The sequence below is a fragment of the Ambystoma mexicanum genome, chromosome 6q (genome assembly GCF_040938575.1).
Source record: "Ambystoma mexicanum isolate Mex_15411 chromosome 6q, UKY_AmexF1_1, whole genome shotgun sequence".
Taxonomy (NCBI): domain Eukaryota; kingdom Metazoa; phylum Chordata; class Amphibia; order Caudata; family Ambystomatidae; genus Ambystoma; species Ambystoma mexicanum.
In genome coordinates this window covers 971,076,235-971,148,323 of record NC_090937.1, presented here as the reverse complement: position 1 = coordinate 971,148,323, position 72,089 = coordinate 971,076,235, and the positions used below count along the sequence as shown (strand labels likewise).

The 72,089-nt window shown below is 48.7% G+C and overlaps 1 protein-coding gene across 1 annotated transcript; it reads left to right on the top strand.

Moving 5' to 3' along the window:
• Positions 1 to 57,259: 57,259 nt before the first annotated feature.
• LOC138515573 (putative claudin-24) lies at positions 57,260 to 58,378 on the top strand. The gene has a single exon (XM_069630326.1). The coding sequence runs from the start codon at positions 57,287 to 57,289 to the stop codon at positions 57,944 to 57,946; it is 660 nt and encodes a 219-aa protein (XP_069486427.1). The 5' UTR covers positions 57,260 to 57,286; the 3' UTR covers positions 57,947 to 58,378.
• The last annotated feature ends 13,711 nt before the right edge of the window (positions 58,379 to 72,089 follow it).

Below are 72,089 nucleotides of genomic sequence, written 5' to 3'. Positions count from 1 at the left end.
ACGACCCTGGCACTAAGTATTCGAAATTACCGCCATGGCGTAATGAGCGTTAACGCCATGGTCCGATGGCGATAAGAGCGCCATATTACGACCCATCGTGCACGAGCATTATGCCATGGCGGTAATGTAAACTGCGCCATGGCGTTAATGCCCCCAAAACGGCACCTACCAGCATCGTATGCCGCGCAAGGTGCACCACCGCCACCCCGACCACCGTTCATAGCGGTGACCGTAGTTAGCGGTCACCGCAATTAGCGGTGACCGTAGATAAGCGGAACCGGAAGTAGCGTCACCGCGGCGGAACGGGAAAGAGCACGGCGGCCATCTTTAAAAACACAATCCATTGCCATCCTCCGCAACCACTGGACATCCGAGCCTGGGACCCGGCAAATACCATCATCAACCTTCTTCCTGCAAGAAAATGCCTAAAGTGGTTAAGAAAGCCTGTGACCGCCAGCGGCAAGACCGCTTCACCAGAGAGGAGCTCACCATGCTTGCGGAGACCCTCCAGGAGAACGCCGCAGTGGTATTCTCCAACCAAATGACCAGACCGGCCATAGCCAAGAAGAAGGCCATATGGGCACTGGTAGCTCAGCGGGTTAGTGCCGTGGGAACAACACCCCGCAATGTGAAACAGTGCCGCAAGCGGTGGGACTATCTCCGGCTCAGAGTCAGGAGCATACTATCGGCGAACAGAAACCTGGCCACGGCAACCGGTGGAGGATCGCAGTCCCCTATCAAATTGCAGCCATGGGAGGAAATCTGTGCCTCCACCATCGGAATGGAGAGCATAGAAGGAGTAGGAGGAATGGAGAGAGGAGCCCCGACATCAGGCGATGCAGGTAGGTGGCTCAAATCAAGCCATGCAAAATTCACCAAAGTCCATTCATGTGAAGTACAATGTTGCCCCATAGTGTAAATGCAACACATCAGCAGGAGACTGCCCACAGATACATCCGATCTCCACCCTGTACACATGCAGTATGCACACCCTAACTGCAGGCACCCACATACCTCCATGCTACTTCCACACAAAAGGGAGACAACCTGTTTTCCCCTGCCTCAAATGTGCCGCATGTACTAACTGATAAGTTGTCAGTCGTCACAATGCCCGCCCAATGTCCACAGACCCATCAATAACACTTTCCCTCCTTTGCTCCACCACAGGCTCAAATTCCGACCTTGAGGATGAGGACACCACTGCCTCCACACCCACCAAGAGGGCCAGGACAACTGTGCCAACACCACAACCCTCCACCTCTGCCGTCCCGAGGAAAACCCCACAGCAGCCAAATTCCAAGCCAGGAAAACAGCACAGGGCACTGACAGCCACCCCAGCAGGCAGCACAGAAGCAGCAGCAGCCATTACCCAAATCGTGCCCACAGAAGGGACAGGCTCTGCTGCAAGCAGCACTATTGGGGAAACTGCTGCCATCGCAGCCTCCTCCGATAGCGAAGGAGGGATCATTGAGGAGTTTGATGTTGGAAGTCCCACTGCCCACCCTCATTCCCCCTACCTGTCCCTAAGCAGCCCGCGTGCGGGTGCTACACAGGGGCAGTCAGAGGATGACGGATTGGCCAGGCTCTCCATCCCCGCTGCAGGAGGTGAGCAGCCCAATGGGAATACCACTGCCATTAGCCATGGCCCAGAAAGAACAACTAAGCCTGGAGGAGATCGTCACCCGGCAGCAGCAACTATCCTCGCTCCTCAATGAGCATGTTGCAGAATGTGGGGGGTCAACGGCAGCAATGGAGAAATGTGCGGAGACAGTGAAGGCTGCTATAGAGTCCTCCACAAAGGACATCTGCGCAGAACTCGCCGCTGTGCGGCACGCCATCACTGAACTTGTGCAGACAATTCGGGACATGCGTCCAAATGAGCAGGCAGGAACCTCCTCGGCTGCCAGCTCGACACCAAGCAGCCCCATCCGCCGATCGGGGAGGAACCTGTGCAGCACAGGCAGGGGTGCCCCGGGGGCCAGGGGAGGGGGCTGCCAATAGTGGCCGGACAGTGGAGAAATCCTGCATCAGACACTGCTGCACAGACTTACTCACACCTTTGTAGGGATTCCAGGGGGGAGGGTGGAGGGGGGAGTGGGTGTGTTGGGGAGTTCAGGGGAGAGGGGGGAGTGGGTGTGTTGGGGAGTTCAGGGGGGAGGGGGGAGTGGGTGTGTTGGGGAGTTCAGGGGGGAGGGGGGAGTGGGTGTGTTGGGGTGTTCAGGGGGGAGGGGGGAGTGGGTGTGTTGGGGTGTTCAGGGGGGAGGGGGGAGTGGGTGTGTTGGGGAGTTCAGGGGGGAGGGGGGAGTGGGTGTGTTCAACAAAATCACTTTCACAATACACTTTTCATATTTGCACAAATCAGATGTGTGGACATTGCTCATTGCGTATGTGTGATGTATTGGTAAACAGTCCCCAGTGTCCATATAACAGACGCACACAGTGCCACAATCGTCATCTCCAGGTGACACCCCCCATTCGCATGTGCTAGAATAATTGGTTGATCAGAGTACTACTCATTTCACGCCCCTCCTGTGCATCGCCGCCTCCATGAGGTGCTGCCGAATCCCCACCTTCATCATCCTCATCGACAGGTGGTTGCAGTTCAGCATCAGGGGGCAGGGGCACATTGCGTCTGACGCACATATTGTGTAGCATGACACATGCCATGACGATCTTTGCCATCTTCTCATGGTGGTACAGGAGTGCCCCACCAGACCTGCTGAGGCAGCGAAACCGTGCCTTCAATAGGCCAAAAGCCTGCTCAATCACCGCACGGGTACGTGTATGTGCACGGTTGGAGTCCTCCTCGTGCTGGTTCTGTGGGTTCCGGACTGGTGTAAGTAGCCACCTCTTCAGGGGATAGCCTGCATCACCTGTATGTGGGCGAGAATGTATGTGTCAGTCATGACGTCTATTTCAAAACATGACGTGCCACCATGGCTTGCATCCAACTGTTACTTCGGACCTCTTTTGAATGCACTAATTGATTCACACTATGCGACCAGTATATGCTCATGGCTCCTATGGAATGTGGTGCATGCCATCAACCAATGTATGCAGGGGGGTCAAGTGCCTTGTGAGTGTCCATCCACTGTGTTCGTTCATACCGTTTGTTTTGGTGGCCTGGCACGTGTCCTGTGAGGTCAACGCTCACATCATTGCAACATTGCTGTCAGCATCATCATGACCCCAGTGAGCAATACTGATGTTGATAGGGACATTTTGTGGGCCTTGCTGTCTGTGTGATGGTGTGTTGATGTTTCTGTCCGTCATGTGCCTCATTCTTGCGCAGTTATGGGGACAGGCCTTTCAGTGGATGGTGTCTGGTGACGTGCATGTAGGTGCATTTCGTTGAGGTCAATGTGGTGTGAATTGATACAATGCACTTGCAGATGGTTGTGTCAATGTTGGGGCACACCTTCATTCACGTGGTGGGGCTGCATACATCGGGCATTAGGTTTAGTGGTGTCAGCTGAGGTTTGTGCTGCTTTAGGGTATGATCTGGCTCCGTTGTCTCTGCTACTCACAGCCAGGTGGGGTATTCAGTAGGGGTGGGATGGCGGTTGGTGTTTCTATCATGCTGTTTGTGTATCATGTATACGATGGTGTTGATGGTGTCCCGGTCCAAACGGTACAGGGTGTGGATCTGCTCAGCGGTGGGGTTGAATGGACTGGCTCTGATGCGTGGGATTGTGGGCTGCCTGCGTGGTGCCACTGGTTGTGCTGGTGGGGCTTGCTGGCCCTGCCTTGCCCTCCTTCTCCTCCTGCGTCTCCTCTGTGCAGCCTATTGTTGTTGTTGTTGTAGTTGAAGTTGTAGCACTTGCATTGCTATCAGGTCCTCCAGCCCCAACATTGCTACTCCTATTGGAATCATTGTGGAGTGTGACTGGGTCTGGGAAGAGGTTGGGTGTGCTCTTTTTGTACTTCCTGACTCTGTATTGCCTCCACCTGTGCTGATTCTGTGCGCCTGTGGCAGCTGGATTCACTGCACAAGGCCCTTTACGGTTGGTTCGCGATGGCGTAATTTGCACCATGGCGGTAAGGTACTTAACGGGCTGGGTGATGGCGTTAGGTGCATGTCCGCTTGGGTCGGCATTCGCGTACCTTTACGCCATGGCGCTAAGTACGGTGTGGAAGGTCGCGTGCGCGCGCCATTGGCGCAGTTAGCGGCAGCGTTAACTACGATGCCGCTAATGGCATCGTAGTTAACGGTCACGGGTCATGATCGGACCTAGCGGAAAACGATGGCGGTAACCATTTACCGCCATCGTTTTTCACTTAGCGCCAGGGTCGTAATGAGGGCCAATGTTTCTTGATATTGTCATGAAAGACAATAATGTTGAAATGTATCACTTGTATTTGTGTAAAACTAGAGAATTAAAAGATTCTCTGAGAATTAAGCTTGAGACTGGGTCTATTGAATGAAGAATATCATTTATTTATTTGATGAAAGGTTTGCGACAAAGCATAAATGCTAACTATTTCTATCTAATCAGAGTATCTATGAATGCACAAATATATATCTAAGTCTCCACAGGTTAAAGTCTACAAAGTATTAATGAATGTTGATTGGGACTTTCTGTTCCATTAGGAGTGCATTTCCATGTCCCAAGTGGCCTTGTGATGTTTGCCCGTTTGCACCTGAAATAACAATTAGAATCTCATTACACTTAAGATCCCATCTTACCCTGTGCTCAAAATGTGAGGAAGGGAGACCCAGGCTACCGCATCCTGATTTATTATTTGAGAACACTTCTGTCTTTTCTTGAGAACTATCCCACACCCTTTTTTGTATTAGGCAAGGTTTGGCAATAGGTTTCTTAGTATAGGCCCTTTTATTTGACACAACGCCACTAAGACTGCCTTTTTTTTCATTTGATGGTCAACGCTTGCTTCCAACTTAGATTTAGGGTATGAATAGGCGTTTTTCCAACCTGCATACATAATTCTTTGTTCAATAAACACCCTTGAACTGTCATCACTTGTGTCTGTCTTACTTGTTGCCACCATGAGTTCTTCACAGACCCCAATGCAAATATATCCTTGAAGGTCTCCTTAACCCCCAAATAGGAACCCTCTGGGCACACACACCCATTCCACCAACCCACACAAATAATTAGTGACCACTTTCATTAAAGACAGGCCTGTATTGTGGGAACGACAGAGAAAGCAGGCCTGGACTATGACAGCCCTTGGTGTAAAAAACACTTCCGTCAGCCAGTGCCAGGCTTGGGGAGGGCCGGGGACCAGCCCCCACATAAGCCCATGACTCCACGGATACAACAAACCACTTAAATAATCCAGCATAACTCCCCGGTACCCAGTAAAAACCAGCACTGGGGTACATTTTAGCCAACATAATAGAGTGTACCTTCCTCACCTTCACCGCCCAGCAGACCAGAAGGAACGGTGCAATAAATACATCCCTCTATATATTAAATACCTATGGCAAGGGAAGCTTTCAGTCCTTTTACCGCCAGCATTCAACTCCTATAGAATTTAGGAAATGCATCTGCCATCAGTCCATAAAACCACCACCACATGTTTCAGAATACCACCAGCCCCAGAATCCCCAGAACAAACACCAGAACCTCTATCACCCACCCCAGTGGACCACTGCCCACCATTCCCTGCCCAATCAGCCCCCAGAAAAACCACTACTAGCTGCTTGAGGCAGCAAACTACCAGCTTATTCAGAAATGTTCAGAAGCACTGACTTTACAGGCACAGTTATAGTTTTCTAATTCTAACGGCTTGGCTAGTGCCTAGATGCACCTCAGAACTAGTGTCCACTTTAAAGGTGTTTGTAGTTACTGCTGCGCTCATGATGCCCGTGCGGTCAGCCCCGTACAAACGGCGACACGTGTCAGCCCTGGAGCGTCGGCCGAGCACATCGGCGCATCATGGTCTGCATGGCAGCCATAGCTGAACTTACCTTGCGTTGACAGTGTTGCCTGAGGCATAGGGCTCTGAGGTTGACACACGTGCTGCGGAGAGAAGAGGATGAGACAATATGGAGGAGCCTATATGCATATCTTGTTCGCGTTGCTTTAGCCATGCCCCCACAGGGGTTGCAATCGGATTAGCTGGGGTTGCAAACCAAAAGCCTGGGGTTTGCAATTGTGACCGACGGCGACCATTAAATGACATCCCTGTACCTTCTGCTCCACCTCAGGACCTCATCCTGTGGCAAACCCTAAATGTAGCAATAGAGAAAATGGTAACACTACAGATTATCAACGGACATGTTTACTGAGCTCTGCAAAGCAAAACAAAGAAAGACAGCTAGTTGGGAAGCTTTATCCCCCATATTACCACTTAAGAAAAGTTGTTAAGCTTTCTTGTCAAATTTGATGGGGGGCCCCACAAAGAATAGAGTTCCATTCTAACTGAATAGCTTGAAAGGCCCTGATGCCACGCCTTATTCTGAATCACCTTATTATCCCATTTTATTATATTCAGTCTCTGATTTAGAGACTCTGGCAATTCATGATGCATGAACCCAGAATTCCTAGGCTTCCTCTGAGTCAGAGTCATGCCTCATTACCACCATGTGAGTAACCCCATCAGGCGGGTTGCTTGGGGATTGAGCATAGCTGGCCTCTGGAAACAGTTTTAGTTTTTGGAGTACAGTAGTGGATGTTCCTGGTGCAGTGGAGTTTTAAGGAAGAGCCGGGCAGACCCCTTCCACAAATAACAAAAAAAGAGAGGAATCCGTAATTTGCACCAATTAATGGTGTTTATTTTGAATTCTTCAAAAATGATTATATTTCCTTTTGTTTGATTCTCATATGCATTGGTAATCCCTCAGCATGTGTTTCCACACCTGAATCCGGTGGTTCATCAGGAGGGGGAAAAATAACTCTAAATGAAAAACACAAAATCTCATTTAAATAACTAAAACAATTGTGTTCTATTAAATAAAGTTCGTTAAATTTAGACAAACTTTAAACACAATTCTATGTTGGTTACTCTACTCACTTGAGAGTGCAGTTGCACTGAGAATATATGAAGTCCAGAATTTGTGCACAACAAATAGCAATTAGGAGAAGGCACTCTTAATTCTTCTGACCTTTCTCAGTATTTTGGATGATGCCTATGAATAAAGGTTGCACTGTTTTACTATTGATGTTAAAGACATGTTTTGATGTCATAGAGAAATGCTTTAACTAGCTTTGCTTAAAAGCTAGTAAATAATTCCTTACCAAATTCGAAATTTGTGGGTTTCGCCAGATTCAGTTGTCCTCACAGCTTGTTCACCACGATAGGACTAAAATGGGTGCTATTTAAAGCGATGTGATGACGTGATCACGTTAGTTGTGCGCGACCACCTCATCATGTGTATAACAGTACTGAGCTGACATCTTGCTTTGGGCAAGTATTCTTATGTCCCTGTGTGTCTTTTTTAGGAATAAACTATATGCTCCCAATTGGTAGCGTGTATTGAACATACTGCTTCTTTAATTTTACGAAATTGGAACCCTTTTGATATAGTAATATGATTGTGCGGAAGCAACATTGCGTGTGTTCTATTATACCACAGTGCTTAATTATAACCAGATATCACTAAATTGTCTTGTACCGTAAACAATATTAGAATTGTGTTTAAACACAAAATTATTCAAGTGTCAACTCTCTTTTGTTTAAATAGAAAAAGGAGAAAAATAAAGGACTGCAAATTGTTGATTGGATGCATGAGGCAGATTCAGATTGAATAGACACATATCAGATTAGTTGAACCAAAATTGATAAAGAATACAGTACTTTAGTCATACATAGTGGCTATTCTCTGTGTCCTGATTGGCAAGTATCTAATATATTTATGCAAAATGTGTCTTTGCATCTGAGGAGCTTTTCCCGGTTGCCTCCCCTGGGAGGCATGTTAATATTTTCCAATCCAAAATATTTGACATTGTCAATTGAGTTCATGCTGCGTTCACTCTGAAAGTTGTAGGTCAGGGGGTATTTTAAATCCATGTTCTTTATGGACCTAAAGTGTTCAGAAATTCTTGTTTTGAGTGGACGGATAGTGCTTCCTATGTAAATCTTGGAACAAATGCATTGTATTCCATAAATGACAAATTTAGTGTTGGAGTTAATGAATTGAGAAATTTGACGAAATGTCCCGTTAGGGAGTTGGATTTGCTTTAACCCATTATCTGAATGTGGACACAAATTACATTTTCCGCATTTGCCTTGGAGAGTTGGTTGATTCCACATTTGTGGGAGACCAGACTTTTATTTATATGGCATGAAATGTGATGGGCTTTTGAGATTATTTAGATTCGTTGCCTTGCGAAATGTTAAACACAGTGGGTTGTCAAGGAAAGGTAAACGGCCAAGTGTTGTGTCCGAATGTTTCTTAATAGATTTGTTTCAGAGCTATATGTAGTAATAAATAAGACTTTATTGAAGGTTTCAGGTGGGCATGTTTTTGGTTTGGTTGTAAGAACATCTGTTCTTGTTCGAGGTGAAGTTTTGTATAGTGCTTTCTGGAGATGTTGCCTACCATAGCCTCTTTCCTCAAATTAACAGATAATTGTTTTTGCATGTTTTTCAAATTTGTTATTTTGCGTACAGTTACATTTGATCCTCAAAAATTCTCAATATGGAATATTCCTGGTGACATGATTAGGATGATTGCTTTTTGCGTGTAATATACTGTTGCCTGATGTTGGTTTTACAAATAGAGTGGTTTCAATTATGTCATTTTCAACGTATAGTTCCAATTCCAAGAACCTTAGGGGGTAATTCATAGAATTCAGCGCACAAGTGGCGCACGCGGCTGGCGGACAGAGTGCGCGTGCGACTTTCTGCACCAGCCGCATGCGCTAAAATCCATTCCTGCGCACAGCGTATTCATGGATTTTAGCTTCCAAAACCAGCCGTGGCGCAGAGTGGCGCAGCAACCCTGCAGCAGCGCCAGTTACGCCCCCAACCCCCCCCTGCGCCATGCACAGCGCACAAATCCCATACATGGCGCACAGGCCCCCAACCACAAAAACGCCTGTTAAACTCCCCGCACACCCCTCCGAATACACATACCCCGCTGCAAGGGGAGTCTCACACGCGATTGGAGCAGGGTACATGTATGACTGGGGTTTGCGGGAAGTTTCACACGCGATTGGAGCAGGGTACGTGTATTTCGGGGATGCGCGAGAAGTTTCACACACGATAGGCCCTGTGCAAGTGGGGTACGTGTATTTTGGGGGTATGCGGGAAGTTTCACACATGATTGGAGCAGGGTACGTGTATTTCGGGGGTGCGCGGGAAGTTTCACACGCGATTGGAGCAGGGTACGTGTATTTCAGGGGTTCGCGGGAAGTTTCACACGCGATAGGCCCTGTGCGAGCGGGGTACGTGTATTTCTGGGGTTTGCAGGAAGTTTCCCACGCGATAGGCCCTGTGCAGTGGGGTACGTGTATTTCGGGGGTGCGCAGGAAGTTTCACAGACAATTTTGCTGTCAGAGCAGGGTACGTGTATCCAGTGGGGTGCGTGTGGAGTCCCACACGTGAATTAGCACTGTAGGTCCTCCCAGGTGTCCCCTCTAACCCCTCCACGGCCCTTGCAGGCAGCCCACACCACAGGGGACTACCCTGCACCCCTGGTCATGTGCCGCAGGAAGTCCATCCACCATGGGCATGCCCCCCAGCCATGCCACATGTCAATTTGCACAAGTGATCACCAACTCATGTACCCCAGCACCCCCACCCCCCAGCATTCAGGGGCACCTGCCAGCAGGCCCCCACACAAGTCCCCCAGCACCCCCACCCCCAGCAGTCAGGGGCACCTGCCAGCAGGCCCCCACACACGTCCCCCAACACCCCCACCCCCCAGCAGTCAGGGGCACCTGGCAGCAGGCCCCCACACATATCCCCCAGCACCCCACCCCCCAGCAGTGAGGGGCACCTGCCTGCAGGCCCCCACACATGTCCCCCAGCACCCCCACCCCCCAGCAGTCAGGGGCACCTGCCAGCAGGCCCCCACACATGTCCCCCAGCACCCCCACCCCCAGCAGTCAGGGGCACCTGCCAGCAGGCCCCCACACATGTCCCCCTGCCCCCACGTCATGACGATCCTCAATCATGGGCCTTATGGCCAGCCACATCACACCCCACGCCACCCCAGCCCAAAGACCCAACCAAGTATTGCACCACCCACATAGAAATGCCCATTACATGATACAACCCGAATGGCAAGTATGTAAATGAACACATGTCCGCCACACACACACAATGGGTGCAAGTGAATGTGAAAACCCACATCATGACATGCATGAAATCAATGAGAGAATACCACACATCGAAGTATGAAACAAAAATGTATTGAACCCAAAATGAATGTAATGAAAAGAAAACACACAATAATGTGAAGAAGAAATAAAACGCAGCATGTCCGGAAAATAATCAAAAATATGAAATCAGAATCCAAAGAAATCCAAATGAAAATGTGTCCAAAGTCTCAGTCCAACAAAGCAAATCCAAGGGAAAAAAATAAGTGAAATCCATTGCTCCATGGTGAAATGAAAAAAAAAGACAAATCCACTGTTCAACTATATACAAATCACCAATCCAGGGTCCATGAGCCCAAAAAATGAAATGAAACCTACAAAAAAGACTACCTAATAAAGAACAATATACAAAAACGTGTTGCATTGTCCAAGCGCCCCAAAATAAACAAAAACAGAAAGGAAACCTAACACTATCTAACTATATACAATGGCTGCGGGCAAGTCCTGCGGCTCACTCTGTGCTGTCCCTGTCCAGGGCATCATCGAACTCCATGTCGATGTCCCGGAGGTGGGCCTCTGCCCTGACCCCGAGGTCTCGCAGGGAGGCACTCATGGCCTGTTCCAACTCCCTGCGAGTTGCCTCGAGGCACTCTGCCCGCCTCAACGCCCGGCTCATGGAGCACTCCGCCCTGACCATGGTGAGCTGCGCCTCTTCTGCCCGCCGCCGCTCCGCATCTATCCGCTGGCCCAACCGCTGCCACACGGAAGACACTCCCATTCCTGGGTCCTCCTGCCCTCTTGCCGATGCCTGCCCCTCCGATGTTGATGGCCCCAAGCCATCATTGTTCTGACCTACAGCCTGCTCCTGCTGCTGCTGCTGTCCATGTGCCCTGTCCGATGGTGCCTGCACATCCTCCATCAGCTGGTCTCCAGTTGTGGTGTCCACCCCTGCTGGACTGCTGACTCCTGACTGTGGCAAGGATGTGAGCTCCACCAAGCTGGCTGTGTTGGTCGGGCCAGGTCCACAGGGGGCCCTGGTGGAATCTGGGCCGGAAGACGGCAGGGAGAACGACTGGCGCATAGTCTCCACAGAGGAGGAGAGGTCCACCAGAGTGCGCGACACATGTAGGAACCCACCGACCAGGGCCCCTCCCAACAGTGCCACGTCGCCACGCTGCTGTTCGTGATGGCGTGCGTTCTCAGCCCAGGAAGAACGCACGTCATCACGAATGTTACGCGTGCGCAACGCTACACCAATCAGGATGAAGCCCATACGTTCATGGGACCCCTCATCCGCAGGTAGTGGAGAGGCAGATGACATGGCACTCTCCCCTACCTGCGGACGGGCCTGGGACGGGGCAGCCCTGCTGGTGCATGATGGTGCAGTCACAGGGTCAAGGACAGGGACATGACCAGGCCCCTCTGCGGTGACCTGTGCTGCCTCCTGACCCTGGCCCTGGACTGCACTACTTGCACCAGTGGTACTACTCCCACCAGCCCCCATGTGCGGCTCAGTAGCGGGCTCCTCCTCCTCTGTGGAGACCACCAACCTGGATGTCTCTGTACCGTCTTCCGCCATTGCAAGCCCCTGTGGGGGCTCACCCGGCCCTTCCGCCACAGCCGTAGTGGCAGACGCGGCACCAGCCCCCTTGCTCCCGGATGATGGCAAGTCCTGGGAGGGTGGCTGGGTCATGCGTCGCCGCCCGGTGGACGCATCGCTGCCGCTTGGCTCCACAGGGCCGTCTCCACCCTCTTCTTCACTTGACGCTGCGTAGAGGGAGACATTGAACACAAGCATCAGGGTACAGTACAACATTCCCCTAGACAGGAAGCAATAACACATGAGTTGCAGTGTCTAACGTCACGTCCATCCTGTCCCTCCACAACACATGGGTGAATGCACGCAACACACATGCATGAACAGGCACGGCGCCGGCAATCAACATCAGCATCCATGTACAAGGGCCTCTATTAACCAAAATCTTGCCTTCAAACTCACATGCATCATGGCTCACACTGATCCCATGCACACACATCACAGGAGGTTCATGCATCATGCCTTGCACACCACAGACACAGTGGATAGACACAGTGCATACAACGGTGACCGCACTGCATGAGTGAATGTACATATCATCACAGGCATGTGTCATGAATCCATGACGTACCTAAGTCACACACACACTTCTCAGACACAGACACATGTGCACCATACATGTACATGACAGCAGCACCCATCCCTCACACCCCCACCATATGCAAGAACAGACACTGGCATGCTTTCGTGTGTGCATTTGCCATACAGCTACCCATGTTGCATTGTAACTCATGCACAAACCATGTGGTTCACACATTACTGGTCTCACATGCATGACCATGATGTCCCTGCACACACACATCCATACATGGCCTATGGCACACATACAGGCAAGTATCAGACTACCAGCACACTGCAACATGCCCTGTCTCACACACCAATGCTTGGCCACTTACCGCTCAACTCCAGACGGGTCTTCCTCTGCAGGATCTGGGCGTGGAGCGCTGGGCCTACACATTCCAGGACCCTCATCTGGATGTCACTCATGCTGACCCGGCCCCCCTCCGCGAGGCGCCGGGCCTTGTAGAGGGTCCTGGGCCTGAAGTCCTCCCAGCGCTTCTTGATGTGCTTGATGTCACGGGTTGCCACCCCCTCCGCATTGATGGCAACCACTACGTCGTCCCAGATCCTCTCCCGTCCTTCCTTGTTGGCGCGTGATGTTCCGAAGAGGGCATCAAAATGCCCCAGGACATGCTCCACCAGGACACCAACTTCCTTCACACTGAAGCTGGTGGCCCTCTGCCTCTCTGGCTGGGGGTCGCCAGTGGTCTCAGATGGTGTTTGCCCCGACATGGCGACCCCCGAGGCAGGCGTGGGTGGGTAACTGGGTCCTGGGGCTGGGCTGTGGAGCGATGGTATCCCAGTCGGGAGTCTTCTGTTCCAGCAGGGGTGGACACAGCAACTGGAACCCTGACTGACGTGCAGGTACCAAATAGCAGGGCATGTGGGCAGCAGGCAGGCAGCAGCAGATGGCAGGTGGGAGCGTGCTCCGGGCCCTGGGGGGCAGTAATTCGGCCTTCTGGGCAGGATCGTGGTCTTCCGTGTGTTGTTGCATGGCCAGCTTGATACGGAGTGATTTGGCACATGAAAAAATTGCACGTCAGCGTGTAATTGGAGGAAAGGCCCTTAGCGCGTAAGCGCATCAGCACACGTACGCAATTTCATTGGACCAAAGGCCCTTAGCGCGTAAGCGCTTCTGTTACGTTACGCGCACAGGCGTTTCCCTCGTGACGTGGGCATAGTGGTTCAGCGCGCATGAAAAAACTGCACGTCCGCGTGTGAATGCGTGTAATCCGAGGAAAGGTCATACGCGCGTAAGTGACGTGATGCGCCAGGGCGGTTCCCTCAGCACGGGTTAAAGGTGAGCGGGCCCAGCAGTTCGCTGTACGTGCCTTTCGTGGAGACCGACGTGTGTTCCTGCTTCGTGTTGTTTCGCGCGCCATCACAACTTCACAGCTATCAAGGACATATCTCTTCTATTGCCGGGGGTATTGGCTATGCGTATTTTTCTGCATCACGCTAGTCAGACGGTGAGTCACGCACGCTATTTTTCCCACTGAGGGTGCCCCTGTGTATCATGCCCGTTTTCGAGGTCATAGTAGCCTGCGTGTCCCACGCGTACGCCTTTTTAGTGTTACTGGGTGCCACCGCGTACTGGGGGAGGTTGATTCCACGCACGTAGGCTGCAGGGTTGCGTGCACGGTTTTACTGCAGTTTTGGGGTGCCTGAGCATTGCGTGACCCGTCACTACATCACCGGGGTCACATACAGCCTTGCAAGTGCAGGGGGGCTGTTAACATCTTGCATCCCATCCACTTCACCCCAATTGCCCAGGTCAATTGTGGTGTACACCTCCCATTGGCACTACTCCATCTGTGCCGGCACTACTACATCTGTGCCATGGTTGGGAGGCCACCAAAGGTGAGGGGCGCCTCAGCTGGGTGTCCTCCTCATGGCGGGCGTGGTCAGGGATGTGGCCGGGGTGATCAGGGAGTAGGGGGACTCCAGGGTGTCCAGGGTGGCCGCAGATGGGGAAGAGGCAGGGGTGCCCCACTTGAGCACGATGTTGTGCCATGTGTCGGTGCAGTCATGCCACCACCCCCTGTGGTTCCAGGAGATGCAGCTTCTGCATCTGGCACTGGCGCCCATGTGACCCGGCAGTCCGTTTCATCGACTGGCACGGGCCCAAGGGTAGTGGTAGTTGCAGGTGCAGCTGTAGACACCACCACCCAGTCTCAGGGTCTGCCTTTGCAGGCTGCGTTGACACTTGAAGAGCCCTTGGAAGATTTCCAACAGGCCAGGAGGGAAACCATAGGGGTACGCAGGGCTTCCCTGACCAAGACACGTGTCCCTGGGGCAGTTATGTCATCTGCTGCCCGAACAGCCGGGTGTTGGCAAGAGCAGGGGCAGATGCACCCTACAACACCCCGGTTGTGAGTCTGCCAACCAGGACAGTTGCGGTCAATGACCCTGCCATAGCAGATGTTGCTGCGCAGGGTCCATTAGAGGGCACCCAGCTGCCACTGACACAAGTCAGGCCTTTGGTCGTCCCTCCACCTGCCACTCCCTTGGCTCAATCCACCAAACCCACTGGCCATACTGATCAGGGCGGCATTAGCCAGCCAGGGTCTGTGCCACAATCCAAGAGGAGGAAGGTTGCACCTGCAGCACAGGCTGGGACCCCACACACAGCCACGACCTCTGGCACGTCGAGGAAGAAGCCTTTTCTGCAAACAGGAACTGGACTTCCTCGTGGACTACGTGCGTGATCACAGCCGTGACGTGCTAGTGGGTGCTAATTGTCAGACTACGGCTGCCCACCATCATACCCACTGGAAGCAAGTTTCGGAACATGTGAGTGCATTCGGCCATGAGGTGCACACTGCGTAAGAGTGCAAAAAGCGTTGGAATGACCTCAAACGCAGCGCTAAGGCTAAGCGTGCCTCAAATTACAACTTGACTCTGGTGACTGGCAGTGGGCCTGCACCAGAGGAGGAAAACCTCACTCCGCATGAGTCACTTGTTGCGGAGTTCATACCATCTGAATCGGTCGAAGGAGTGGGAGAGATGCCGGACTTTGATGCCCAGTCCAGTGAGTGTTGATGCGTGTTTGTTGAGGACGTGTGTGTTTTACTTGTGTGATGTGTTGTGCATGACTGCCACTACATGTCACGTGTACATGGTTCTGATGTGAAAGCAATGCAATGTTTCCCTGATGCATGTCTACTCTGCTGAATGGTGGACATGTGGAGCAGACGGGGACTGTCCGCATCACCACTATTGCACCCTACTCAAATGCTGGTTAGCAGTATGCCCCTCCGGTCCATGTTCCAGCTCACTGGCACTTCTGCATGTAGCATGGGGTGTCCTTCCTCTCAGCCCAGGGACTATGCATAGCATGACTGACGTGCATGTGTCCTCTGCCTGCAAGCGGGTACTCAATGTAGGCATGCTCCTTTCCCCCTCAAGCCCCCGCTCTGTACCCCAATTCCACCTTAGCACTGCTCTGTTACAATATTGCCGTTGGGTACTTCCCTGTTCATGCCTCCTGTGTACATGCTAACATCCAACGGCCAATCTGCCAGACATGTGCTGTGTGGTACATCCTTAGTATTTGATGCAGGGTGTCTCACTTGGACTGTGCAGAGGTAAGATGCCCCGCAGAGACAGAGTGCCCATTCATGCTCCATGTGCATTCCACGCATGCCCCTATGTGTCCATGACTGGATGATCACTGTAATGCAAGTCCTGGATGACCTACATTGCATGGCATTTCGTCTGCCTTCCCAAGTCAACTGTGGCTCAGTACTGCGGTGCACACATGTTTAGGGTCTGACAATCTGTGTGGGTCACAGGCCTCAGCCTGTTTAATGGCCAATGACTCTGTCCAACTGGTGTAGTGTCTTCTTCACACGTGGGTGTACTCCAGAGGTTTCATCATGTGTCCTGCTTACTGTCCCATCATCATTTGCTGTGTTGTCACTTGACTCACATGATGCTGTTGATGCTAGTCAACACTGTCTGTCAATACACAGGTCTATGGTCAGCCTTTTGATACCATGCTAGGCATCCCTGCTTTTGCACTTGGGGGGAGGGGTGGTTTGCTTGTAGACATGCTACCCATTGAATGCACATTGCACGTGATGCCTGAAGTTGACCTTGGACTGCCTTCACATTTTCTGACACACACCATGAAGTCCTTGTACATGTAGATAGTGAGTAACATACATATTTGCTGCACTGCATAGACCCACTTCAGTGCAAACTGCCACCTTTCCACAGGTCTAATCACAGAAGCAATTTCAAGTTTACCCGGCATGCATGCCAGGTTCTATTTTGTGTGTCACATGTCTGCCTGATGTGTTTGGTGTCGGTGTGTGTGTGTATTGTGTGCTTCTAACATGTGTAGTGACCTTTTTCCTCTCTATTTTTCAGGTGATGACGCAATGGAGCCGGAGGATGGTGTTGTCATGCCAGGCACAGGTTTGTTATCACTACATCAACCCAGCACAAGTGGGGGTCGTGGGGTGGTAGGCCACGAAAACCCCCAAGTGCTACAGTCCATCTTGTCTCTGGCTGCCTATGAGTCCAGCCCTGATGAACACTCGGACGACCATGTCGAGTTCGATGAGAATCAGGTCCATATGTCAGGGATGAGTGATTCTGATGTGGACATTCCTCTGTCTGCGACACCTGCACTGAGGGGTCAGACAGTCTTGGAACCTCTGCCCGTGGTGGATCGGGATGCAGGGTCACCCTCCACACCAGTCACTTATGTGCCTGGGACATCACGTCGACGGGGGCATGTAGTCGTGCAGCCGCGGGATACCCGGTCCTTGGGTCCCGCAGGGGTCAAGCCCAGCAACGCGGTTGCCGCACGCAACCGCTGTATACTGAGTGGGAGCAAGACATGACTACCAATAATGAATGCCAGGGGGCAGCAATGGAGAACATCGCTGAGAGCATGGAGCATGTGGCCCGATCCGTGCTCCCCCCTGCTAGGCAGGTGCTTCTCCAGCAGCAGGCGGCACGGTCCACGGCCTGCTCGCTCAGGCTGGGCATGGCGGCCTCAGACAGGGCACGCCAGGCTGAAATGTTGTCTCTGCGTGAAGCAATCGCTGCTCACGCAGAGGCACATTTGGAGGCCTTGAGGGAGGAGTATGCTTCCCTCAGATACACTCTGGGTGTCCTTCTGATGTCCCAGAGGAAGCGGGCAGAGGAGAGGTTTGCACAGCTTGAGCGTACCATCTCAGCTGAGCTACATGGTTGCTGGGAGGCGCAGAGGTTGTCCAGCCAGGCCTTGCAGAAGGAACTCTGTGTTACACGTGCTACCTTGCAAGAGGAAGCACGTGTATCACGGGAGGTTCTGCATGCAGATCTACGTGTCATCGCCACACAGAACCAGTCTCACCCGTCCGGCAGACTTGCTGCCGACGAGGGGCAAGCTGCGGCTAGGTGTGGTCATGCTCCTGTGCCACGTCCTCCTTTCCAGGAAGAGCCATACTCGGACGACAATCTATCTCCCACATAGGTCGGGCTATGCAGGCGTTGAGCCCATGGAGGTTTTTTTTTCCTCAGCATCATCGCATGTGGGTGTTGAGCAGCACCTTGTACCTCCTCCCTCCTGGGTGCCTCCCCCCCTGGGTCGTATGTTGCCATTTTGGATTTTTCTTTTAGTTTAGTTAGTTAAGTTTCTGTTTGATAGTTAGTTTAAATAGGTAATGTAGGTTTTTCATAGTTAGTGTAATTAGTTAATATAGTTTAAAATTGCTTGTCTATTATGCATTCATGTGACGGTGTGGTGCTTTGTGGCTTTTGAAAGCATCCACTGTCTGTTCCAGCTGGGCCCTTCAAGCTTGTCTTGTGTATGTGTTTGCTGCTTGGGGTCCTTGACTCACATATGCCACTCCTGCTTCCCTTATCCATGGGCTCTCAAGGATGGCTCGGTGTAACAGCCTATTACACAAGGGCTTTGGACTGTCATATATGTGGTATGTCTGCTGCTGTGGTACTTGTGTTGACACCCCTAGTGGGGATGATTGGGGTGTAATTGACCACTGTTCTTCTTTTGCTAGATGGGGTGTTTCATGATTCATGTGTACATTCATTGCTATGCATTGTGTAGTATGTTTCTTATCTTTACTGTACATGTGCTTGTTGCAATTCATGCCGTAGATAGTGTGTTCCACACTTTGGCTGTGAAAGACGGACTGATGGTGTGATTTCTGATGTACGTCTCTGACATGGTCCAGTCATGAAATGCCTGAAGAGACACACACAGATAAATCTAAAGCATTAATCATGTGTTTCATAGCCTTTCTGCAGGGGGATGAGCCTCCAGACCACCTTTGCCAGCAGACATGGCCCATTGGACGTCTGGAATCGGGACACGTTTGGTGGTGCCGACATGCGCATGTGTGCGCAAGCAGAGGCACAGGGATTGTGATCATACATCCGAAAACTGCTGACGTGTTTCAAGGGACTCCAGGCAAGGTGAGCAGCACAGGGGGGTCACAACACAGCAAACCTTCCACCAGGCCAGTTGCACATGCATGCTTAGTAGCAGCACTGATGGTGAGCTTGGACAAATATTGGTGTTGAAGCGCACAATACAGCTCAGATGTGTTAGTGGACTGATGGCTAGTTGATAGCGTAAGTTGTCTGGGCACCTGCAGGGGCAGTGGCACATACCCTCGTTAACTGTGGCTCTCTTTGCAGCATTGAACTGCTCCTGTTACCGGACCTGAGAGTGCACAGGCAGGAGGCCAGCACTCACCATAGAGATAAGTTTCTCTTTGACTTCCATTTGAGTAATTTGCTGCTTTGTGCATGATGAACAAGTTTGGTCTAATTGTGTATGTGTTAATGTGAGTACTACATTTTTTGTGCATTCCTTACTTTCCCGTGTCAATCCTACTCCCCTCTCCTGCCCCTCATTCCGGTTATCCAGTATGCCAATGCCTGTCCCAACTGCATATCCCTGACCCTCCTTCCCCACCAGGGTCTCAGGGGCCTGTGTGAGTTTGACCTTGCAGGCACCCACCCACAGTGGGGGTGGTTGGTTCGTGCCACTCCTGCGCCTGTACACGGGAGCTGTGACAGTACACATCCGTTCGTGGTGTATCAATCTATTTTATGTACCACACATGGTACACATCCTGTTGTAACATTGTTTTACTGTGCTACCATGGTTGTTAACATCATCGTGGTAGTACTTGGCCTTTGTGGCGTACTGCTACTTCAAGTCATCTACAGGAGGCTGTTCCAATTTGTTAACTGCCTGCAGGCTATTTGCTTGGCTTCTGTGTTGGCCTTCTTTGAGTTCTCTTGGATTTGGTGCTTTTGCAAATCAAGGTGGACTCTGAGGGTGCTGGCAACTATTTACACACAAGGTGGGAGATGGTGACAAAGGGGAAGGGTGATCCTGTGGCCAGGTGAAATGATGAGGCTGAATGACCCAGGTGCAGGTGTTCAGTGGGTCGTGGTGATTTGTGAGGGGGGGGTGGTGTTTTGCTGTTGATAGTTGCCTTGCCCTGCAATGTGATGTTCACATGTGATGTGTAGAGGACACTGATGGTCACTTGATTGCACATGCATATGTTGAGTGCATGTCCCTACTGACCCACACACTCGCACTATTATCCACTACATGTACAACCACCCTTCCATGTCCACGTGTACACTCTGTTTGCCTTCTGGTGCCCACTGTGTCCCTGCAGCACATGTTCTATGAACAATTGTGGATCCTGTACATGCCTAATTTGCTTTTTGATGTAGTTTGTCACTTAGATGTGATGCTCAGGGTGTGCATCACACACAATAGCTGTTCACTGTGCTGTGCACTGAGCAGTGTGTTGCAGGAGGTGGACACGGCACACAGAAGCTGTAGTGTTGATTTTGCAATGCACATTTTGCATGTAGACAGGCATTCATTGTTATGTTACAACTACACCTTTTGGAATGCATTTGGGTATGACTTATTTTGGGTGGGAGGTTGTTGGTCAGTCATTTCATCTGATTCCATGTCAGGCATCATTGTCTGATGCCAATTAACATTTTTCACATGGCAATGTGTACCTTATTGGTACTGTGTTGGTGTATGGCTATTGCTTGCCATGTCATGTTGTGGTTTGGGAGGGTTTGAGTGACATACCAGTGATAGTCATGGCCTGTTTTGCAGGTCTGTGTGATTCACACCTTGCATGTGTGCCTTTTGGTCACACAGGATTGCTTGTGTTTAAGTAGCTAGGGATGCACACAATGTGGCAATTCCATGGCAACAATCTCAGGGTGGTAAGGTTGTGACAGTTGACTGTCTCTTTGTCATCATCGAGTGTCGTCTGGTATGTGCCAGGCCTGTGTGTACTCCGCAGGGTTGGGAGTTTAGGTGAAAAATGTGGTGAAAAATCCGGGCTGCCTCGCCACGTGCCCTATCCCCTCCCATGTGCAGAGCCTGTGCCTGTGGTTGGGGATGTGGGGGCACCACCATGTCCACCGGTACGCCCTGCCGTGTTGCAACATTGTGCAGGACACATGCTGCCACAATGATCCTGCACACTACTGGGGGTGCATAGAGTAGCTGCCCGCCAGAGCGGTCAAGGGAGCGGAAGCGTGACTTGAGCACTCCGAATGTGCGCTCCTCTATGGCCCTGGTTCCAATATGGGCCGCGTTGTATCTTACCTGGGGTGGTGTGGTGGGGTTACGGATTGGCGTCATCATGTGGTTGCTCAGAGGGTAGACACTGTTCCCTGGAGAGGTGACAATGGTTGTGATTATTGGGGTTTGTGTATTTGTGTTTGTGTGTGACATGCATGCATGTGCACGGGCATTTGTACTCACCTAGGAGCCATGTGTCGCCATGCTGCCCAGCTTCCAGGGCCCGGCTCAGGGCAGGCATTCTGTATATGAAACTGTCATGGGTGGAGCCCGGGTAGTTTGCATAGACAGAGGTGATGATTCCCTTTGCATCGCATACCACCTGTACATTGATGGAATGCCAGTGCTTGCGGTTTCGGTAGATGTGCTCAGTGGCCCTAGGTGGACATAGGGCCACATGGGTGCAATCTATGGCACCGAGCACTTTGGGGAAGCGTGCCACCCTGTAAAAGTTCTGGACAATGGCCTGCCTTTCTGGGGGTGTTCTGGGCATGTATATGTGCCTGCAGACTGAGGGGCATGCTGTCATGATTGCCAAGACCTGGTGTAGGCAGCGTGACTGCGTGGCCTGTTAGACCCCCACCAACTATGGCAGTAGTCTGCTGAAAAGAGCCAGTGGCCAAAAAATGCAGGACATTGAGCACCTTCTCTAAGGGGCTCAATGCTTGGGAGCAGAGGGTGGGGGATGTAAGATCATCTTCCCACTCCCTGACCAGGTCTAGTATGATATGTGGTGGAAACCTATACCTGCCATAGACCTGATCATCAGGCATCCCAAAAAGGCTTGTCCGTGGTAAAAAAAATGCATGCCCTGGCTATTCTCCTCCTCCTGCGGTGTCCCACGATCAGTGCTGCGACAAATGGGGCATTCATCGTAGCTGTATATATGTGTTTGTTGTTTGCGCGCACTTTTATATTGTGCGCGTGGACGTTTCCGCCTGCCTTCGTGTGGCGGACGCGTTGACGCCTGTGTGTGTCTTTTGCCGTGCACGGGTTTCCCGTATTCAAATCCATGAATAGAGGTTGTTTGCGTGAGTGTGGGCGTTCCATGTAGTTCCCTGCAGTACTTCCCCAGTTACGCCTTCTTTTTAACACGTTATTCCCCATTCAGCATGTTACGCCCACTGTTCCGCCCACTTTTGTTGTGTGCGCCGCGCTATGTACGCTTTTGCTGTGCGCTTAGCGCACGCCGTTTGATGACGTGTGTGCCTGCGTGCGCCATGCACGGATTGGGAGCACAACCAGTGGGAAACAAGCGCAGCGCCTTCCTTGAATCACACATCTGCGCATACGCTTGCTTTCTCATGCTTGCGCCACCTTGCGCCTGCTTGCGCTGGGATTTTCGGTGCACATTTGTTCCATGAATCGGCCCCTTAATCTTGTAGTAGTGTCTTGTATTGTGAATTTAACATTGTAGTTGTTGTTGTTCTGATAATTATAATATTTCATAAGAGATTCTTGATTCATACTTCATTGCAGATGACGAGTATGTCGTTGATGAACCGACCCCAGTAGGCTGTTTGGTTAGTGGTTTTAAATGATGGATGTTGCCATGGAAATTCTAGTTCAAAATGCCCCATATAGAGGTTAGCACAAATATGGGGTAAATGTTGCACCCATCACTGTGCCCTGTTTTTGTCGGTAGATTTGGTTGTCAAAAATGAAAATATTATTGTTCAAAGTGAAATGTAACATTTCTGTAAACATTAAGTTTTGTGAATGATAAGATACTGACTGTGATTTTAAGAAAAAATGAATGATTTCGATGCCTGTGTCATGGAGAATACTTGTGTAAAGGGAAGTGACATCACTAATCTGTAATTGGATTCCCAGGTGATTAATTCAAGTTGTTGTATGACATGTTTGGTGTTTTGTAATGTAGGATGCCAAACCTGAGGCTTGTGGTTGCAAATGATGGTCGATGCATTGAGAAATGGGTTCAATTAGAGAGCCCATACTATTAATCATGGGTCTACAAGTTGGGAATGAAGAATGAATTACATAGTAGCCATTATTGGAAATTGGGTGTGCATAAAGTTGTGTTCATCCTCTGTTAACAGTCCCAGATTGTTCCAGTGGGTACTCATGGTGTGCCATTCTTCTAGTAGTGCTTTCAAGGTATTAGTGTTAAGCTTCTCATAGCAATCAATGTCATTAAGGTCTTTAACGCTGATGTGACATAATCCTCTGTTTTCATTATTACAATTTTGCCTCCTTTATCCACCATTTTTGTGATGATTGAGGTGTTTTTGCTTAATGTTTGTAATGCTTGACGTTCCTTGAAGGATTCATTGGGCCTCATTCCGAGTAGGGCGGTAAGGGTTAACGTTCACCGGTAACTAGACCGGTGCCGTTAAACCCTTACCGCCTTACTATGAGTTCCCTTTGTGGGTCCTTCCTTAATGCCTGCTTTTAGCAGGCGTTAAGGATGGGACCAGCAAAGGGACTCCGGAGTCAATAACGGTACCGTAATTTCCGGTACCATTATTGCCGCCTTCCCCCTTCCCATTGAGCCCTATGGGGGCTCAAATGGGAATGGGGAATGGCCCTGGTGAATGGGGAATTACTGGTCCCTCCGACCTCGGAATGGACCGGTAATTACTCCATTCACCAGGCCAGAGTTTGGACGAGTTCGGAGGCAGCCATGCTGCAAATAGCACCGTGGTTACCTCTGAACTCGGAATGAGGCCCATTGTATTTGATTTTGAGTTTCTTTCCCAGAAGGTAGATCTCTCTCAGATTCTGTGTTGTGGCTTTGTATAATAGGCCTATCACATTGTCCGTAGCAAGATTGGGGATGAACTTAGACTTAGGTTTGAGAGGTGTTTGCTCAGACAACCCTGTCTCTAAATTCAAATCTTCTGAGAAGGTTTGCAGTGTATGTACTTCAATCTCTTCTTGTAGGTTTAACAGCATAACTGTGTCTTCAGAGTGGGTGATTGATAGTTCCAACAGTATCTGTTTAGTAGTTATCTCTTTTGGCTTAGTGATCTTTGAGAAATATTTTTTGAGTTTAAGTCTTCAACAGAATTTGTATAAGTCTAGATTGGTTGTAAAGTAGTCCATTGGGCTGCATGGGCAAAAGGAAAGGCCCTTTATTTAGAGCAGACATTAGGTCTTGTGGTAGGTCCAAATTGGAGAGGTTCACCACTAGGTTTTCCTGTAAACCTGTAAACCATAAACCCTGCCCTTACCTCCTTCACCCTTCCCTGCACCAGGCAATGGGAGGTCTTGAGCTGGGGACGGACAGCACACAGAAAATGAGTTTGTTACAGATTTACGTCAGGTGAAATGTGTGCACGATGCATTTAATCCAGGCTGCAGTTTGACATTCGCATCACAATTCCCCCTCCCAGGAACCTTCCTCAATTCACGTAGATTTGGGCTTTCTTTCAGTGGCTAATGTGCTTTTTTCACAGGGGTACAGGCAGAGAGTAGGGTTTGTCTATTAGGGGCAGGCAGACCGGATTCTCCACTTCAAGAGCTTCTTATATAGAATCAACTTCACTGTATTATCTTTCTATGTCCTATCATTCTGGGCATGCCGCAAATACTCACTTTTTATGCGAATGTGTTCTAGAGTTTCCCTGATGCTGCAAGATTATTTTATTATATCACATGTTGATGAATAGCGCTTCATGTTTGAAGCATCCCACTTCTAAGTGCTGTAACAACAGTGGAATTACTACCAAGTGTAATGGTACTTAATTATCAACCTCAGAATGTTACAGGGATGATTAGGCGCTGCCAAGATTTGAACTTGGAAAGTGCAGGCAGGCACATGTCATAATGTAGCATTTAACTCACTGAGACGTTCACTCAGTGCAGATAAAAACAAATATTTGTCATAATAGAATGCCCACAGGCAACAAGGTAAAAAATAAACACTAACCCAACAGCTAAACCTCAGCTCTCCTCTCTGCATACACCTCTCAAACGCTAAGCAAACACAACCACGTCCTTGTGCAGCAATCCACACCCACTTCACTACACTGCAACAACAAAACAAACCACACAGTGTCACAGAACAGCACATGGGACTCTACTGATCCATAAACCACACCCATACTCAGCGAACAGTGCTAACTGAACTGCAGCTGCCAACAGTACATCATAATCTTCTCGCTTCACCTTTGCCCCGCTAAGCCCCACTAACACACCCCGCCCTCTTACTTTTTAGAGCTGCCACAGTGCCAGAGGACCACTCCAGTGGTGATGGTACGCGGTGTAAATATCCTTTAACATTAACATATTTGACCTGCCCCCTCTTCTGACCCCTTTTTCCCTCCAGTAATTTTTCAATACAAAATATAAAATTAACATTATCACATATTATCGCATTTATACGTGTGCCATAACATATTTGTCCTGCTTCTAAGCACTGTAATAAAAAGTTAAATAATAGGTGTTTTGCCCTAATAAGTTATGTAATCCCCACAGTTAATTCCATACAAAGGAATGATATCATAGTGTTGAATTAGTGTTCAACTTCAAACATGCCCCTACAAAAATCATATCCCAAACAGTTTCTTTGCTTGCATGATATATATACTAATCTAATTAGTTTTGGTTATTAGGTGGCACCTGTGCCACCTATCAGCTGAAACTATTGAATTAGAGTTCAGATAGGGAGAAATGCATCTGAGAAGGGACACACAACTTGTAGGTGTGGTTATGTGCCCCCACATTGACTGCCCAGGGCCATGCTAATTCCTATGGCCATTCCCACTCAGTTCCTTCCCCTGCCCACCCAAAACACGTCCTCATAGGAACTCTTTGTGCTTGCTTTATTCAAGCCTTACTATCAAACTGTGTACATGTAGTGCCTGCCAGTGTTTTCCAAAGCAGTCTTCTGAGAGTTAATGACTTAACTGGGGCTGTAAATGCGCTATTGTGTAATAAAACAATGTCATAACTAGCTCTGCCTTCGGCCACTCAATTTATAAGCACTATACATGTCCTTCCCTGAATTCCTGTTAAAAACAAGCATTGGCAAAGCCAACCGTTTCGGTTTGTGTATAGCTGTTAGGCATTGTTATGACTAGTTTCCCTGTTTGTTCCCTGCTACCTGAATGCATGGTGAGGGATCTCTGGGGTTCACTGAAGGTTCCACCCAGGCAGTTGGAAGAATGTAGCCTGGGTGGTGGGAGCCAGTGGGCTCCCCTGAGCTTTCTGATCTCCTCATATACCTATGTACCTGATGACCACTGATTTGAAGATGAAACCAAATAAAGACACCTTAATCATCTTACCTACTGTGCCCAGAGTCATTGACCTCTAAACAGGCATATACCAGGCGCTGCTACCTAAAACCCAGGTATTTGTACCATTTTGTACCTGCTACCATCCATGACCCCTTAATACAGTATTGTACGAATTGACCGAATATAAAAGTTCGACCCCACCAAAAGACCTAAAACACACACCATGAAAAGTTCTAACTACCAAAAGTCTGAACTTTTCGTGGTATATGTTTAGGTGTTTCGGTGGGGTCAGACTTGGTGCTGGGGGGGTGTCCCCTGCAACACCCCGCTCATAACCGTGAGCGGGGGTTGCGGGGGACACCACCGCCAAATGAAAAAAATAAATAAAGCCAGTGGCTGCGGGGGTGTCCCCCGCAATACCCCGCTCACTATGCTATACAGTATAGTGAGCGGGGTGTTGCAGCGGACACCCCTGCAGCACACCCAAGATAAAATAAACGGGGGCAGCGGGGTTTGCGGGGGAAACCCCTGCAGCTTCCGAAAAACAATAAAAGAAAAAAGAAAAGGACACAGCGCGTTTCCCAAGGTAAGTAGGGTGGGGGTATGTTAGGGGTATGGGTGGGGGTGTGTTGGGGGTGTGGGTGGGGGTGTGTGGTGGGGGTCGGTGGGGGGGTGGGTTTGTAGGGGTTTCAAATGCGTGTTCGCATGGGAAATGTACAAAACTTTTGTGGTTCACACATTTCTCATGCAAACATTTCCGTCGCTGACTTTTCCGCAATGGAAAAATCACGCAGATCCCTTAATACCACTATAGCAGTGCCCCAGCATGCAGCCGACTGCTCCAAGAACTTGTGACTCCCATGAACCTTGTCCTCCAATTGCAGAGCACCTGTGAGTTATGTTCTGACCACTTGATCTCTATTCACTAACTCTCCAATGTTGAATCGAGCTGTGACACAGCCAATTATCTGCTGTTTCGCCTGCGCCTTCTATACCTCCTTTTTACTGCATTTATGTGCTATTTAGGCAATTTCTAATCTAGGTGTGTTTAACAACTGTACACCCCCACACCATTTATGCATTGCATTTGTTTGCTGTTTGGGCAATTATGAATCTATGGGCCTCATTACACGGATGGCGGTAAGGATTTACCGGTACCGGTAAAATACTGGTACCGGTAAATCCTTACCGCCTTACTACGAGGTCCCTTTGCGGGTTGGGGGATTTAACGCCTGCTTTTTGCAGGCGTTAAAAACCAACCCGCAAAGGGACCCAGGGAGCTAATTACGGTACCGCAATTTGCAGTACCGTAATTAGCGCCTTCCCCATTCCCTTTAAGCCCTATGGGGCAAAAATGGGAATGGGGAAGGGCAATGGGGGAAGGGGGAATTACCGCCCTGCCAACCTTGGAATGGGGCGGTAATTCCCCTTTCCGCCAAGGCGGTGCCGGTATTTTACCGGCATGAACCATGGCGCTAATAGCGCCATGGTCCTCCGCCATCCGTGTAATGAGGCCCTATGTGTGCTTAATAACTGTACACCCCCAATTCTGTACCCAAGTGTTCTACTGCATCTGTTTTCTCTCCTTTTGGCTATTAGGTCACCTGGTGAGGTTGTGCTTATGCTGTCCAGTCTCTACCCCTACCCTCATCCTTATCTCTCTGCCACCCCCATGGCACTCACTATCTCACCTATTTTAACTGTTTTACTATCACCTATACTCCTTCTGTCACAAAGTCTGGAAGGAAAGGGTTTAAAAAAGAGTTCCTGACCACAAACACTGGTCTACCCATTACAGACACCTACGTCAGTGCAACTTCCAGAAAGATTGTCAATGACATCCGCTTTTCTGTCCCCTTTTCATATTGCTGGATCCTTTCCCTCATCATATCTCTACTCTCTCTCCTTTCCTATCCTCACCCATTAATGGTGGCACTAGATGGGAAGTACTCTTGACGGGCTTCTCATCATCCAGGTGTATCATTAATGTCTATCTCAATGGCACTATAATGGCTCAGGGTCCTCACCCCAACCTCCTCCTCTTTGACTGGCGCCTGCCATCCCTCATCAACTTCTTTCCTGCGCCTGCTAATCCTTCCTCCTCTCTCGCTGTCCCTCATCCCTCTCCTCCGACTGGTGTACCATGCCCCTGTGCCCCTCCTCAGAAAACCTTCAAAGGCAGAGACCTGCTTCATCAAGCCACACGTAATGCTCGCTCTGCTATCAAACACTCTGCTGATATCTTCCTCCTCCTTGAAGACATTGACCTCGATATACTCGGTTTTACCGAGACGTGGTTCAATGCCAACTATGTCACTGCTTTTGGCTCCCTTCTCCCTGATGACTACAAGATGATCTCTAAGCCTCAACCTAACCGTTCTGGTGGTGGGATTGCCCTGATCTTCCCTGAGTGGGTCCTTCTTCCCTCGTACCCACCCAGCCATACTCCTCTTTCAAGAGCCTGGGCTGCAAGCTGGTCATCTCTCCCACCTCCTCCCTGACCATTGCCACTATCCAAGGCCAACTGGCTCTACCACCCTGTTTCTCTCTGAATGGGCAGATTTCTCCTCCTATCTCTTGACATCTTCCGGTAAACTAGTTCTACTGGGTAATTTCAACATCCACCTTGACTCCGCAAACATGGCATCTACTCTCTTCCATGACTTCTGCACCTCGCTCTCCCTCTCCATTCTCCCTTCTGCTCCTACCTACTTGACTGGATACACTCTTGATGCTTTTATCCACACAGATCTTTCACTCTCAGCCCCACTCACCGCTCCGCTCTCCTGGTCAGACCACTCCCTCCTCTCCTCCCAACTGGGCCCTCTCAACCCTCTGACCGCACCTCCCCCCAGTTCTGCCAACCTCATTCACGGACATCTGCCCAATGAAAAGAGTGTCAATTGCTGCCTTTGCATCCACCTTCATCCTAACCTTTCCACCCACTGCAGACACTACCTCTGATTCTGCTCTCAACAACCTCCATCTCGCCATCTCTAACACTCTTGACATTCTTGCCTGAGTCATGAGGATCCGCCTGAAACACATCACTAAACGTAACTCTTGGTACGACTCCGATAAAGCAGACTTAAAGCGCAAGTGCAGAGCTGCAGAACGGGAGTGGCAGACCAGAGACTCATCCTCTGACAAACTAGCCTGTCGCCTTCTCCAAAGGCAATATAGTCTTACCATTCATTCTAAGAAGAGGGCCCACATCCAGCCCCGGGTCTTTGGAGATTCTAACAACATGGCTGAACTCTTTAAAATCTGCAAGGAACTACTCAACCCTTCTGCAGTCTCCACCTCGCCTCTTCCCTCTCAGGCCCACTGCACTGCACTGGCCAACCACTTCACTGCAAAAACTAAGGACATCCTGATCACTCTTTCTTCCTCCCTCTCTCCCCCCTTGCTCAAATCCACCTGGCCTTCCAATCTCCCTCAGCCTTTTTCTGTTCCTTCTTTCCTATCACATCGAATGAGGTCATTAGGGTTGTCCGCTCTATGAAGACCTCCGCCAAACAGGTCTCCCCCTGTTCTTCCAGAGCTATTAAGGACAAAATTGGCTCCCTTGCCCCTGCACTTGCTGATTTCTGTAATCACTCTCTTGATACAGGGTCTTTCCCCTCTTCCCTCAAGCACTCTCTTGTGTGCTCCCTCCTGAAAAATCCTTTCGCTGACCCCTTGTTTCCGGCCAACTACTGCTGCATATCCATCACTCTCTTCCTTGGGAAACTCCTGGAGAAGCTGCTCTTCCCCCAATGGGCCAGCGTACTGAGCTCATTTTCTGCCTACACGACCATCAATCTGGATTCCGAGCATCCAGGGGCACGGAAACTGCTCTTATGAACAAGTGTGAAGAACTTCTCACATCTCTTGACACTAACTCTCCCACTATCCTCATTCTACTTGATCTTTCCTATGCATTTGATACAGTCAACCACTCCATCCTCAAAAAACGGTTCCATGATACCCTTGGTATCTCGGAGTGGGCACTAGACTGGCTGATCTCCTTTCTCACAGACCGTCGCTCCCAGGTCATCCTGGGCTCTTTTTCCTCTCCTATCGCTATCTCCACCTGTGGCACCCCACAGGGCGCTAACATCTCACCCAGGCTCTATAATGTCTATCTTGCTCCGCTTGCTCACCTTATCTCCACTTTGTCCCCTCACTTCCAGTGGTATGCAGAGGACCACCCAACTCTTCTTCAAACTTCCCTCTGAGGCTTCCCCTACTTCCTCAACCATTCCCGACTGCCCATCTGCTATCCAGTCCTGGTTTGCCTCCAATGATCTCTGTCTAAATGCCAGCAAGACCGTGATCCATCCTTTTGGGACGCCCACTCCCTCTTCCCTCCCTTCACTCTGGCCCCCGTCTATGGGCTCTTCTCTTTCTCCTGCATCTAAAGCCAGAAACCCAGGAGTCATTTTCAACTCCTCTCTCTCTTTTCTTCTTCACATCTTGGACCTTGCCAAGAAGGCCAACTTTCAACTCTACTTTCCTGTCTCTCTCTCTGGCTGCCCACACTGGGCCCTCTTCCTGCTCCTTCCTGTGAGGCTAAGAATCTTGGTGTCATCTTCGACTCCACCCTCTCCTTCCCTCCTCACATCTCTGACGTCTCTAAGAAGTCAAACTATCAGCTGCACCTTCTCAGAGGTATTCTTCCTTTTCTCGCTTTCCCACAGAAGCTCACTGTCTCCAGAGATCTGGTCCTCTCTAGGCTGGACTATTTCAACAGCCTCTTTCTAAATCTTCCTGCCTCTACTCTTTGACATTTACAACGTATCCAGAACAGGACTGAGAGACTTGTCCTTGGCCTCAAGCCCAGGGATTTTATCTCTCCAGCTCTGAAATCTCTTCACTGGCTCCCGGTGGCTGCAATGATCAACTGCAAGACTCTCTGCATCATCCACAAGGCTTTCTGGGGCCTGGGACTGCTCTACCTCAACTTTCTCTTCCAAAACATTTTCCTTCTGGAGGTCTCCGCTCATCCACCTCCAACTCTTTGAGGGTCAGACGCTTCTCCAAGCAGAGGGTTGGGGGCAGATCTATCTCCTCTGCTGGGGCCTCTCTCAAACTTGTGCAGAACCACCTCTAGTTCCGGAAACACCTAAAGACCTTCCTTTTTACTTCCGCTTTCTCTTTTCCTCTCCCCTGCTGATGTACCTGACTGCTCCACGCACTGGTCACCTGGTCACCCTGTGTACTCGGGCCAAGGATCCTGCATGTCCAGTTGACCTCGCACTGCCTCCCCAGCACTTAAGGGTCTGTATCTGCAACCCTTCAGTCCCTTCTCTCTGCACTTTGAGCCACCCACTGGCTACACTTGTGAGTTAACTGCACTTCCACCTTCCCCTGGCACTTATCCCCTTCCCTCTTGCCCGCACTTATGCAATCTGAATGACACAAGGCCTAGTAAGATCATTATTTTGTCCTTCCTTTGTTTCCCCTCCTGGTCTTGTCGCGCTTGGAAACTCTTGTGTACAGGCGCGTTATAAATGCCACATCATATCATATCATAACTCCACCTCTTCAGAGGCATCCTTTCTTTCCTCACTTTTCCCCAGAAGCTCAACGTCTCTAGAGCTCTGGTGCTCTCTAGGCTAGACTACTACAATAGCCTCTTCCTCAATCTACCCTCTTCCTGTCTCCGTCCCCTCCAGCTTGTTCAGAATAGGGCTGCAGGATTTATTCTTGGCCTCAAGCCCAGGCACTGTATCTCTCCAGCCCTAAAAACCCTCCACTGGCTCCCAGTTGCTACAAGGATCAAATTCAAATCCTTCTGCATCATCCATAAGGCTGTCTGGGACCTTGTACCAATCAATCAACAACTTGCTCTTAGCAAATACTTTCCTTCCAGATCTTTATGCTCCTCCGGGTCCAACTCTCTACATGCCAAGCACTTTTCTAAGCAGCGAGCTGGTGGTAGATCTCTATCCTTGGCTGGCTCCCTCCTCTGAAACAGCCTCCTCCTTCCTCTACGCCTTGAGCCAGATCTCCTCAAATTCTGGAAGCTCCTTAAGACTTTCCTCTTCACCTCCTCCTTCCACCTCTCACTCCTGTGCTAATACCCCACAGACGCTGAGATTGGTGGCCTGGGACCTTATGTGTGGGACCCCCGCCTTCTGCACAATCACCCTCAGCCTTCCGCCCCATTCAAGCACTAGCCTTTGGGAACCCACTGGCTTGTGTTGCCACAGGCTTGCACTATTATTGGCAGGTTATCACTTCTGTACCAAGTGATCTCTGCCAAGCACTTACCGTTGCACACAATGAACTCCTTAGCACTTACCCCTGTGCAACTCCTAGAACTTACCCCCTTCTCTGTCCCTTTTCTCTCTTTCTGCACTTGCACGTTCTGGATGCTCACAAGACTTAGTAGGTCTGCCCCTTCCCTCTTCTTCAGTTTCTATTTGCCTTTTTTCCTATGTTTCGTCCCCTTTGCCCTGTGGGTGCTTTGAAATAACAATTTGTTGATGTATAAGTGGCCCACAAATGCACAATAAATAAAATAAATAAATTATAATGAATTATAATTACTTTTTATAATTGTTCTTTTATAACGCGCTTAACACCAGACATTGGTTTCTAAGCGCGGGATTTTGATTGAAGTCTGTGTTGCGCTGTGATGTGTTACTACCAAGGCAAACGCGTTGCCCCTGAGCTATCCCCCCTCATTGCGTTTGAGGCCTTCTGGAATCCCTTCCTGGAGACATGTCCCTGACCTATTTCTTATAACCAGCTGATAAAGACTCTATTGCCCAAATATCATCCTCTTCTCCTGGACCCTCTATGCGTTGCACTGAAATTATTATTATACAGATACTAACATTTTTGCATATCGCCTTCTTAGGTATTGTCTGTCTAGGTAGATCAATGCACACCGTTGCAAAATTGTAATTATGTTATTTTTTCTATTTTCCCTTTTTTCCTCTTTCTCTTTTTACTTTTCTTCACGTATATATTGTTAAGATTCTGTATACTGTTCTGACTTGTTCATTGCATCCTAATTATGCTATGTATTTGTCATACCAATACAATTTCTGAATGAGAGATAAAAATAATTAAACATTAAAATGTCACAAGCCGACTAGTGCAGGAAACTTAATGTGTTTATGAGGCTTCAGCACAAGCCTTCATTAGCGTGGAGTGAAATGTGGGAAACCCCTTTAAATGGTCAGTTCCCGCTTCTAGTGGGTGTTAATGGTGGGTATCCAGCACTGCCATTGAGACATATGCATTTCAAATAGCTCACCTTCATGCTCAAACTGCTTCCTGTAAGGTAAATTGAACCAAATATGAAACCCCTATTTAAGCTTTGCAATGGGGTTCACCTTTTTGTGGCAGGGAGCATTTCTGCCACATCACGCATAGTATAGCAAAACGTTGCCAGCCTCTTTCAATTAATAAGGCTTCTATCACACAGGGTCTACTTGAATCTTTGAACCTACCTGATTTGACTCTTGCCTAGCGCCTCATATGTAATTTTTCTACAACCTACCTGATTTGACTTCTAGACTACAAATGTAACTTGACTGTAACACCTTATAACATCTTGCAATACCATATCCGTTGTAACTTTCTGCTAGATGCCTCAGGGCTTTGTGAGCTGCTATAAATGTAAAAAATAAATAAATAAATGCATACATTAACAGTAGAATAGACAATAGGACAGAGTTTAAGCCCCACATCAGGTGTGAAATAATCAGCCAATCCTGGTTTTTAGTCTCAGTTCGTATTGCATGCCGGTAATTGTAGTCCCTGCCTTATAATGTGAGAGAACTGCAAGTGCTGTACAAGAATGCAGAATGGCATGTGCTTAAAGGAGCTAGGATTGCAGAATAGTACTCTGAAGCTTTTCTGAACGCTGATTCTTTGTCATCTGCTGATAGTGTGAGGTGGGACAAGTGGGCAGTGCTTTGCATTACTAGCTTTGGTTGGATTTTGTCTTGGCAGTTATGCTATGCTAATTAAAACGCATATTACTGCTGTGTGGCAAAACATGCACATGTTGTAGCATCCCCAATGGTACATGGGTAGGTGGCACATTGGTAAAAGAGAGCAGCTAATGAACACGTAAAGCTGATGTTTGTGGGCACTACTTAGGGCCATTGTGTGATACATAGATGAGTCCGTATAGAATGCCCTTTAATTCTCGTCCCCAAAAACAAATAGAGCTTGGCTCTTCCCATGCACACCAGCCTCTCACAACTTCAATGATGTTACGTCTGTGATTTCAAATTATTTAATTCAAAAAGTATACAGCCATTGTTTTTCCAGTTCGGCTCACATTTGGCTCTTCGAGATAAGCCCCGCCCCCTGGTACAGCTCAGCCCAAACCAAGAACTCTCTGGCTCCCCCACCTCTAACACAGAACAGGAGGCCTAGATGAAGGAAAATGGGGGCTTGCTTGCCTGTCTGTGATCTTTTCAGCCCCTGCTTCTTGGTCAGACCTTTCCTCAGAGCTTAACTGGGTCTCACTGGTGGAAAGGTAGGGGCCTTGCAGTTGCATCATTCAGTCACAGTGAAGCATGGGGGAAGGGAGGAGCGGGAGCTGCCCTATGCTAGAGTGTGTTGGGGGGTTGGGAAAGCCTCAAATCAAACACGGACACCAGCGGATGGGCATAGACCTTCTTTAATTCAATACAAATGGCAAGTCCCTTCCTGCGCACCCTCCTCCACATTCCACGTCATTTCCTGTTGTGACGTTACCCCAACTAACGAGGACTGCCTTAAAGAGGCAGTCACTCATAACAACACCCCCGGACAAATGTCCTTACAAGTAACTTGAGACTGTCCAACTGACAACACTGTTAACACTCCTCCACTAACCTGGGAGGCCTCCTGATGCTCCTCTGGGGTCTTCCTCGCGGCTCTGGATGTGGGCCGCCGCCAGCGTCTTCCTCAGGGTTGACCTGACGTTGAACCTGTGGTCCGAGGGGGACCCAGGCTTCATCATGAGTGTCGATATGTTCTGAGTCAGGATCTTCGGGAGGTGACCTGTCTTCTGTTCCTCTCACAACGTGCTTAAACCTTGAGCTGTTGCGAGTCACTTCTTGCTCTCAATCCGCAGCTGTGATCATCGTTCCTTTTACCGCGATTACTTGAAGCGGCTCAGGTGCGAACTGCGAGTCTGTCTTTCTTGTCGCAGCCCTTTGCACCCACACTTCATCTCCTATTTGGAATTCCTTGGACTGTGCTCTCCTCCTTCTGTCAGTCTGCTCCCGAGTTTTCTCTTTGGTTTCATCATCCCTTTTGATGACTTCTTGGTCTGCTTCAGGCCACCTTGCTGGATTGGTGACGATTCTGGTCCTGACCTGATTTATCATCATGAGCTCTGCTGGGGTTATGTTGGTGGCTTCATGGGGCGTGTTGCGATAATCTCTCAGCAATCTGCATAGCGCCTGGTGGGGGTCAGTCCCCTCTAGACGTGCTCTTTGTATGGTCTTTTTGATGGACGCCATGAATCTTTCTGCCATTCCGTTCGCTTGCGGCTACCTTGGTGTTACTCTCTGGTGACGGAAACCCAGGTGTTTTGCAAACACCACAAATTCATGACCACTGAAGGGAGTTCCATTGTCTGATTTCAGTGTGTCCGGTATTCCCCATTCGCTGAAGACTTCATCGAATGTCGCAGCGACATGGGCAAACGCTGTTGACTTGACACGTTTCACAATGGGAAATCTGGAGTGTTCATCGATGAATAGTAGTAAGTAATCTCCTTCCTCCCGTGGTCCATACAAGTCAACCGCGACTCTTTCCCATGGATGTTCCGGGATTGTGGTAATTCTGAGCGGTACTGGGGGTTCAGGTTTTGCTGTGCACTGACATGCTGTGCAGTTCTTGACCCACCGGTCGACCATATCATCCATGAAGGGGAACCAGACATTGCATTTTAACTGTTTTTTCGTGTTCTCCGCTCCGTGATGTCCCTCATGTGCAGTCTTGATGACCTCCGAGCGCAAAGTAGTGGGGATGACTATTTTGCATCCTCGTGGCAGAATGGATTTATTCTGAACTGTTAATTCCGTGTTTACTCTCGCCAGTCTCTCAATCTCTTCACGGCATGCGCCTGGCTGTTTTTGGACTGCTCTATGAAAGTCTTTCCATTTGCTGTTTTCTGTCAAGCTGATGGCTAGCGCCATTGATGGGTCTGCGGTCGACGCAACAGCAATAGTTTCAATGGAAATGGCGGGCGTTAGCGCATTGGCAGTGACGTAGCTAATGTATTCCGAGTCACCCTGCCGTGGTGCGTGGTTGCCAACCGGATATCTGGAGAGGTAGTCTGCGGGGTTGTTCTCACCCCCTGGTCGGTGTATGATGTCAAAGTCATACTCTTGCAGACGGATACCCCACCTCTCAGTCCTGGGGGGCATTTTCATATGTGGGTTGCCAAAAAGAGAAAGTAATGCTTGATGGTCTGTGATTAAGGTGAACCTCTTGCCAATGATGAAATTATGGAAGTGTTTGCATGCCCAGACAGCTGCCAGGCTTTCCTTCTCTGCCTGGGAATAGGCAGATTCTGGTGGAGCTAGGGCTCTGCTGGCATACGCCACTATGTGCCTCGGGTGCGTGTCTTGACCACTGGTTTGCGCTAAAATGGCACCTAGGCCAACCGGACTGGCGTCTACCACTATCTCGGTGTGCCACTCGGGGTCAAAATATGCTCACTTCCTCGCCTCTGTCAGGGAATGTTTGATGGTGTCGAAAGCTGCTTGGCATTCCTCAGACCACGCAAAAGTGACATCTTTTTGCAGTAGGCGCCTGAGACGTTCAGTGATGGAAGCAAAATGTGGAATGTAATGAGCGCAGTACACGGCCATCCCTAGGAACGATCTAATGTCGGCTACCTGGGTAGGTTTATCCAGCTGAAAGATGGTCGATACTTTGTCTGGGTCAGGGGTCATTCCTTCCGCTGAGAAGATGTGGCCAAAGAACTTGAGTTTGGCCTTGCTGAACCGACATTTGTCAATGTTGAGGGTTAGTCCAGCCTCCTGCACTGCTCGGCATGCTTCTCGGAGAGCGTGATCATGTTCACTACGTGACCTTGCGAAGACTATAATGTCATCACTGTAATTGAGGGTCCCTTTAACAGGACGTATGATCTGTCAAATTGTTTCATGAAAGATTTCGCCGCAGAGGCGATCCCAAAATGTTGCCGCTTGTAGCGGAACAGTCCATCATGGGATGCAAATGTGGTGATGGGTCGTGAATCAGGATGGAGTACTAACTGATGGTATCCCTGATTTAGGTCCAATTTCGAGAAGAGAACGAATTAGTTTAGCTGAACTATCATGTCCTCGATTTTGGGTCCGGAGTGCCGCTCTCGCTGAATGGCAGTGTTGGCTACTCTCATGTCTACACACAGTCTCAGGTGACCATCTTCTTTCGGGACGATTACAAGAGGTGAAACCCATGGTGTCGGTCCCGTGGCCCTTTCAATGATGTCATCGTGTAGTAGTTGGTCTAGCTCTTTCGACACTGCTTCCTGTAGGTGAAACCCTACCCTGCGCGGGTGTTGTGGGACTGGTTGAATGGCTGGGTCTATGTGTAACTTGATCGGTGGGCCTTTCATTCTGCCTAGGCCATGACACAGTTGTGGGAATTCTTTGATGATGTCATCTTTTGTGATGGCTGAGTTGTCATGAGATACCATGGTATGTATCTGTCCTTGCTTGCTGACATTTGTCTCTGACGATCCGACGACATCTCCCTTTCGGACTGGTATATTGATAAGACCGAGACATGATGCCTTCTTGTAGCTCAGCAAACAACGCCCTTTAGTGGGGCTCCTTATGACCTGTCGGCAAAAGTGAGTTTCCTTTTGAATGACCCTATGCATTGCAACGGTGCATCCGCTCCCCATTGGTATATTTTCGAGGTTCACGGGTGTAGTGCCGGTTTGTTGAGTAGGCATTGAAACTCTCTTTCTCCCATGACGTTTAGCGTCACTCTTGAGTCAATCAGAAAACAGAATTGTTTGTTGCAAATATCTATTGGTATTGTGGGCGCCTCCTGGGCTTCCTGTTCATCCATTATCAGATTGACAAACTCATCATGGGCATATGGGTCATATGCGCTATCATAGTCATACTCTCTCTGATGTTCGATTAACGGCTCGCGTCGTACCGATGGTGGTCCATCATACTCATCCATCAGTTGTACGGTTTGTCCTTGTGCCGCATACTCTTGACCGTCTTCGTCAGGATATACTTCCTCCACCACTCGTACGTATCTCCTTGGTACTTGCTAATAGAACCGTGACTGGTGAGACTGAGTTGGGAACATCCTTTGAGTCGGTCTGACTTGTGAGCTCATACCCATGCGTGGTGTGGGAAACGGTTTCCCTTCCCTGCATACCGACTGAAAATGGCCTTCCCTGCCACAGTTGCCACATTTTTGGGAGAGAGCAGGGTAGGATCCTGCATGCGGAAATGCCATCCCACATCTGTAACATTGTCTTTACATACGTGGGGTCGATATGCTGCCTGGGTTACTGCTTCTGTCGTAGCCTTTGAAGTTGCCAGCATTGATTGCCGCTATGATGTCACTCTTGTCGTGTTTTGTGGTGGTGTTGCTGGCCATGTGTGAGGCTTGTTTTTTCACTCTCTCAACCATGCGTGCTATTTCACTCACCTCTTCAATAGTAACAGGTTTTTTTAGAAGCTGCTTCTGTAGTGTCGACAATACGCAGCCCTCTATTACTCTGAGTCGAAGTGATTCATCCAGCGAAAACGCGTCAAACTGGCAATGCGCGCCTTTGACGCAAAGTCTCGTGAGGAATTCATCCACCGTTTCGTCACTGTGCTGCGAGCATTGGTTGAAGACATATCTTTCATAATCCCTGTTGGGGACGATGACAAGGCGTTTGTTCAAGGCTGCTATGAGGCTATCAAAGTCGTTAATTTCTGTTGGAGGAATGGTTTTAATCAGCATCTTGATCTCTGTACCCGCCGTGTTAATGAATATGCTGCGTAGGCGTGGGGAGGTTTCTTCCCCTGCAGTGTCAATAAAGTTATTGAAGTCCTCCTACCATTCCACCCAACTTGCTCCTTTGTCTGCTTGGGGCGTCATGGAGAATGGAGGCGGCATGCGCCACGCTGTGGCGGTGGATCTCGTGGCTGCTGGTGGTGGTTGCAAGCTGGACGTTGCTTGATCAGCTGCGGTACACATGGTGAGGCGATTGGTGCTCCTCACAGGCGGCGGTCCCTTCGAGCAATGTCACTGTAGGCTGAGCTGGCCGTGCAGTGCTGGTTTCTGGCGCTTAATTCAGGTCGGGCGCTCCTGTGGCGTTCAGCTGTGATCGTGCGGCAGATGGATCACCTTGTGGTTGTGTCCAGCCTGCACTCATGTCACGTACTGTGACGAGGAAGAGGGTCGCGTCGGAATGAGGATTAGCAAAAACATTTTATTTTTAAAAATATGACTGCTAGGCCCCTGATTGCAGGTGGGGACACATTGAATTGCTGGATGGGCACTGTGGGCTGCACACACCCTTTGTAGCAGATTTGACGTTGCCACACGTGCAACAGTGTACACGGCGGGATCGCTCGTGCTCGTGGGCTAGTTCACATAAACACGGCGGGATCGCACATGTTGTTCCTTTCTCCGGGTGCACACGTGGTGGGATCGCGTGTGTGAGAGAGGCGAGTTCCAGGAGTAGCGCTCGCTCGGGCGCAATGCACGTTGCAGGAGCGGGGCTCCGCTGGCCAGTGGGATCACTGCTGTAGGAGGAGGAGCGCGCACGGAGGGTCTCCGGCGTGGACATGAGAAGGACCGCTGGTGGGAGACGTCCTCGTCACCAAATGTTGGGGGGTTGGGAAAGCCCCAAATCAAACACAGACACCAGCGGATGGGCATAGACCTTCTTTAATTCAATACAAACGGCAAGTCACTTCCTCCGGCACCCTCCTCCACACTCCACGTCATTTACTGTCGTGACGTTACCCCAACTAACGAGGACTGCCTTAAAGGGGCAGTCACTCAAACAGAGTGCAGCTTCACAGTATCTGTATAAATGATTGAATACAAAAAAACGAGGAAGAAATTACCTATTTTTTGGGCTATTTTTTAACCAACTTTTGGGTCGTTTTTTATCAAAATATAGGTGTGGGGCAAGGGTATTAGTTACGGTAGGGGTAAGGGTTAGCGGGGGGGCCTCCCCCGCATTATCATAAAAACAAAATTCAGTAATTTCTCCTTTCGATTTTTTTATTCAATAATTTAATGTAAACAAAGTTTCACGCATCACTGGGGCTCCCAGTACAGAGATTTTCTATTAGAACTCTCTACTATTTGCTGAGAGAATGGTTTAGCGTCAGTAACTGCTTCGTTTGGTTTTGTTGTGGGAAATTTACATTTGCCCCTGATACAGGCCCTTGCCCTGAGACGTCTTTATGGGAGGCCAAATGGGGGACTTGCCCCAGGGTCCGACCTTGGAAGGGGGCCCTACACGGCTGCCTATTTTAAATAAGTCCGTTTCCATTGTTTATCTAACTTAAATAGCCCATGTAAGGATATTTTATGGCATGCTTCTTAGGCTTTTATCCTTTTGCCTGTCTATTGTTGGCAAGTACATTCTGCTCTGATCAATGAATCCTGGAATGCTATGTGTTCACTATGGTATTCATAGTTTGTTCACTAAGGCACAATTCCTGTAGCCTTATCACCTTTCTGTTGGGATTACACTGAGCATGTGCAATAGCCAAAGTTGAAATGCTTTTTGATAAATGTACTTGTGGCAATGGTTCAGACTATGGCTTCGTGTGTTCAGCACTCATTGCAGAGAGCTGAGTTCCTGTGCAAGATTACAATACCAAATTCCAGCAAGGTCAACTCTGCATTTCCTATTTCAAGCTGATAACATTCGTGCATTTGTACTTTGTTTTGCATCGCATATTTTAAGATTTGCTCATTTGACACAAAAAACGATTTTCTTTGTACAACTCAAAGTTTTGTGCGCATTTATAAAAAATACAATTTCACAAGCCTGTGTTTTGAGTGTATTTAAAGCTTTAAAATACAAAAGAGAAACCCAGATGATGGGCCTCATTACCCGGTAGGCGGTAGGGATTTACCGGCACCGGTAAAATACCGGTACCGGTAAATCCCTGCCGCCTTACTACGAGGTCCCTTAGCGGGTTGGAGTTTTAACGCCTGCTTTTTGCAGGCGTTAAATACCAACCCGCTAAGGGACCTCGGAGCTAATTACGGCACCGCAAAATTGCGGTGCCGTAATTAGCGCCTTCCCCATTCCCATAGAGCCCTATGGGGCAGAAATGGGAATGGGGAAGGGCAATGGCGGAAGGGGGATTTACCGCCCCTCCAACCTTGGGATGGGGCGGTAAATCCCCTTTCCGCCAAGGCGGTGCCGGTATTTTACCGGCATGAGCCATGGCGCTAATAGCGCCATGGCTCACCGCCTACCGTGTAATGAGGCCCAATGTCTTTTAAGATCACATCAATTTTGCTGGTGCTAATATACTTCCCTTGATGATGGACACAATAAAGCTAAAATCATTCATATTTTGAATAATGCGCTTCCAGAAAATTTTGTTTGGGATTCTTTTAGTTCATTTCAAGTGCTAGAAAAGCAAGTGGTAAAGGGCAGAAATTGCAGAGTAGGTGCAAATCCCAGTTTCCCCTCTTGTGTGATCATGGGCATCTTATTTAATCTTCTATTGCCAAACTTCTCAGAATTGCCAGTCTCTAAACATTTCAAAATTGTCACCCTTTTGAGTGATTTTGTTCTCAGGGTATGATCTTCAAAACAAACTTGCTCGTGTTTCCCAGTGGCTATAGTGTTGCTTCCTCTATAATAATAGTAATCATTGGTATACTGCACACCACAGCCACTTGTTTCTTTGCTCTCTAGTGGCAATACTACTTGAAAACCCATGTCGCTTTTCTAATCTCAATCGGTGTAGATATGTACACCTTCCTGGTAGCTTTTAATCTTCACCCACTATGTTATGTTATGTTATGTGTAGCTTTCTCCTTGCTTCCCATTGGGCTATGTGAAGACATCTTGGAGTAAGACACAGAAAACAGATTCTGAAGTAACAATAAAACTTTATTAACTTTAAAGTCAGTATGGAAAAATGCCTATTGTGCCCTATATTATAATGGTTTTTCCCTACCAAACCAAAACCCAGGAATTCAAAGCCCAGGAAAGGAAAGTCAAAGCCCAGGAATTCAATTTATGAATCTGTCGGTGTCCAAAACCTGCACTTGCCCTGACAACTGATATATATAATGTGTAGGGATGTCAGAAACCAACAAAACAGTGTTCAACACAAAGTGCGTTTCCAACAAAAGTCTCACGAATGCCTTAAATTCAGTATGATATAAAGTTAACCAATACTTGGGGTTGCCTTCCCCAAGTTTCAAAACATAGTTCCAAACACAAAATATCTTGAGACTCCATTCTTAAGTCAATAAGTAGTTCAGACCTCAGGGTTCCCTTCCCCAAGATTCACTTTCAATGTTACAAGGATATTTTTCCACACTTGTGCCCTCTGTATATGATTGATCTTTTTACAATAATGTCTTGACTGAAAGTTGCATCTCCCAAGTTCCGTTCACTTTGGGGTCCAATATATATTGGGTTCACTTGTATTGCTGACGTTTTGTTCAATATATATTGCTTTCTTTGGTTCAAAGCTCTGTTGACATGTAGATTCAACATATATGACTTTTGCTTGCATTGAAAGTTTCATTCACTTTTGAGCTTGGCACATAATGAGTTTATTTGATTTTTTTAACAACTTTATTTAAGTACAGTTGCACAGAGACAAAACAGAGAGACGCTTAAGACAACTTCAGATGTACAGAGCTATATGAACTATCCAACAAATCCCCCTCCGCCTCTCTGCCACACCCATCTCCACCCTCTGTCCCCCTCCCGGAACCCCTCCAACCTGGCGAGACCCCCGATCAGGGGTGTTGCTAGGTCTGGAAAAGATCTGGGGCTACACTAATGTCAGGAATGTCGTGACTCGGGGCTAGCTATAGCCTTTTGCTTGTAGCTCCTGAGCTTCTATCCGGGGCTACAACCAAAAGACCTGGGGCTATAGCCCCCTCAGCCCACCCCTAGCAACCCCTCTGCCCCCGATCATGGGCCGGCTTGCAAGAACTGTGCCACCTACATAGGTTTATATGCTTGTGCGGGAAAAGTCCAATAAATTCTCCAGAACGGGGGACCAGGTATCAGTAAATCGGTGCAGCTTCATGTCTTTGGCTGCTGTGACCTTTTCCGCCACCAAGATGTCCCATATTTATGTCCACCATTGGGGCATGGGAGGCCCCTCCCATGCCTTCCAGGTCCAGATTATAGTGATATTCGCTGCCAGCAGAAGATTAGAGTGGCTTTTCCCCCAATTTCAGGTATATTCCCAGAAAAGGGACTCCCAGTAATATCGCCTCCAGTTCTGGGGGAGCTGAACCTGCATTATCCTTCCTATCATCTCCACCACCGTTCCCTAGAAGGACTGAAACCGCGGGCATTCCCACCACATGCGGAAAAATGTTTCCTTAGCCCTGCTGTCCCGCCATCACATGGGTCCACTGTGCTCTGGATCCCGTTCAGTTTGTCTGGGGGATAGTAACACCTGTATGTTAATTTAAGGGCACATTCCCTGTTGGTTACGCAGGTCGAGGAGGAATAATTGATGGGACCAGATGTCTATCCAGGTCTGGCCGTCCATGGCACGGCCCAGGTCCCTCTCCCACTGCGACATGTACTAGGGCGACAATGGTCACATATTTGGTTGCAGCAGCTTATAGAGACTGGATATGTTACCATCCCATTCCCCCTCTAGCAAGGTCTGCTCAAAAGGCCCCAACCTCTGACATGCCCCCCGTCGGGTTGAAGAGTAGACAACCCAGTGCCTAAGCTGGGTGCATCTGAACCGCTCACCCTCTGACAGTCCACATTTTCCTTTGCATTACACGAAGGATAGGGGCTCCCCTTGATCAAAGAGTTGTGAGATATATTGTAGGCCCCCTTGTGTCCACTCAAGTCTGCGGGCCTCAGACCAGGAGAGAAGTACGGGTTCTGAAAGATCAGTCTGTGTGGCCCCAACCCCCTGGGATACCTGCCCGTTTCTGCGCCCAGTTCCACAATGTTATAGTAGTTTTTGAGGAGGACAGGAGCCCCGGCCACTAAGCCTGCACCGCTGCAGAAGTGTAGGCCAGGGAGCCAAGGGGAGGAGGGGACAGGCCAGCACAATAGCTACCCACCAAGGGCGATCAGTAGATCCGATCCAGGCGGCAGGTGTGCTAACTGAGCAGGTACCTGGTAGTCTGTAAATCGAGGACTCCCAGCCACCCCCAGCCTAGCACTACCCAACATTACCTGTTTGGGAATTCTGTGCTTTTTCCCAGCCAAATAACTCAGAGGACTTTTTGCTGAAGTTGCATCCGGGGCTTCCACGGGAGCTCCACTGGGAGCACCACACAGTGATGGAGAAACCTAGGCAGCAAATTCATTCTGCATACCGCGATGTGCCCCATAAGGGAGATTTCTTGCGATATCCAACTGTCTAGGTCCGCCTCTAAATCCTTGAAGAGTTGTGGGAATTTGGACTGGTATACTTCATTTGGATGTGCTGGGATCTAGACGCATAAGTATTTTAGTGTTTTCCATTCCCATTTGATCGGGCAGCAGGAGTAGAAAGAGGCTATCTCTTCCTTTGAAAGAACCACCCCCATCACCCTGGACTTGTAGTAGTTGACAGCAAAGCCTGCTGTGCATTTAAAGGCCCCCATCTCGCCTAGAGAGTGTATTAGGGATGCAGAGACACCCGGAAGGGACAGGAACACATCATCTGCGCATAAGGACAGTTTATATTGCTTCCCCCCATCTCTATGCCTTCTATTGCTGGATTGTCCCTCACCCGTTTGGTGAAAGGCTTCATTATGAGAGCGAAATTTAATGGGGATAAAGGACACCCTTGTCTCGTATCACATGTGAGATGGATGGGGCCGGATTGCTGCTGATTCACTCCCAGCGAGGTCACGGGAGAGTTATAGTTAGCCAACACCATGGCTCAGAAAGTGGTCCCGAAGCGGAACGCCTCCAAAGTGAGTTTCATAAAGGTCGAGTCATGTTTGTCAAAGACCCTCGAGGCGTCTAATGCCAGAAGCCCCAGTTTGCTTTGGTTCTTCCCCACCGCCTCCACCATGTCCAGCGCCTGGCAGATATTGTCCTCTGGGGTTCTGCCAAGAATGAAGCCAGTCTAATCAGCATCTATCACCCCGGGCAGAAGCCCCGCTAACCTATTGGCTTAAATGTTAGAGTAAATGTTTGCATCGATATTTAGTAAAGAGATCAGCCTGTAAGAGGCACAATCTATCTGGTCTTTACCCAGCTTCAGCATAAGGATAGTTAAGGAATTTCGCATAGATTCTGTCACCCCAGTTTCCTGAAACAAATTGAATAGGGCCGTCAATGGTTTCACCAACTGTGCTCGGAAGACTGTGTAAAATTGTGATGTGAAGCCATTGGGCATCTCGTTTTAAGGGATTTGATCACCATCTCAATCTCCTCTATTGAGGTAGGCAGGTCTAAGGACTCCATTTCCTCTTCTGGTAGGATAGGCAGGTCTGCTTTGTCTGCGTACCTTTTTTGCTCCTCTAATGAGCGGGGGCCGCTGACCACGTTACCTACAAGTGATCCACTGCCAACTGCAGCTTTGCATCCTGCGCATGATGCATTGTCCCCTGGGGATCCCTCAACCCCACTAACCTGTTACGTTGGGCCATTTTTGCCAGCTTCTTCACCAGGAACTTATTTGCCTTGTTCCCCTTGGCACAGTACCCATGCATAGTTGTTCTGAGGGCCTGGGCAGTCTACTCCGCCAAGTGAGCCTTCAATCTATTCCAGGCCATTTGAAGTTTTCTGTGAGCTTTTGGGGACCACCCTTTTTTATGCGCCCGTTCTGCCTCTGCAATCTCACCCTCAAAGTGGGCCTTTGCTGCTGCCCGCCACCTGTGATAGGCCGCCCATGGGCTATTAATTTCCCCCTAATAACCGCTTTCATAGCGACCCAGACTACCTCCTTAGATACATGCCCACCTTCATTTCCCCTAAAATATCTCCCATTGGCCTTTGCAATACTGTACCATATCATGCAGGATAGGGACATACCATTTCCAGGGGGATCTGCGTGGAGGAGATGGGTCATGCACACGGGCAGTTAACAATATGGGCGTGTGGTCTGAGAGGACTCAAGATCCAAAGGCAATATCATCCACGAACGACAGGAGTTGGGGGGGAGCCAGCACCAGGTCTATACGGAATGAGGAGCGATGCACATGGAAGCAAAAGGAATAGTCCCATTCCGCGCAATGGAGCAGCCTTCAAACAATCATCACCCACTACGTTTTAAATAGTTGTAGTTTCCCCATTGTAATCCTAAAGTCCCTTGCAGAGGGTGGGTGGGATCTATCTACGCTGGGGTCCAGGACTGCATTAAAATCTCCTCCTATTACTCCTTGGCCTTCCACTTAGGGTACCAGTACCGCCTCAACTTCTTGGAAGAGGGACTCCTGCCCCTCATTCAGGGCATACACCAAAACCAGGGTGCAAAGCTGCCCAAAAAGTGTCTCCTTTATTCTTACATACCTGCCCCCGAGGTCCTGCTGGGTTTCCAACTTAACAAACAGGACATTCTTCCTCAGGAGGGTGGCTGTGCCCCCTTCTTTCAAACCATCAGATCCCATCACCTGCAGGGGGAAGTGTCTGCTCTGCATTCTTACGTGGTCCCGCAGAGTTAGTTGAGTCTCTTGTAGGAAAGCAATTGAAGAGTTGAGGTCCTGCAGGCACAGCAATATGGATTTACACTTGGCTGGAGAGTTCAGGCTTTTCACATTAAGTGTCACATATCGCAGTTTGCGGCACCGGTGCGTCGTCGATTCCACCAGGGTTTTAAAGTTTACAAATGGGAGCCACAATGTTGCAAACAGTGCAAAAATAAAAATGGACCTGCCGCCCAAGTGACTGCTGAGTGGCATTGCAGTATTTTTCTGGCAAAGTCCTTATGAAGCCAACCTCAGGTTACACTTGCCAGAACTGACGGTCAGTGGGGTCCAATAGACTGCAGCATTTCAGTGATCATTGCTCCTCAGCGCGCCCCGCTGGACTGGGGCTCATGACTGGTGTGAAAGGGTTCCGGGCATCCGTGACCTCCCCACTTTTGTCCACACATTACGCCAGAGCCTGGGACATCCCCCTCCACAAGTGCGGGGAACGTCACTGGAGATCTCTCATTCGCGCTCAGCCAGACCTCCCCACAGACATCTACAGCCTCCTCCAGTGGTGAGCTGATGGTATGTGTCGTGCCCTCCAAGGTGAACTGCAGTGAACTGCAGTGTTGCCGGGAGTACTTAATTTTCTTATCCTGCAGGACAGTTGTTAGTGGCCTGAACGGCCTCCTCTTCTGAACCGTGGCGATTGCTAGTTCTTGGTATATTTTGAGGTAGGCTCCCTGGTAAATTATCTCTGCTTGCGCCCAGCTCGCCGCTTGACCATGAAAAAGTGGACCTTTGTGGTCACGTCTGCTGATTGGGCCGACGTTGATCTATTCTGCCCTCGTAGTCTGTGAGTACAGTTCAGAAGGTGCAATGCCTTATCATGATGCGGCAACAGCATTTTAAATACCTTGCCAACGAACTCTCCCAGGGCCTGGTACGGCACCGAAGAAGGAACCCCTTTAATTTGCAGATTGTTCCTGTGGGCCCTGTTCTCCAGGTCTTCCTGATTGCACACCATGGTCTCACTTTTGCCCTCCAGGAATTGGACTCTGCAGGGTAGGTCAGCCATCATAGATGCTTGCTCCGTTGCCTGGTCCTCGACCATCCTGAGCCTTTGCTCCACCTCCACCACTTGGTTGTCCAGTCACGCAACCTTAGTTCATATCTCCACCATGCAGCTCAGGAAGTCGGCTTTGATTTTGGACCTGAAGGACTGGATGTCCTCCTTTGTCGCCAGCTGATCCAGGGGACGTTCTGGGGAATGTACCATGGCCTGTACAGTTTCCAACCTTCCCCTTCTCCAGCGTTTACAGGAGGACATCAATATCAGTGATTTCTGGGTCTTCTGCTGCTTGGCCATCTTTTGCAGCTGTGGGGGTCACTACCGCAGCATAACCTGGGCTGCCCTCTGACTCTACTATGCTGAGGGACAAAAAAACCTCCTTGATCTTCCAAGTGGCCCCAGCAAAGCCAGATTTGCAAAATAGGGCCCCTGTTGGCGTTCTTGAGTGGTGATTATTAGGTGGGGTTGAAGCCCCATGGTATTCAATGTGACCCCCAGGCAATCAGGCCCAAAAAGTCAGGGTCTCCTCCACACCAGCGGCAGGGGCAGCGCCCTCTGGTGAACTCACCCCCTCTTCAGGGTCACCAGGGCCCACGCACCTCACCAGATGATAGTGAATCCTGGCTGGCACCTCTAGCAGCTCCTCCTCCCGGGTTGCAGGGGCAGCACCCCAGTATCATGCTCTCCAGGTTCCCAGATAGGAGGGCTCCAAGCAGGCTGTCACCCTGGCCTCCTGATCCAGAAGACTTGCAGGCCCTGATGGGTTCTCATGGGCTGCAGAACGCTCCCTCACCTGCCTGCCCCTTCCACTCAGGGCCTCGCACCAGGCTTCCAGTAGACTCCATCCCCCTGTGGGGGCTTGCACACAGCTGCTTCCACCAGCGAGGCCGCTCCATTACCCTGACCCACCTACTACTGCCCAGGTTGGGACTGCTACAGCTGTCACCCGGTCCCACCGCAGGACTGCACTCAGTGGAGGCTGTCTGTTTCAGCACTGGGTCTGACACCAAGCTCCTTGGAGGCCGCTGCCTATGCCCATCGGCCCAGACACTAGAGACTCCACAGCACCCAGGAGAGTGGAATCAGGGTTAGGGGCAGATCGCGGGACTCCAAGGGCAACAGGTGCCATCATGCATGCCTGACACAGGGGAGCGGGTGTGAAAACCTTCGGCTGGACTTCTAGGCCTCCGCCAATCGGGCTTCCGTCATAGACACGGAACAGAAACTGCCCTTATTGATCTAAAAACACAAATGGAGGATCTAAAAGATAAGGGTAAGCTTTCCCTACTACTATTGCTTGACCTATCGGCAGCTTTTGATTTGGTCAACTACCAAATTCTGTGCCAACATCTAAAAACAACCACCCACTTGTCAGACAAAGCCACGTCCTGGATCAGATCCTTCCTGGCAAACAGGACCATGCAGGTCTTCTCACCGACCGCCTCCGCCGAATCATCATCTGCCCCCTGCGGGGTCCCACAAGGATCATGTGTTTCCCTGACGCTATATGATGTATTTACGAAGCCTCTCTTCAATATACTAGACTATATGGGTGTCACCTATACCAGTTACGCAGATGACACCCAGATACTCATCCGTATCACTGGCGACCACACAACCTATTCTAAAGCACTTAACAATGTTTACTCAGTCATCCAGGCCTGGATGGTGCATCATGGACTGTGTGTATATTGAGAAAACCGAGTTACTCATCTTAGGCTCGTATATTAGACTCAATAAACTAGACCCTGCCTTCAAATCCTTCATTATTGACGGGAACACCATTAAGGGTTCCAACAATACAAAAACATTATATATATATCGTGATTCCACCTTATCACTCACAAGACAAACCAATGCTGTTGTATCAGCTACGGCCTACACCTGCAAGCTCATAACAGCTTGCAGACCCTTCTTAACGCCCCCTAACAGCATTATTCTTGCCAGAGCACTTGTCATGGCTAAGATTGACTACTGCAATGCCCTCTACCTAAGGACCAGTTAAAGAACCATCAACAAGCTCCAGGTTACTCAGAATAATGCCATTAGGGCGGCCCTCAACATCCCCAGAAAACTTCACATCTCAGACACTCATTGCAGCCTACACTGGCTTCCTGTTGCCCACAGAATATCCCTCAAAACACTTGCCATGACTCACAAGTCCCAAGCCAACCAGGCCCCTGCCTACCTTGCCAACCATGTCATTGCCCACACCTCTTGCAGATCTGCAAGATCTGCTTAAATCCACTCACTAGCGATACCCAGATTCAAGCTCCAAAAGTCTGGGGGATCGAGCTTCCCAGTTCTCACAGCCAACTGTGGAGCACACTACCCACACAATCAGATCAGAACCCTCTTACTTCACATTCAAGAGCAAAGCCAAATCCTGGCTATTCGAGCAGGAATATGCTACCTCACACACGTAAACCCTCTTCTCTAACTCATAAACCTCCTGTAAATACATGCACCTATTATATAAACTGCTCTTCATGTAAATGTATGCTTCTTCAGAGTTCCTGCAGAACAAACCTCTAAGCCTTCTGTTTTCCCGCTTAGGCCTCCAGCTCCTGCCCCTCAGGCACTCCTGGGTTGACTTCTGCCCCCAGGAGAATGAGCACTGTGAACACCATAAATAGGGGCAGCCTCCCAGCACTGCTCCCCTTTCAGCATTTGTTCAGTTTGACTGAGCATCAACTCCCAGGCTGCAGTCCTCTGAACCGTCAGCGTGGTTCGCACGTACAGCTGCCTGCTGCTTCCCTTGGACTATCTGCTGCTGCTCCACCATCACCACCACTGCTTCTCTCCTTGACATCATTTGATTGGGCTTTTTATACACCTGCAGCCCTTTAACAGTCTGCAGGTCTGAATGTGCAATTAGCCCTGCCTGACCATCATTAAGGGAACATGCCTGACCTCTACAACTCTCAGCAGGCCTCTTCCTTGTCCCAGTACCAGAGTGGTAAAAGCACTTAGTCTTCATTACTCCTAGTTGCCTCTTCTTTGTCTCAGTACTGTAGGTGGTTATGTAAGGCAGTCAGGGGAGTTGACTCATAATAACCCATGAAGGCGGGGGAAGGGTTGTGTTGGTTGTCAGTAGGAAAAGGGGATACCATGTCTCTCCCAAGGGCATCCCAGTCCCAGTCCCCAAGGACCCTCAACCCAGGTGATCCTTCCTCGCTTGTCCACCCCCGGGGTTAGGATCCAAGAGCAATGGCCTTTCTCTGGCCACCTGTGCAGAGGATCCATGGGGAATAGGCGTGAGAATACCCCTAGGTTTCTCACAGTTTCTGTATCCATGCTTGAACACTTTTGTATTCTGTGAGGCAGCTAATCTGAGTCATCTGTCTATTCTGGGTTATGTGCGCCTTTTTCATATGATCTGTGTCCTGAGTTTATACTATGTCCGGTATACCTTTGTCGTGGCTCCTGTTGATGAAAAGTGCCCTGTAACTATATTAAAACATAAGTACCCTCATCGTAGACAGCTACTGTTAACCATGAAATGCTTCGTTTTTATCATTCTGATTACAGCAAGAATGACGAGGGGAAGGGGACTGAAAGGGAGTGCCCTTTCCTATTTGAATCACTGCGAGGCAGCATATCAACCTATGCTTTGTGGTTGCGACAAGGGGGGTGAGACCAGACATCTGGATCCCTTAATTTCTTTGGTTCGGTGGAGGGGGGGGCAATGGTGTACGTGCCTTGGGCCACAAAACTGCTTAAGATGGCCCTGCCCTTGCCTTCATCTATGGGCCTCTAACTTCGACAGTGGGCAATTAGCCCACCACAAAGCCTGCTGGAATATTCATTGAAACTTCAGCATGGGATGAACACACAAATGAGGGAGGTAAAACAGGAGAGATAATCTAGAAGAAACCTGGTGTATTGTTTTCCAACAACAAGGGGCTACTCAGAAGCTAAATACATTGTCTATTCGCTACAAGAGCATAGCTTTGATTCCTTGATGTAGTGTTGTGCTGTGCTGTAGTTCTGTGCAAACTTTATTCTGTTGCCAGCTCTTTTTAATTTGGGCTATTAAGTGTTACTTGCAACACCTATAAGCCTAAACTACTGCATTAGAGTACAGATAGGGAGAAATGGCGTATGAAGAGGGACACACAGATTGTAGGTGTTGTTCGTTTTTTTTGCCCACCCATTGACTGCTCATGGCCATGCTAGGCTCTATGGATGTACCCAAGTCTTACCCCTCCACCCCCAAAACACCTCCTCATGGGAACTCTTTGAGTTCACTTTAATCAAGTCTTACCATCAAACATTATACTCGAAGTGCCTGCCAGCGTTTTTTCAAGCAGTCTTCTGAGAGTTAATGACTTAATTGGAGCTGTAAACAGGAACTGGTGTAAAACAAAATCACTTAAATTACTGCCTTCAGCCACTTGATTTATAAGTATTCTGCGTGTTCTTCCTGTTAAAAATAAACACTGGCAAAGCTAACCGTTTTGGCTTCTGTATAAGTATTAGGCATTTGTCAGGCACTGCTATTAGATGCAAAAGGTGGGGCTGATCCATAGTTCGAGCTAATCTCCAATTATTAGTTAACTCTTTATTGAATAAGAAGAGGATAGGTTGAGGCACAAGCAGAACGCAGAACGCTGCATAGGATCAATTAAGAAGTGATGGTGTAAATCACCAAACCTAGTGGAAAGAAGTTTTAAAGTTTAACGAGGATCACAGATAAAAGGAAATCAATTTGCATTTTTTGAGTGCCCATTAAGTGCATGTATTTATCAGAGTGTTTCTTGATGAGACTAGAGTTGCCACATTGATTTGCCCTGAGGAGGACCTTGTGTTAGGTCGAAACACGTGTTGGCTGTATCAATAATTCAATATTGTCTTGAAGAAATGGCACAGTCAAAAAGAGACCTAATTTTATTTATGGATCTTTTCAATGCCATTGGACCATTATGCACATATATATACAATGTTGTTAAGTTAGTAGGTTGAGCGCAATTGATCTGAACCACATTTGAATTTACTGCAATTAGATGCCCAGGTACTCGTGCCGTTTTGCATCAGCTACCATCAATGGCCAGCTAATACCATTAAGGCAGTGCTAGCAACTGCCTTTGCTGTGCTTACACAAAAGCCTAAACTGCTGGCATTGACAATGCTTGTTTAACGCATGATATGGATCTTTTTGTTCCAGGTGGAAACCGTTTTAATGGCGCAGTTTGCACTAGTTTTACTGTTATATTACGAAGCATGGTCACTGGTGTTCTTTGACCTATGTTCGGTTCGACAGGAATCTTCATTTTGCATAGTCTCAATGTGTATTTAGAAGAGGGGTTGGGCACTATGTGCTGAACCAAATTGCCCAGCACTGTGATAGTTCTTGCGTGCTATATATGAGAGAGTTGTAGATCTGCAGCAAGGTCACAGGAGTAGCGGGCTGTTGCCCAGAGCTCGTGCATTGGTTAACAGGTAGTTGAACCCAGATACCTTGCATTCAATAGAATATAGATTCCTGCTTCCAGTAGGTTTTGTACTATTTAATTAATGATGTAGTTTGGTCAAGTGGTATGGTTTCAGGTTCATGATTGTTGTTTAAGAACTTCTACGGTGGCAGCAGTTTCCTGATACAACTGAGGTGTAAGGTTAATTATGTCTGCTGGGTCTTGGCTATGGCTGTCTAATTGAGCACCAGCTTTAATGGCGCAGGCGTTAATTTCTGCAGGAGTGTTTATACAGTCTCAGCTGGATGACTGGACATGTCGTTCAGCCATTAGAGCCAAGTGTAACAGAATAGCCTTAGATTCTCCTGCCTAAAACCATGCACCATACATACAAATAATACAAAGAATAATAGTACTAATTAAATGCTTTGTCTTCTCTCTCCCCTCTCCCTCTCTACTTTTTCACCCTGTTCATAACACAAAAAACGATGCATTGTGAAAAACATTAAGGTATTCTCACTTCTCGACCCCTTGGATTCTCTACGCACGTGGCCAGGCAAAGGCCATTGCTACTGGATCCCGACCCTGGGGGCGGAGAACAGAGGGAGGATCACCCGGGCAGAGGTTCCTTGGGGATTGGGAGTGGGGTGCCCTTGGGTGAGACATGGTATCCCCTGTTCCCTACTAATCACCAGCCCAACCCTTCCCCAGCCTTTATGGGCTATGGTAAGATAGCTCCCCTCAGTTCCCCACCATTGACACGTTACAGTACTGGGATGAAGAAGAGGCAACTAAGAGCAATGAATACTATGCTTGTTTACCACTATAGCACTAGGACGAGGAAGGTGCCTGCTAAGAGTAGTGAAGATCAGGCATGTCCCTTTATTTGGGATCAGGCAAGACTGAATGATCATCCACACCTGCTGCCAATCTGCCATGTGACCCCATCCTGTGCACAACCGTAGATGTAGCAATAGAGAGGATTGTAAAACTACAGATTATCACAGGACAGGTGCACTGGCTTCTACATAGCAAAACAAATAAAAGCAGCCAGCAGGGAAGATTTAACCCCCCCAAAGGACCACTTAAGGAAAGCTATTAAGCTTTCTTGTCAAATTCGAAAGGGGGACCCCACAAACAGTAGACTCTATTGTAAGTGAATAGCTTGAAAGGCCTTGACGCCATGACGGATTTTGAATCATCTTATTATCCCATTTTATAATCTTCAGACTCTGATTTACAGAGTCTGGCAATTCACGATTCACAGACCCCGAATCCTTAGGCTTCCTCTGGGTCACAGTGATGCCCCTTCATCACCATTTGAGTAAGCTCACCAGGCTGGTTGCTTGGTGACTGAGCATAACTGGTTTCCAGAAGTATTTATAGTTTTTGGTGTACAATAGTGGCTGTTGCACTGGAGTTTCTAGGAAGGGCCAGGCAGACCCTGTCCATAAAGTTAAGAGTGCCCACCCCTTGTATGTGCAAAGGACAGTCCACCACAGTGCTTGGTAATGATGAAAAAAACAGAGCAATCTTGATTAATTTGCCAGAACCATGTGCAAGACACCAGGACCTAGGCAGATTGCTCAAGATGACCGGAGTACGTCTTCCCCTGAAACGTCTACAGCCACTGAAATGCAGCAGACCCACCCACCCTGACCCCACTACACTCTACCCCCACTCACTCTACCCCCACCCACCAAACCTGCCCCGCTCGCTCTTCCCCACCCACTCAACCTACATCCACCCTCTATCCCCACCCAACCAACCCCCACTCTCTCTACAAACACACACCTTAACCCCACTTCTCTATCCCCACCCATCTACTCTAGCTCCACTCTTTACCCCCACACCCTCACCCACACTACCCCCACTTCCTCTGCCCCCACCCACCCTAGCCCCACTGTTTACCCCCTCACCAACACTACCCCCACTCTCTACCCCTCTCTACCCCCACTCCCTCTGCTCCCACCCTCCCTACCACCTCTCTTTACCGCCACCCTAGCGCCACTCTCTACCCCACCCACTCTACCCCCATTCTCTCTATCCCCAATCTCTCTAGCTCCATCCAACCTACCCCAACTTTCTCTGCACCTACCTCACTCTCTCTAACCCCAATTCACCCACCCTACCCCAATCTCTCTACATACCCCCACTCTCTCTATACCACCACCCACACAGCCTACCCCCACTCTCTCTACCCTCACCCACCTACCTTAACCCCCACTCTCGCTACCCCCACCCACCTACCCTAACCCCCGCTGTCTCTACCCCACCCATCCTACCCCCTCTCTACCCCATCCCACCCACCCTACCCACTCTCTCTACCCCCTCCCAGCCACCCTATCCACTCTCTATACCCCCTGCCACCCCCACCCACTCTCCTTACCCCCACACCCATTGCTGTCTCTACCCCCAACCACACTACCCCACTCTATCTACCTCAATTCACTCTACGCCCACCAATCAAATCAACTCCCACTCTCGCTACCCCACCTACCCAACTTACCCCACCATCTTTACCCCACCCATCCTACCTCCACTCTCTTTACCCCACCCACCCTATCTCCACCTCTCTATCCCACCCTACCCTACTCCCACTCACTCATCCCCAAAACTCCCACTCACCCTACCCCCACTCTCTCTGCCCCCACCCATCCTACTCTATCCCCACTCTCTACGCAACCCAGCATACACCCTCTGCCCCTTCACCCATCCTACCCCGACTCTTTCTACCCCTACTCACCCTACCCCCAGTCTGTACCCCGCTCTCTCAAACCCAATCCACCCACCCTACCCCCACTCTCTCTATCCCCCTCTCTACTCCCACCAATCCCCACTCTCTCTACTCCCACCCAGCCCACTCTCTCTACATACCCACTTATCTCTACATACCCACTTCTCTTGGGCCCACCCAGCTCACCCACCCTATCCCCACTCTCTCTACCCCCATCCACAATACCCTCACTATCTCTCCCGCCACACTACCTCCTCTCTCTACTGCCATGCACCCCATCCCGCTCTCTCTACCCACATCCACCCATCCCACCCTTTCTCTTCTCAACCCTACCCTATCTTTACCCCCGCCATTCACCCTACCCCTCTCTAGTCCCACCCAACAACCTTTATTCCCACACACCCCACCCTATCCCCTCTAGTCCCCCATCCACCCATCTTATTCGCTTTCCCTATCCCCTCGCATTGTTCCTCTCACACTATCGCTTTATTTCTTACCCTCTCACCCTTTCTCGCTCATATTTCCTCTTGCTCATCATCAGCACCCTCTATCAATGCCTTGCTCCCTTGGTCTATGCACCATCTTATTCTGTTGTACACCTGCACCGCTTTAAAACGTTGCACTCTCCTCCTTGCACCCTGGTGCCTATGAATGCAAAATGCAAACAGCAGTAAACGTCAAAACCTTTGCCATTGCCAATGCTTGTTTTGTATGCCTTGAGCCCTGCCGTCACCCGTCCTTTTCCCACCACAATGCAGGGTGTGTGTGTGGGAGTTTGGCGGAAGGAGACCACCTGGCTGTAACAAGGAACCTCTGTATAACAGTTTAAAAGTAGCACACAGGCCAAAGAAAGGAAACAAAAGCTGGATATTCTACTGACCACACCTGTGAAGAGAGTGCTTCGCTGAGGGAGGAGGCGGTATTCAAACACCTTTTCGAGCCGTCGCCTAATAATAGCCCATTTGGCAGCGAGCCACTAAGTGAAAGAGGATACACCATTAAAATGGAAATAAATCAAAAACGTATGCCAACAACAACACGTGGGATAGTGCCAAGGGTTTATATGCTGGGCCAAACAGCAGCAAGGCACCAGAGCCAGGCGCAAAGCAGCCTAGAGGGGTGCCAGTGACGATGACTCTGCTCAACAGAACCGTTCTTCAGAGCTGTGGATTCTTTTTCCCGCTCTTTGGGTGGGTTTTATCGTGCTCGGCGACGGCGGTGCCTCTCTGGAAGAACTTAAACTTGGACTTGAATGAAATGGAAATTTGGAACATGGGACTCTGGCAAGTCTGTATTTTCCAGGAAGAGGGGCCCATGGAGTGCAAGGACTACACCTCCTTCCTGGCTCTCCCGCGAGAGTTGTTGATTTCGCGGGTCCTCATGCTGCTGTCAAACGGCCTGGGCTTCCTGGGGCTCCTGCTCGCGGCCTGCGGACTGGAGTGCCTGAAGGTTGGGGGCGAAGAATTCAAGAGGCGGCTGCTGCTTCTCGGAGGGGCCCTCTTTTACATTTCCGGACTGACCACCCTCACCCCGGTGTCTTGGGTGGCCTACATCACAGTGGTGGAGTTCTGGGACGAAGAGACCCCCGAGGTCGTGCCCCGATGGGAGTTTGGTGAAGCTCTGTTCATGGGCTGGTTCGGCGGCTTTTTCCTCATCCTCGGTGGCTCGCTGCTCACATGTGCCGCCTGCTGCGCCTGTGCTCGGCCACCATGTGTGCACTACGCTCCTGCGCCGCAGCAGCGGGTGCAGTGTCCATACGTGGAACCAAAGTATCCGGACCTGAGAATCTAGGGCTCCTCTGAACACAGGGGCACAAGGTAGAGAACGTGCATGCTTTGGAAGACTCGATAGACGATGTGCGAATCTGCTTCCAAGCACTACATCTGTGCGACTATGAGCCACTCACAGCAGTGTGGCTGAGCTCGGCAAAGGCGTGGTTTCCACAGAGCTTGAATCCACAATTTAACGGGTGTATGAAACAGTAAGCCGAAACAGACCTTCTTCAGGGACGGCGTTAAAGCTATCTCTCCCCCACACGTGAATGAAACAATAGCCTGTGGCTCCAACTTGGGTATTGAGTCTGTTTTATGAAAGAAGCCCGGCTGTGCCAAGCACACTAATATCTTGGAACACATTTTCCTTGGCAAGGCTAACAGCCTGGAATGCAAAGGGTCCAAAGGCATGGCTATTTAGCTCAAAATAAATGTATCGTGATTCTGAAAATCTGTGTATCCATTCACAATATCATACTTGATTCTCGACTGACAGATCAGATCATTGACGTGTTCGGTAGTGTATATGTCCAGCCAGTGTGTGCATGTGTGCATGATCGCAATAGGTATTTAAGACAGCGGCACCAGTGGTTAGTAGTTGTTTGAACTTTTTTAAATGGTGACTGCTGGTATTCTGCTCCTGGAAATAGTTAATTTTGTTTGCCCCCTTTCCACTTAGAAGGCATATTGGTTGAGCACTAGGTGCCAATGTTACCTAGCAACCAGTGTTATCTATTATACTTTATACTGCCCACCCACTAGCAGTTACTTATTGAATGTAATAAAATCGATACATTGATAACAAACTGGCATTAACATTCCCAAGCTGGAGGCCATTGTACACAACTGTCCAGTGCCAGAGCTGATTTGAAGAGGGAAAAAGACAATTGCGGCACTCGCCGCAAAAAAATCACGCCCACAAAAGTGTAATTCTGCAAATATGGCACGTTCTCAAATCCAGTAAAATGGCAGTCATCCATGTTCATATGTCAGTAACCCGCTTCATCCTTTTGCATCGACGAAGACTCCCGGTTATGAAAAGGATTTCCATACGTGTCATTTGACCCATTTTATAACCTATGGCAAAATTAAAGAGGGAAGGAGAAAAAGTTCCCAAGATGTGGGACCTCCCGCCCCCTACAAATTATCTGTGGCCTAAAGAATCCAAGTTTTTCAATATCAGGAATATACATGGAATTTAACAGAAGTATACATATCGTTTTGTAATTAGTCATTCAATACAAAAAGAATGCTTCATGCCATCAAACCCTGTCATCTAGTCAACAATTTTCAATAAAGAACATACAGCAACATTTTCAAATAACAAAACCCAACGTGTTTCGAGAAACGATTCTCTTCTTCAGGGCATAATCTTTAGTAAAAACTGTAAGTCATAAGAAAAGAGACTGATATAAGAAACTCAAAAATAAGTTGTTGCAGTGGTCATATTAAATTCATAGGGTCTCCAAAACAATAATACATTGCAGGCTTGATAAGTCATCTCATAAATTCAAAATTCCAATCAGAATGTAGATTATGAGAATGTGTCATCCCACGAATTCTTCTAAACTATTCCCACCAAACCACTAAGAGTCTGTAAGGCAAGGGACACTTGTTTTGTGACTGGCCCATAATTCAAGAGTGCTAAGACGCCAACTCTCAATAAGGTTCAAGGTTATCTTATCAAATGCTGGGCCTAAAGGTGCCAGGCCTGCGGTTTCTCCCCTGCGCCTTGACATACTGTTGACTTTATTACGCATTATCGATTAATAGAAATATTTAGAGAGCTCTCTTCAATAGATTTAAGAGTGGGGTCGTTCTCTTTAACATTTAAGAGGGAGACAAAGAATGATTATGGAAATGTGTTTTATTGCTGAAATCGTTGCTGCCAAGAAGTACATTTTGTTGGCACTGGATCTGCAAAAATGCCTTTCAGCTGCTCATTGGAGCACTGCTGAACATGCAGACGTGCTGTCAAAGGAGTCATAGCAGTCAGTCCATAAGTGCTTTGAGTGGGATCAGAAGTCGAGGGTTAATGTTAGAAAAACGGGGAACAAGAAGTGGCATTTGTTTTAGAGGTGAAAAGGAGAGGCGGACGCATTGCTAGCATTCATTTTTCGGCACCCACCTCTCCCATTGTTCCCTAACTTGCGGCCTCGACACTTGCAGGAAGCCCTCACTGCGCACGCAGCGAAAGGGTTGTCTGTAGGTGCTGGCACTAGTGGGAGGGGGCACCCTGGCTCAGGAGTGTTTTTTGGCGACTGGCACAGCTCTGACCTGGCTAACCCCGGCCCACTTAAAGACCCAGAATTCATATTTAATACTTGGCAATTTTGGCACTTAAAGACCCCTTTCTATCCGCAGTGGAGGCGGAGGGAACAGGAGTGGTGGGGGGTAGACGACATGCTATTATGTGTGGGCAAGGTAAAGCCTGGGGACTTGTGACAAGTGGCACAACCCACTCCAACCTAACTTGGCACCCGATTGCCACAGCCTTCAGCCTCATACAGACATGTATATTCTTCTTTTTTATTCTTTGTAAAAAAGGAAACCAAGCATGACAATTTTACGGACAGAGTAACGCCCCAACGGAGCAGCAGTTTGTTGGCACATTGTGCAACATGTACAGATGACTGGAAACTAAAGACGCCTCCTCCACCCATCATAGAAAGGCTATTCTCATAGCTGCGAGCAGGTTTTTATTTTTTCTGGAGAGAGAGATTCTCACCTTGTTAAGAAGGAAGGTTACATTTAAAATGTAATTGCGCGATATTGTTCCAGTTTGCAAACATTTCGTAGTGCCAAAGCAGGCCCCTTGCTTTTCAGAAATTAGTGCGTGCTGATTGCCAGGGCAGCAGAAAGAAGGTCTTACACATTTGAATGCCTGTTGAAGACAATTACAAATCAGACTCTGGGATTGGGCATTAAAAATGAAAACCCTTTATGTCCTTGATTCTGCCAAGTCATGCTACTATAGTAGAGCTGGCAGCAGAGAGGAGAGGATGTGATGTTGGTATAGTAACTATGCTAACCTTCTCTCCTCTCTCCTGCCAGCTATCCTGGACCCTGAATTCTATGCTTATCCCTCTTGTCTGCTCATCATTCCCTCTTCCTGTTATTTCTGTATTAAAATCTCTACACTCCTTGACACACTCATTAGCCTTCCCCCTCTTTCCCCACTATCATTCTGTTCTCCAACCCCTATCCCCTTCACTGTCACAGACCTTTCTCCAGCACACCAGCAGAACTGACACCCATCATCCATTCTGCCAGCCCTAGCTGCACTCCTGCAGATCCATTTGCACTCCAGACCATCAAGTGATTGGCATAACTGCTGAACCCATATGCATGCATTAGTAATGGCCGAACCCCAAACCCTCACCCATAATGATAGGCTCACAACTTGGTTCAAGTGTTGGCAATAAAAAGGCCGTAGGATTTTATTGTACAGATATGGGTTATGACAATAACAATATCACATATCATGATGGTATCATACTTTTGGGCACCGGGTCCTGAGGTTACCCCCTCGGACCCGTGCCGCCTTCTTGTGTCCCACGACTTGTTGTGGGCACCGTACAGTGCCTTGTACTTCTTTTTGTTCTTCTCCCCTTTTGTAGGGTGGGTGGGTTCTGTGGTAAAGAAGCAAGAAGATTTGGAAGACACTGAGTAAACAGTGAACCTCCTGTTTGCTTGGGTCCCCGTTCAGGTTCCACAAACAGATTGTGTTTACTCTGAGCATGCTGCTCTCATTTATAGGACCCAAGGAGGCCCTGGGTCTTTGTTGTGTATGTGGTAGGGGCCGCTGTTGTCGCAGCCCCCGGCCGGATAGCCGACTGTCCGACCCCCTGGTGGGGGCAGATCTTTGAACCTGGGCCCTGCCTGATGGTTGTTTCCTTATGGCGCTTAGCACCTTGCTGTTTGGAGGAAGGGTGCGATGACTGTTCGCACCTTACCCTTCCATGGCTTTTGTGCTGCCGAGACTGTGTGTCTCCATAGCAGGGGGGAAGGAGAAGAGCAGGCGCGGGGGGTTGGGGCTGCCCCTCTCCCAGCTGCCGATGGTAACAGCAGTTACCCTGCCTCACTTGTGGGATGCCCATGCAGCATTGCCCATAACTGATGAACCCATATGCATGCATTAGTAATAGCCGAACCCCAAACCCTCACCCATAATGATAGGCTCACCATTTGGTTCAAGTGTTGGCAATAAAAAGGCCGTAGGATTTTATTGTACAGATATGGGTTATGACAATAACAATGTCACGTATCATGATGGTATCATACTTTTGGGCACCGGGTCCTGAGGTAACCCCCTCGGACCCGTGCGCCACACACAGGCAGGTTCCCGGTTGGCCGTGTTCCCCCAAGAGTATGCCCTAGAGACAGCCCCTGTGAGCAAGAGTTGTATTGATTTCCCGAAAGAAATGCTCCATGCCCTGGCTAGACAGATGGGTGCCGTCGTCGAGAAAAAGGTTTGGGTTGCCTAGTGTAATGGCTGGGTGTTTTGAAACCCAGTCCTCTAGTCATACAGAATCTCTCTATGGTCCTGTTCAGTTTTCTTCTGGATATGTCTATAGCTTTGTAGCAGTTGGCCCCTAGCCATTTCTTTCTTGGTGAAATGGTTGAGAAATATATTTCGGTACCCCTCCAGTTGTGCGAAATGCCCGCTAGGGAGGAGCACATTTCTTCGCATAGAGTGCGTCTAGCTGTGTTGACTAGGTCGTTGCCCCCTAGATGTATGATCAGGAATTCAGGTGGGTCCCTGTATGCCACCAGTTCCGCTAATGTTTTGTGGACGTCCGCCCAGCGTAGGCCTCTGTATCCCCACCATGAAGTAATGGTGTTTCTGAAAGGTGGCCCTTCTTTAGTCTCTTCTGCCCATCTGCCTGTCCTGAAAACGAATGAGTGGCCAACTATCCATGCTGATCGGAGTGTGGTCCTCAATTCGCCTGTTGTTTCTGTGGTGGTGGGAGGGAGGGAAAAGCAAGGCAAATTATTAGGGCGGATGGCTATATCGGTTGCGGTCTGATATATCTTTAATAACAGTCTGACTTCCATCCCCCTATGTTTTTTAGTAGTTGCGGTGCTAAACCTCCTTGCCATGCTGCGGTGGCGGCACCTATCCTGAAGGAATGAGTGCCGAAATGTTTGGGATCCCACCCTGCTCTGCTGATTGCTTTCATCAGCACTCCTTTAAACTGGTAGCAGCTTAGGGCCGATGCATCCTTGTGGATTAAAAAACTCCCCCCCACTTTGGGTCGTTGTGCGTAATAGAGGTTGGTGATGCACACCAGGCAGTTTGTTGCCTCATCGATGCAACAAATATTGATGGTTCTTTTTGCACCCGTTTTCGACTGTTGCATTTCTGTATTAACACTCTCCTGTCTCACCCTGATTTCCATGACTCCCAGGCCGTTTGTGGCCTGGGTGCTGGAAGCGATGAGTTCTCCTACCCGGAAAGCCCCGCAGTAGGCTAGGAAAAAGGCTGTTTTAAATAACATTCTCTCATCAGGGTGCCAACATATGGCTGCCAAATGGCTTGCTATCTGTACCAGTTTGGTGAAATCAAGGGGTCGGCGGGTGTCCACTTGCGGCCCCTCTAACCTGCCCCATCCCTTCATTGAATAAGAAATGAGGGTGTTCTGGGTGGGGTCTGAATCACCCCGTATTTTTTAAAGTATGAGATTCCCACCAGGTGTCTTTTAGCCCAATCCCTTTTGAAACCTTGTTCCCGGGCCCATTTTAAAAATACTTCTATATCTTTAATCGTTATTAGTTCTACGTGGTTTAAACCTGTGGCTTTGAATACTGTTTGCAAACACTTAATGTACTGTGTTGTTGTGGTGCTTGCCACCGCCCTCTCTGCCATCTCTGTTAGGAAGCCTGTGAGGTTGTTGGCACCCGTTGTTGTTGTGCCTGATTCTTGTTGGGCATCCTGGCCTGGGTTCTCTGGCACTGGCGTTGATGCCAATGTGTTGCTGGCACCCCTTTTAGAGGTGCCTGCTTTGTATTGGTCATCCCGGCCTGCACTCTCTGGTGCTGGCGTTGATGCCAATGTGTTGTTGGCACCCGTTTTAGAGGTGCCTGCTTTGTATTGGTCATCCCGTCCTGCACTTTCTGGTGCTGGCGTTGATGCCAATGTGTTGTTGGCACCCGTTTTAGAGGTGCCTGCTTTGTATTGGTCATCCCGGCCTGCACTCTCTGGTGCTGACGTTGATGCCGATGTGTTGTTGGCATCCGTTTTAGAGGTGCCTGGTTTTCATTGGGCATCCCGGCCAGTGCTCTCTGGCGTTGGCGTCGATGCCGTTATTCTTGTCTTCCCATTATTGCCCAGCATTCTGCTGGTATTGGGGTCATCTGTTCTTGGGCGTGCAGCGCTAGCTCTCAGAATCTTGTCCACTGGAAGCGAGATAAGGCATCAGCAATGTTATTATCTGCCCCTGAAATGTGCTTCGCTTTGAGTACAACGTTTACTTGTAGTGTTACTGTTGTAATGGCTCGTAATACTTTTAGTACTAAAGGGCATTTCGTAGACCTTCTGTTTATGGAGCCCACTACAGCCATGTTGTCGCACCAAATCAAAAGCTCCGTATTCGCTATTCGCCTGCCCCAGATGTGTAATGTTAGCCAGATGGGGAATATTTCTAGTAAGGTGATGTTTCTTGTCCACCATGCTGTTTGCCATGAATTGGGCCAGTGTCCTGCCACCCATTCGGAGTCTAGTATGGCTCCAAACCCCTTGCTCCCAGCTGCGTCGATGTATAGGACCCTGTTAGACCGGGTATTTAAAGGCGCTCGCCAAAGTAAAGACCCGTTGAAATCTCTGAGGAATTTTCCCCATGTTTCCAGGTCCTGTTTCACCTCTCTGCCTAGCCGGATATGCAAGTGATGTTTGGTGAGTGATTTGATTCTGAACTCCAGGCTTCTGGAAAATATCCTCCCTTGAGGTATTATTTTGGATGCGAAATTGAGGCTGCCTGCTAAGGATTGTATTTCCTTTACAGTCCCCTTATCTCTCATTATCAGGTTTTGTATTTTAGCCCGGAGTTCTGATATTTTTGTTTTTGGGATTCTGCAGAGCCCCTTTGCCGAGTCTATTTCGATGCCCAGAAAGATTATATTTGTGTCTGGTTTGGTGGTTTTTTCCCTTGCTAGGGGAATTCCCCACTGTGCGGCCATGTGCTCCAGATTTGCTAAAGCCTGGCCGCATTCCTCGTAGTTTGGTGGCCCTATGACCATGAAATCGTCTAGGTAATGCACTATTTTTGTCCCTGGTCTCTGCTTTAGGAAAGCCCATTGAAAAAAAAAGGAACTGAATTACTCAAATAGTGCACAGGATACTGCGCACCCCATGGGAAGGCATCTATCTACGTAGAATGTGTTGTTAAAAGTGAAACCTAGCCACTGCTGTGACTCTGGGTGGACTTGCAAGAGTCTGAAAGCAGATTCGATGTCCAGCTTAGCCGTCAAGGCGTTTCTGCCGCACTCTTGTATGAGCCTTACCGCTTCTTGGAAATGCGTGTAAGTTACAGCGGATTCTGTGTGTGGGATGCCATTGTTTAAAGACTGGCCTTTAGGGTAGGATAGGTGATGGATTAGTCTCATTTTTCCGGAATCTTTTTTGGGGACCAGGCCTAGTGGAGATATTAAATAGTCCTTTAGAGGCATGGTGTCCCAAGGACCTGCTACCCTGCCCAGTTGCAGTTCTTTCTTGATTTTGGTTTCTACTATCTGGGGGTTGTCCCTGGCTGACTTTAGATTCATCGGGATGTATTGTGACCCAGAGCCCTTAAATGGGATGAAAAACCCTTTGGTGAAACCCTGCGATATTATCCTGCTGGTTTCTATGTCTGGGTAGCTGTTTAGGGCGTCCCTAAAATTGCCCGGGTTGATGGGCGTTCGTCCTGGTTCTAAAATTGGGATATCATTCTTTCTTGGCTGGTAGTCTGGTGCAGTTGCTTGTTGCATGGTCGCTGTTGCAGTTTGTGCAGGCGTGTTTGTACCAGCATTCTTTGCCCCATGTACACTGGTTTTTCCCAAAATTTCTGCATGGGATGTTGGATTTGACAGCCTGCTGTTTGTTCTGTCTGTGGGCATTATTTTTCGCCGCCCAAGGCTGGTTCCTCCGAAAGGGCTGCTCCCCTTTTTTATATTTGTCATTGTCATGGGATTTGCTTACTTGCACATTTTTGCTATTTTTGGAAGAAGAATGCATGGTATCTTCTTCCTGGGGGGGTTCGGCGTTGAGGGTGTATAAATCGTTCTGGACTTCATCCCACTCAATGGCCGGCCTTTCTGACATGCTCCTCCTAAATCTGATGTCATATGCAAGCCATGTCTTCCCCCTCTGTGTTACTTTTACTTCCCTTATTTTATCAACGTATGCCCAGATCTTCCTACCATCCATGGGGAATTTTTCTTCATATATTGTTGATAAAATGGCAAACGCCTGTAACCAGTTGTCCCAGTTTTGTTCGACCTGGGCGTTTCTGGCAATAGCTTTTTCTTCTATTTTTTTGGGGTCTCTGAAAGCGTCTTTCCCTTTGCGCTGTGCTTCTTTTAGGGAAAAGATTTCTATAAATTCTTTGGCCCATATGGCTTCTTTGATTGTGGTATCAATGTTCCATGCCAGGCATCTTTTGTATCTATTTAATATCTCGGTTTGGAAAGATTTCATTTTTTGTTCTAATTGTGCGTTACAGATTGTTACAATGTCAGTTGTATTGCCGCCGGGTGCCCCTGTCGTGCCCGTGTTGTCTGTGCCTGGCGTTGTCCGTGCTTTTAGGGCACCTGTTGTATCAGTTGCTGGAGTTGTGGAAGCTGTTGTATTTATAGCTGGGGGCGCTATTGGCAACTGCTGTACTTGTTGTGGCGGGATTGCTATCGGTAGAGCTACGGTTGGGTTGACAACCGTTATAGTAGGTTCTATTGCGATGGAGGGATTTGAGGCCCCAGGTTCCCTTGTGGGCGGCGTCTGTTTCCCCCTTATTTCTACCATTAGTTGCAGTAATTCCACTATATTCTCGCATAATTTTGACAATTTTTTGGTACCTTTTCTGGCGTCTTTGGATATTTTTCTCCTTTTAAATGGTGCGGAAACCTCCTCCTGGCTGGGTGGGCTGGTAATTCTTTCCATGGGTAGGTCGTACATGTTTTCTCTAACCCATGCCCATCCGTAGTGCTCTGCCGCTTCAATGGCTGCTAGCAATTGTGGTGATTTGGGCTTCTCCGCCAGTGTTGGGGGTGCCCGTGTTTTCCGTTTGGGCCCCATGTTTTTCTATGCCTGCTATAGGAAAAAGAAAAAGGGGTTTTACCACGGAGTTAAGCCGTTTGTTATCAGCGAGTTCTTTGTGCCTGTTTTATTTGTTGCCCGTGCTGGGTAACTGTTAACTGGTGCCTTCTTGTCCGGGTTTCAGAAAATTGGGCAGTCCCCAGGCTTGATTTACTGGATTTAAATAATATGTTTCGTTGTGAGGTCGCCCTGCAATATTACAGAAACTATTTAAAATCTGCAGTCTTTGGGCCCGCCGAGCTTGGAACTGTGTTCGCAAGCTCTGCGTGGCTGTCAAGCAAAGACGACCTCCCGAGCTGGTTTGTGACACTGCCCAGTTTAAAATTGGCTTGTGTTATCCTGCCAGTCTGTCTTATAATGCAGGGGTTCCGGTCCAGGTAATAAAATGTATCTCTTTTGGACATAAATGTCTATTTTTCCTCCCTCGTAGCCCCAGCACAGTGGCTCACCTGTAAAGTGTTGAATCGGAAGCCGTCTGTGCCGTGCTGTTCGAGTGCCGCTTCTCCTTCGTTAGCACTGGTTTTGGGGATGATTCCACAGCACACGTCTTTGTTTGTTGTGTTTGGACACGCTCGCCACTCGTTTCTCATTCTATGCCGAAAATTATTGAAGTTGACAGCGTCCGCGCTGGCCGTTCGGTTGCCGCTTCTTCCTTCGTTAAAGCTGCATTGCAATTGCTTTGAACAGTACAATGTCCAGGAAGGAAAAAGACACTGCGATGTACAGCGAACTTCAAGAATTGCTAAAGAAGCAAGAAGATTTGGAAGACACTGAGTAAACAGTGAACCTCCTGTTTGCTTGGGTCCCCGTTCAGGGTCCACAAACAGATTGTGTTTACTCTGAGCATGCTGCTCTCATTTATAGGACCTAGGGAGGCCCTGGGTCTTTGTTGTGTATGTGGTAGGGGCCGCTGTTGTCGCAGCCCCCGGCCGGATAGCCGACTGTCTGACCCCGTGGTGGGGACAGATCTTTGAACCTGGGCCCTGCCTGATGGTTGTTTCCTTATGGCGCTTAGCACCTTGCTGTTTGGAGGAAGGGTGCGATGACTGTTCGCACCTTACCCTTCCATGGCTTTTGTGCTGCCGAGACTGCGTGTCTCTGTAGCAGAGGGGAAGGAGAGGAGCAGGCGCAGGGGGTTGGGGCTGCCCCTCTCCCAGCTGCCGATGGTAACAGCAGTTACCCTGCCTCGCTTGTGGGATGCCCATGCTGCATTGCCCATCCCTAACCTGTATCTAATCTCTCATCTTTTGAACCTCTCCCTTTCCTCCATGGGATTTTCCCAACCTGTTATAAGATGACCACTGGTCTACCGCTGTGAAAAAATAAGGGCTGACTCAATAGCCCTGCCAAATACTGACTTGCCTCGCTTCACCCTCACAATTCTAAAATCCTAGAGTGCATGGTCTGCAAATGCCCCTCCATTTAACAGGAGATGTATGAACCCAGCAATCCCTAGCAGCCTGGATCCCTCAGCCGTCACTCATGGATACAGTACTCACCCACATCTCTAACTTCCTTACTATCTCCTACCACTCTCACATTCCCCCTCGCCATCCTCCCTGATGCTTCTGCTGTCTTCGCGACTGTTGACCACTCATCCCTCAAATTGACTCTCTTGCACCATGGCTTCAAGGGCACTGCATGCCTGGATTGCGTCTTACATATCTTGCGACTACTTTTACATGGCTCGGAATGATGCAATATCCTCTGCAACCTCTCTTCCAGTTGGGGATCCTAAGGGGTCTGTCTTTGATCACCTCTTATTCGCTTCCTACACCACATGTCCATTAGCAAACCCATCTCCTCTGGTTTCCCGTTATCAACCCTTTTGCTGACATCACCCACATCTTTTTCTTCTGCCTGACCCCTCCTTTTGCATCTTGACTGCTTGACTGCTATCACCATTGAGGTGCTCTTCCAGTCCGATGCTTCATTGTTCCAAAACAGAGGTAATCTTTCCCAACCCCCACCCATATACACCATCCTCAATTCATCACTTGTATCTCTACGGCTGCCAGACTTAACCGCAACATTTGGACAATCAGCCACTGATTAACCTTGCACTCTGCCAAAACTCATACCCATCCTGGTCCTCAGGAGACTGGATTACTGGGCCAGTCTCCTCCTGGGACTCCATTTTTCACTCTTAATCGATAAAGCACTAAACTTCTCTACCCGAACCCTCTTCAACATTGTACAACCTTCCTCCACTGCTGCATACTGCCACTGTGGTGCGTCGGTGTCCATGCACACCCACTACCTTTTACGTTCCTTAATCGAGCCTGCAAGTCTATCCTTTGGTGGCTCCTCGCCAGCCTACTAGGTAACCCCCTCCCTCACTTCTCACGCCCTCAGTCTGGACTCGCTAGCTCTTCTCAACTTCTCTGTTCCATGCTCTCTGGGGGATGCCTCTCGCTTTTGTTCCCTCACCCTAGGTGCCCCTTACCACTTCATCTCTCTTCCACTTGCATCAAGTACATCCAGACGTTGTCAGTCTTCATTGAAATAAATATGGGGGGTAAAGGGGATATAAGGGGTAGCAAATGTGGGGAATAGAAACTAGATAATAGGGAAGGGAGGTTTGGGGCAGAACCCCCCAAAAAAATATTTCAATGGGTTTTACGACCAAACATACTTGGCAAAAATCTCTGTGAAAAGAAACTTGGCGATCTAAGAACATAGAACCCCTCAAATGACCCCCATCAGCTCCCATCTGCTGTACACAGATGCGCATACTGTGTATGATAATCCTGTATTATATGTATAGACTCCATACTGTAAATATTGTTCTCTGTGTGTTTTAATGTGTCCTTTCAGTGCTGTTAACCCCTTGCTGTGCCATTGCCTCACTACTACACTGCGTTCATGCATCTGCCACTCTTACAGTCTACACTTCTATAATTGTAAGGCACCCAGACATGGGTATGTACCCCAGCAATATTTCCACATGCGCATAGTTTCTTATTGAAGCTCTCCTTGATATCCTAACAAAATCAAATACAAAATGCAAGTATTAGGAGCCTGCTAGTATCCAAGAAAGAGTGTTGCCTCACTCCAGCCTCATGCACCAGCAGCAGCATAAAGGCTGTCGCCAGCATTTCTTTTTTGCAGCGCGACCATTCCAGCGAAGCAGTATTTTCTTCTGGAATCATATTTTGTTTTCACTTTGGCTTTAGATCTGTGTATACTGTATCAAGTTACTGGCTGTGCTAATCTCTTTAGTGAACTCAATTGAGGGATTTGGATGTTCTCAGCATCCTGTAATACACATAATATGTGCACGACTATATTCCAATTTGCTGTGTGCCGGCAACAGAGGGGAACAATACAGGGCCAGATTTTTGGGGACCAGGGCCAATTGCACCTAGAAAAGCGTTTAATGTTGAGTTTGTTTTGAATTAAGTAATCACTTTTAATGTGTAAGGCATGCCCTCAAGGACGCGGTGCGTCTGTTCATTGGGAACGCATCTGAAGTCTGTGCATTTTAAGGAATGAACATTAAGGGGTTTGCACATTTGTGCACTGGACAATATTGAAGAAGCCAATCTGTTTATGTATGCGTATGTCTGTACCTATCAACGTGGAAATGGGTGTCATTTCACATTAAGATAAACTCTCATTTTCCCAATTTGAAGTGCCAATATGCTTAAACATTTTAAAGCTTTATGTGGCATGCAGTTGCTAAATTGTAAAAGGACATTTGATCAAATTAAGCAACTATAACAGTACCAAGAATGTTTATTTTCTTCATACGCTTGTGCTTTATTTTAGATATCTCAGTTATGATACTTGACTGTCGTGGCGTGGATATGGAGCATATCAGTCGCCACGTTCGGCTGCGTATATTGCAGTCTCAAATTAGAAAACTCCTAGAAATATGAACAATTAATGACAATAATCAGAGAATTAGACGGGGTACAACCCCCTCAGACCCGGCCCTTGATGTACAACAAAAATACTATAAAATGAGCCATCAGGAGCCTGATTAAAGACATTTTGCACCGATGCAAGTGCAATGTGGCACGCTATTAGCACTAGGGCTTGAATTAAGTAATCACTTTTAATGTGTAAGTTTACCCTATTTCTAAAAACACAGGGACATATTAGAAAACCATTGCACCGTGACAAGTGAGGTTTGGCATGTTATAAGCACCTGGGCAAAAATCACCACAGTGCCAAAAAAAGAAATGTTCACTGCATCTATGCACTAGAGCAAACTATGCCTTAGTGCTTATACCGTGCAACTTTACACTTGCACCGGTGCAGTTTCTGTAAGCTAGCCCCGGATGGCACATTTTATCGTATTTTTGTTGTACATCATGTGCCAGGTCTGAGGAGTGTGTACTCCTGTCAAATTCTCTGTAATCTGGCCCCTGGTGTTGTACCTGAAGTCAAGCGTGATAGCCTTTACAACAAGATGATGGTGCCGGGGAGGGCAAGTTATTAGTTTGGGCTATTAAGTGTTGTTTGAGAAGGACACACAGTCTATAGGTGTTGTTTTGTTATGAGCCCACCCATTGACTGCCCATGGCCATGCTAATCCATATGGTCATTGCCACCCATTCCTGCCTTTCTCCACCCAAAACTCCTCTTCATGGGAACTCATTCAGCTTGCTTTAATCAAGCCTTACCATCAGACTAGGCACTCAAAGTGCCTGCCAGGGTTTTTTCAAAGCAGTCTTCTGAGAGTTAATGACTTAATTGGAGTTGTAAACATGCTGAAATATCTTACCCGGCCTGCCTTCAGCCACCTAATTTATAATCACTCTGCCTGTCCTTCACTGAACTTCTGTTAAACATCTCAAATTAACCAGGGCTGGACAAGCATCAGCTGTATGGAAAGGATGTTCTACAGGGAAGCTTAGCCGCT

Coding starts and splice junctions, on each gene's coding strand:
- LOC138515573 (XM_069630326.1), top strand. CDS start 57,287: ATGACTCTGCTCAACAGAACCGTTCTTCAGAGCTGTGGATTCTTTTTC.